Source organism: Akebia trifoliata, chromosome 15, assembly GCF_017979445.1.
Source record: "Akebia trifoliata isolate Shusen 1 chromosome 15, ASM1797944v1, whole genome shotgun sequence".
NCBI classification, from domain to species: Eukaryota; Viridiplantae; Streptophyta; class Magnoliopsida; order Ranunculales; family Lardizabalaceae; genus Akebia; species Akebia trifoliata.
Genome location: NC_141389.1, coordinates 13,223,111 through 13,295,199, shown reverse-complemented (window position 1 = coordinate 13,295,199; position 72,089 = coordinate 13,223,111). Strand labels below are relative to the sequence as shown.

The 72,089-nt window shown below is 37.3% G+C and overlaps 1 protein-coding gene across 5 annotated transcripts; it reads left to right on the top strand.

The window, feature by feature from the left end:
- The first annotated feature begins 16,659 nt into the window (after positions 1 to 16,659).
- Positions 16,660 to 64,536, top strand: LOC147384389 (alpha/beta-Hydrolases superfamily protein). 5 transcript variants are annotated; one of them, XR_015172407.1, is made up of 10 exons: positions 16,665 to 17,108; positions 18,552 to 18,644; positions 22,384 to 22,595; positions 28,780 to 28,924; positions 29,004 to 29,076; positions 58,837 to 58,983; positions 59,078 to 59,203; positions 61,582 to 61,685; positions 63,710 to 63,869; positions 63,975 to 64,536. XR_015172407.1 is itself a non-coding variant. In XM_086424765.1 (9 exons), the coding sequence occupies exons 1-8, from the start codon at positions 16,828 to 16,830 to the stop codon at positions 61,672 to 61,674; spliced, it is 1,170 nt and encodes a 389-aa protein (XP_086280891.1). In that variant the 5' UTR covers positions 16,665 to 16,827; the 3' UTR covers positions 61,675 to 61,704; positions 63,191 to 63,475. The 5 variants fall into 5 exon arrangements, 4 of the variants coding, with proteins under 4 accessions (XP_086280893.1, XP_086280892.1, XP_086280891.1 ...); XM_086424765.1 differs by lacking the exons at positions 63,710 to 63,869; positions 63,975 to 64,536 and adding an exon at positions 63,191 to 63,475 and having other exon boundaries at positions 61,582 to 61,704; XM_086424764.1 differs by lacking the exons at positions 63,710 to 63,869; positions 63,975 to 64,536 and adding an exon at positions 63,191 to 63,475 and having other exon boundaries at positions 16,667 to 17,108.
- Positions 64,537 to 72,089: the final 7,553 nt, after the last annotated feature.

Here is a 72,089-nt window from a genome sequence, read left to right as displayed (position 1 = left end):
GAGAAGCAAGAAAAAATGGTAAGTGCCGTGTTAGCCAACGCTAGCATAATGCAAGCCCAAACAATGCAGCAACATGCGTTCGGATCAAATCAGGATCTACCCGAACAACCTCCATAGGGACCACAGACCACCATGCCTCCTACAGTGCCTGAATACTAGGGGCCCCTGCTCTATATTCCACAGAACCGATCACCCCTTTGGTCATTCCTGATGACAAATGCGAGTATAGGGCCACAGAGGCCAAGAGTGCCACAGATGAAAAATTAACTCAGCAAATCGAGTCTCTACAGGAAGAAATAAGGAGGATAAAGGACATCAACACTATGAGTGGAACTCGGTTCAAGGACCTCTATTTCTACCCCAATGCTCAATTACTGGCCAAGTTCAAATGTCAAGAATTTGAAAAATACAATGGGGTAGGGTGTCCGCTGTTACATCTAAAGTTGTATTGTGGGTCTATGTACCAATATGGTGATGATGAAATGCCGAAATCACGTATCTACATGTCCCATTGAACCTGGATCTTGAGATCTCCAGTCAACTAGGTTGGGTTTCCATTGAGATGACCTTTTTATGTAGATTTTAATTCCATTCCCCTCAATGTGCAGTATATTTGCTCTTTCGTTAAACCTTTAGTAAGTGGATCTGTAAGATTGTTTTTAGATTTTATATAATCAATGGAAATAACTCCATTTGAGAGTAACTATTTAATAATATTATGTCTACTACGAATATGTCAAGACTTATCAGTATACATATTATTTTGTGCCCTTACTATCGTTGCTTGATTATCATAATGTACATAGATTGTGGGCATGGGTTTTGGCCATAATGGAATATTATCTAAAAAATGTTGAAGCTACTCAACTTCTTTTCCTACTTTATCTAAAGTTATAAATTCTGATTCCATGGTGGATTGGGCTATACATGTCTACTTAAAACATTTTCAAGAAACAGCTGCACCTCCAAGTGTGAATATATATCTACTAGTAGATTTTGATTTTTTAGAATTTGATATCCAATTAGCATCACAATATCCTTCAAGTAACATTGGATACCTAGTATAGTTGTAGACACCCCATTTTCGCACTCGCCTAATTAATCAACTTGTCAACCCGATTGTGACGGTTTCCAATGATAGATGAATATTCCAATATTTTTTATTTGTTACTAGATATATTTTAAAATTTTGAATGAGGTATCTCAAGCAAGCAAAACTTTAGAAATTACGTTATGTTAAGAAAATATGACCCAAAAGATAGAAATCATCATTTTCAAACAAAAAGAAGTTTTACGAGAAAAATCATTAAAAAATGATCAAATTACCAAAATACCCCTGATATCACAACATCCTTAGAAATATACATTATGCTTAGAAAAATTCTTTCAAACACAAAATATCAAACTAAAATCAAATAAACTATTTCGCTAATTTTCACAAAATTTGATAAAATTACGAAAACGTCCTCATAGGGCACACAATTATTTCATGCCAAAAATTCGTAAGTGACACAAACTACTACTCCCATTGAATTCCTTATGAAAAACCAATTCCAAAATATTTTAAAATGTCGAAATCAACCTCTCAACTTAAAACCCCTTTTTGAGGGAAAATAGTAATTTTTTGACCCTAAAATTCAAAATTTTGAAATTAATAATTAAAACATTAATTAACGTAAAGTGAAATATTAAACAAATAAAACAAATTAATTAAGCTCACGAGTCAAATTTAAGTGGTAGCTCACTTATTTAAGTGGAGCCCACATGATATTTATAAAAGACCTCTCCACCAAGGGTCCCAAAAAATTAAAAATATAAGTAGGGGTTCTCTAAAAATTAAAAAATATTTTCATTCTATGTAAGATTCAAAATCATAATTAAACAACTTAAAAAGATCTAGTCAAACTGAAAACTCTCCAAAAACTTTATAAAAAGGATCTTCCACAACCTAAATTCGTAGGTCAAGAAAAATCTTAGGAAAGAGATACCAAAACTCTTTCAAGCCTTCTCAAAACCTTAAATCTAAAGTCTCGAATCCCTACCTAACACATAAATCTCAACTTTTTACTCAAAAAATACCCGGAAACCCTCAAAATACTTAGAAAAATAAAAAAAAAAATATTTATATCTAGGAGGAAAATACCTCATCTTGGAGATCAGAAGCGAATCTAGTCACAGAGACAAAAGTAGGAAGACTTACCCAAGGAACGCTCTCTACTAGTTTCTAAGGGAATCAACCGTTACAATCACCAATATAACAAAGTTAATATTTTTGTTTGTTATTTTTGCAATGTAATTTTTTTGGAAAAGTAAAGATCGGTATTCGCTGGACAGGATTGGTACCTAACACTTCCAATCCCATAACATGATCCCCAGACTCATTATTTTCATAGATTAGTACTTTTTATCTGTTTAGAGTTATGTTTCGATTTCTAGACCATAAAACTAGGTGGAGATTTCTAAAATACCAAAAAACATATCCGTACCCGTGGATTAAGGGCGTTTTTAGTAGTGCAATCCATAGTCTAAAGTAAATTTTAAGTATTTTAAAATCTTGACTAATGCCTTCCAATAATATGATCCTAGATTATTTGTATGTTTACTCAATTTGGTAATTGAGTAAGTAATGTCTGGCCTTATGCAGTTTATGAGATATATTAAATTATCAATTATACAAGAATATTCTAATTGAGAAATACTCTCACCAATATTTTTCTTCAAATAAAAATTAACTTTTACTGATGTTTTAACAGGATTATAATCAAATTGATTAAATTTCTTAAGCATTTTCTCAATATAATGTGATTAAGATTATACAAGTTCTTCTGATGTTCTACTAATTTTTATTATTAGTATAACATCAACAACACCTTAGTATTTCATTTCAAACTTATTGGTCAATATTTTCTTTGTTGACTTGAAGATATTTTTATTAGTTCATAAAATTAACATATCATCAACATAAAGGCAAACAATGACATAAGCATCTTCAATGCTCTTAAAGTATATAAATTTGTCACATTTATTAATTTTGAAATTATTTGACAACATTACACTGTCAAAATTTTCATGTAATTGTTTAGGTACTTGTTTCAGTTCATAAAGTGATTTAACAAATATGCACACTTTTCTTCCTGTCCTTTGACAATAAAATCTTCTGATTATTTTATATAAATTTTTTCATTTAATTCACCATTAAAAAAAATCAGTTTAACATCCATTTGATATCTTTTTAGCTTATGCAATGCTGCAATAGCTATCGACATGCAAATGGAAGTTATTCTTATAACTGGTGAATATGTATAAAAATAATTCAAACCTTATTTTTGTTTGAATCCTATGGCAACAAATCTTGTCTTGTATTTGTCTATGGAATCATCAGGTTTCATTTTCTTTTTGAAGATCCATCTGCAACTTATAGGCTTGCTGTCTAATAGAAGATCCATCAATTTCAAATGTGACTTTGCAAAATTGAATCAATTTTATTATTCACAGCCTCTTTCCAATAAGGTGCTTCAGGTGTAGACATAGCATCCTTAAAGGTTTGAAGTTCCTTTTCTAATAAAAAAGTTAAAAAAACTATGACCAAATGACTTAGTCACTTTGACTCTGTTATTACGTCAAGATTCATCCTTATTTCTTTATGTTTTTTTATTTTACCTTGTAAACTAGTAATCGTAGTATCATAAGTTCTTTTATGAAAACTTATTTATTGTACATTTTTAGAAGGAAAAATATTCTCAAAAAATAAAGCATTCTTTGATTTAATAATGGTATTAACATGAATGTCAGGAATGTTAGATTTGTGTATAAGAAATCGATATGCACTACTATTATGTGCATAACCAATGAATATACAATCAATGATTTTTGATCATATCCTAATCTTTTTAGGGTTATGAATCATTACCTTAGTTAAACACCCCTATACTTTTAAATATCTTAAACAGACTATCGGTCAAATACCCCTTGCTTACATACATCTCATTCTTAGTAAGTACAAATTTATTAGATTCAAATACCGATGTGAAACCCTTTTTACTAAGTAAATATCCGGATACAAGATTTTTTCAGATATCAGGTACGTGCAGCACATCAGTCAAAGTAAGACTTTTCCTTGAAGTAAATTTGAACACCACCTTTCCTTGACCTTCAATTCTTAAAGTTGAAAAGATGCCCATAAAGAGTTGTTCATCTTTTTCCATTTTAATATATTTTAAAAATAAATTCTCGTCAGAATATATATGTCGAGTAGCCCCTGTGTCTACCCACTATTTTTTTAATATTTCGAACTAAATTTACTTCAAAGACAACTATAAAGAGATTGATGTTAGAAATAATTGCAACAAGACTCTCTACTTTAATCAACTGGGCTTGAATAGATTTGTTCTTCAATGAATCCTGATCCTTGCGTTTGCGGCAGTCCTTAACTCATTCTTTAGATTGTTCAGGTTTGTTGCAAACAAAATAGTTTTCCTTGAATCTTTTAAATTCCTTTCCTTTAGAACCCAGAGTGGAGAATTTTCTCTTTTTAAAATTTGATTTGGGCCTTTTATCTTCTACCATATTTTCTTTGGAATCGAAGTAGTTATTTTTGCCCATTTCTCACTCATTTTGTTGTCTTCCTCAATCCTCAACTGCACTACCAAGTTTTCGAGCTTCATCTCTTTGCGTTTGTGCTTCAAATAATTTTTAAAATTTTTCTAAGATGAAAATAATTTTTTAATTATTGATATCAGTTGAAAGGATTGACTAACAGACATGTATTTTGCATGAATTTCATGCAGGATAATCTGAAGTTCTTGGACTTGATTTATCATTATTTTGGAATCCAACATTTTAAAATCTAAGAACCTGCCAACAACAAAAAAATTTCATCCGACTTCTTTTATTTTATATTTTTTGTTTAAGAATTCTCATAATTCTTTTGTAATGGCGATTGGACTGTATATTCTATATAGTGTATTATGCAATCTGTTAAGGATATAATTCATGCATAAGAAATCAGAATGTTTCCATGCTTCAACAACAACAATAATTATACTATCTGATTCATTCTCTTTAAGAACATGAGCATCTTCTTGAAAGAATTTGACTAAATTAAATGTTGTCAAGTAAAATAACATTTTCTGTTATCAATGCTTGAAATCTGAGCCATTAAATTTATCTGATTTTTCTTGGTGATTCATTTTAATATGTGACAACAAAATAAAAAATAATTAAATTCCAAATTGTCTTAAGATTGTTATTAGGTAGATATTCGAGAATTTGTTTTCACAAAATAATCAGCAAAAATTGATTCAAAATAAGTAAAATTAGAATTGATAGAAGTCCAAACCGAACAATTGGAGATTGATCGACGCTTGTATTGAATACAATGTCCTTAAGACAATTTTGATCCTGCAATTTGGTGCCTATGGATCTATGAATAATTATTTCTTAGGATACAATGATGACACATGCAAAGGCAGTACTTTAATTTGTACGTTTAGCGAACCAAATGCTAAGTTTGTGTTCTTTAGAAATATAGATGAGAAATTCAGAATACAAGTAAAATAGAAAATAAGAGAAAATCGAATGAATGACAATCAAGGTTGAAATGACCTATTTATAGAAAAAGAAGAGACACGGTGTCTTTTGAAAAAGATATGATTTCTAAGAGACATGGTGTCTCTTGAAAAAGGTAAGGGGTGTCTTTTTTAAGATAACATTTCTAGACGAACATACACCATTGAAAACGAGATAGGAATTAATGGGTGCATCTCTTCAAAAGAAAACCCAAAAATAAGATTCAAATTAAGCCCAAGCCCAACATTGAAACCAGCAAAAAGGTCTGACGCCCCATGTGAAGTCAAATTGTTGAAATTTGCACCCCCCCTACGCGTGCATCATGTGCACACACACATAATAAGCCCGTGCGTTGGCTTACCCAAGTTTCTCTCTCATATTCACTTAAGTAATATGAGAAGTTTTATATAAAAACTAGACAAATTTTGTATTCCTATCCGATATGAGACTAAAGAGTTTCACTAAAAAACTCAATAGTTTTACAAACTACATACTAACAAACCATGGCTAATAGGGGTTGTTAGGAGCTGATTTCCTATTCACTCAAAAAAGATTTTTGACAATTTAATAAATTAAATTATTCTCTTCAAAGAAAAGAATAAGTTTTTAAGTGGTCTTGCCTCAAACAAAGTGTGGGTCCTACTTAAATCATAGCTCAAAATGATCCACTTGATCACAAACATCTGCAAATTTCTACAGATTTTTAGTCCCCAGGGCATAAGCACCAACTTTAGTTAGTTTTGGCACTTACTTAAGACATTTTTTATTATGTTGTGGTGTGTTAATGGCATAATTATTTTTAGTATTGGGCTTAAACACCATTTCAACATTATTCAAGTGCCAAAATGGGGGTATCGGTCAAAGTTGTTGGTGTGTTAGTTGAAACACCATGCTAGTGGGGAAGGATTATGAGGAATGAGCATGGTGAAGTTTTGCTGGCAAGTTCATTTTATTTGGGTACCACTACAAATAATAACATGGCCGAATGTTTAGCTTTGGATAAAGCTTTGAAGGAGTTTAACCTGGGCTCTTACAAAGTCATTATTGAGATGGATTCCTTGCTCTTAGTTAAGGGGATGATGGGTGCTAACATCCTTTGGAATATCAAATAGATTCTTCAACAAATCAGAGAATCTTTGAAGAGCGTAGTTGGAAAGTTCATCATGTGTGGCTTGAAGGCAACATTGTAGTTGACGCCTTGGCCTCTTTTGCTTTAAGAGTTCTATCTTCAAATTCTTTTGTAAACTTTGAGTCTCCCTCTTAATGTTAAAAATAAAGCTCTTATGGGTGATAGACTAAAACTTCCCCAGTTTAGAGTTGAAACTTAAGGCCATGACTAGTGTATAATCCCTTCATTCTTAATACATTCTTTGCTTATTAAAAAAATGAGAGTTAGAGTCAGCTTACATTGATCACTTGGAGAAGGACATCTTCCCAAATTACCTTTACATAATCTAAGAATGTACAATGACATCACTCCCTTCCTCAATGAATACTATTGACCAAATATTTAGTTGCTCATCGTCAAACAAGCAAAGGAGACGACATCTCTTTTTTATCTATGCAACGACATCGAGTTTTGAGGTTTTAAATGATGGCTCCAAACCCTCACTAACATAGTCACTTGGATCTAAACTCATCAAGTATGGGCAACACACCCACAGTACAAGGTGACGATGTCATAGCTACCCTGATCGATATAATAAAATCCCCATTTCTCGTCATCCTCACAATGAGCCACCATGCCTAGGGGTGCAGCCTAGTCTGAATCAAACTAAGAATCGAACCAAACTGATAGCTTTGGGATGGTTTGGTTCAGTTTGGAATAAGTTGCAGTTCGGTTCTAGGTTATGAAAATGGAAAATCGATCAATTTGGTTCGATTCTTAGATCAAGCTTGTATGGAACTAAACCAAACCAAGAATCAATCCCCTATGCAATAAATACGTATATATGTATATAATAATTTTTATGAATTATTTTAGGAGTTAGGACACATATTAGTCATCTTTTATGGACAAACTAATGACTTTTTATGGATAGATTAGTGATTTGTTGTATGAAATTTTATGTTTATTATATGTTTGTTTTTTACATTAAAAAATATTACTTACAATTTATAGAATATTGACAACACGTAGAATCAAACTGAACCAAACCGACTTTAGTTCGATTTGGGTTGGTTTGGTTCCAATGGAATTTGGTTCAGTTTTGGTTCTTATTTAAGGGAACCAGCCTATGTTGGTTAGGTTCCAATTTGACCTCAAACCGAACCAAGTTTTACCCCTAATCACGACACTCATGCCATCCACACGATATTTTCGCAATCTTCAAGTCTCTTATGTTGTATTCATGGCTTCTATGTCTTCACGACTCCCATATTTTCCTCGCGACGTCTATGCCATCCCCACGGCTACCATGTCGTCATTGTGTTTTTTTCATGTCATTCTCATGACACCTATGTCATCTTGTGGCTCTCAAGCCATTATAACAACTTTGATGTTGTGCTTTTGGCTCTCACACAACCTTTGCGACTTCAATGTTGTGTTTGTGGCTCTCACACCATTTTCGTGACTCTAAAGTCATATTCGTGGCTCTCACGCCATTCTTACGACTCTGACGTCGTGCTTGTGGTTCTCACACCATCTTCGTGACTCTGATGTGGCGCTTATATTCTAATATTGTCCTCGCAATGCTCACATTGCCATCATAGTACTCAAGCCATCCTAAAAATGAGTTGTCACGATCTCATGGTGACCTTATGGAGCTTTTGCCGTATTTACAATTTTCATTATGTCTTTGGATGATGATACCTTTGAATGTTCTCCTTGGTTCGTTATAATTTGCACCAAAGATTGCCCGTCACATAGCTCTTCACAACTTTTACGCAGTGCAGGAGGCTAAATGTAGATTATGCAAATTAAATGGGTGCACATGTGTGTCACGTGGACTGATCATGTGTGAGATAAAAAAGCACAATCAACGGAAAAATGGTAATTTAGTCATTTTACTTTCATTTCCCATAAATAAGATATGGGGCTGACTTCTTACGGGGTTTCCATTCTCTCACAAAGGGTCTCTCTTTCTATCATCTCTTTGTAACCTCATGTGTTTGTAAATCATGTAATAGTTTTAAAAATAGTGGAGTGGCTTCTCGGAGCTCGTGGACGTAATCTAAATTTGGATGAACCTCGTGAACAAATTGTGTATTGTCCTCTTTTTCTATTCTTTTTAATTATCTTTGCATGGCTCATACCGGCGTAATATCATCATTGAACGGTCATAAAACATGGTTTAGGCGGTGGTGGGACTATCATAAGTACCACTCAGCACGTGACTAATTTCAAGGTCTTATACTCCGTGTACATAACCAAAAAGTGGGCATCAACAATAATTAACAAGAAAACTAATCATTTTTTGGTAATTTTCCCATACTAAAATACACCATTCGAACATTACAAAAGTTTGATTCAAATTATTACAAAGCTCTATAATATATTCAAGCATTGTTTACAATTAAGATTAGACTCATTTAAAAGCTTAAATCTAGTAAATAGAAGTTTAAAGAGAGAGAAAGAGTAACTATCAATGCTCCAACTTTTAGTTATTTTCAATATTTTTTTGGGGGTGAGTCTTTAATTTGTGTGTTGAATATGACAAAATTTCAAGTGTCGTACATAATTCATTTAATTCCCACAACATTTTTTTCCAATGAATTCGTCATTTTTATAATCAGTGAATTCGTTAATATAATATCAACAATTTTGTCATATCAACGATCTCACTGATAATTTATCAAACTTTTGACATGAGTTGAGAAAGAATAATGATGAATGCATGCAATTGAGTGCGTAGTTGACGTGGCAAGGGTACATAACCACGCATCTTTTGATGGAAAAGATCTATGATTCTGAGCCATTGCCACATCAGCCGCGTACCCAACTACTTACCAAAACCGCATGCATTCAACACGAGTCTTTGGGAAATATCTAGTTTTTTTTTTTATTTTTTTTCTGTAACAAGTAAAAGTTGGGTGCGAATAGCAACTCTCTTATATTCAAGTAGTTCAATTAGGAAGTTGTAGCTAGGGGTGCACATTGTATTGGGTAAATCCGAGAACCGAACCAATCCGAAGCCTTTTGGATTGGATTGGTTCGGATTAAGCATGGTTTGGTTCGGGTACGGATTGTATATAAAAAACTCTGATTGATTTGGTTCGGTTCCAAATTAGGGGTATAATAGAACCGAACCAATCCGAGAACCGAACTAATCCGAAGTATCTATTATAATATATATGTTACAAAGAGGTAACTCATCAAAGTCTTCAACTTTATCTCCTCTATTTTTTCTAACAAAAACACATAAAAAAATGTACACAAAGTTCTCTCTCAACTCCCAAATGAATCAACTTATTTATGAAAAAACTTTTTCAAAGAGTTTGATTCCTTGTTTGTTTACAAGAACCTTTATGTCGTATTTGTTAGATGAAATGTACTATACGAATCTAGGTTTGGATTAGTTAATCTACCATTTATGGATTAGTTTTCTCACTAATCCATCCAAAATACCAATTTTAAAATTGTAATTTTTTTTAGTCTCATTGAGTTTTCTCTAATTTTCAATTTATATAGACTTTAGTCATAATTTAATCATAAAATCATTTTCATTTTAAAAATAGGCATTATTTATGATCTGATCCAAATGATTCCTTTTTTGAAAGAAAAAATACTTGTTTTTCTATTTTGAAAGTATGAAAACCGAGAACTGATCCGAACCAATCTGAACCAAGTTTGGTTTGGATTGGTTCGGTCCCAAATTTGTAGAACCAATCATATTTGGTTCGGTTCCAATTTTGTCAAAATCCGAACCAATCTGAACCATGTGCACCCCTAGTTGTAGCCGTTAAGACTTTGTGCAAGAAGCAGTACACGTGGCGCACTCACTCCCGTCACATCTTCCGTAAATAGATGCCAGCTCAGTGGATCCTAATCAGCCACTTAAAGGGACTATATATCTATTTGATTGTGGTCTTCTCTTAGATAATAATAGAAAATGACCGAACTACCCTCTCCTTCAACTTTCACCTAAAAAGCTTGATTTACTTTGCAACCCTTAAGTTCTTAATGAACATTTGAATTTTTTTTTCCTCCAAGATCAATTATATTTTACCCTTATTTATTTGGTAAAGTCATGAATCATAAAATATAAAAAATAAAATTATTTTTTCATTCATGTAGAAGATAAAAATAATAGCGAAATTGAGTAGTTAATCAAAGTTGTGGAGAACGAATGGCAATATTCTCACCGTGTACAAAGTTGGAAATGAGGGGTTGTGGGAAAAAATCAAAGGGCATTTTCATTATAAGTCTCTCATAGTGGATTATGGTCAAGGGTCTATGTCATCAATTTGAAAACAAAGAAGATATACATCGCAAATATCTATAGAAATTTGGAGGTATGATCTAAATTAAGCAATAAGTTTATGGGTATTTTAGTGGGATGGAGTAGCTAAAGGCGTATTTGGAGAGTAGTCAAAATGTTCCTTGGGGGAGTCTATGGGAAAAATCATACACATAAAGTAACTTGGTAGTGATATCTTGACGTTCAAGAGATCATTAGAAAGAAAAACAAATTAAATAAAAATCCTTACAACTCCTAGCAAGAAAAAGAGACTTTTTTTTAATAAAAAATAAAAAATATGAACAACTAGAATAGCAAGTGAAGTTAAAAATAAGACATGATCATCTATACAACAAGTTGAATTCTAGAGAGGGCAATACAGATATTTGCGAGTTGGTGTGAATTAGAGAAAGAAAAAAAAACCTAGAGTCTAAATAAGAGGCATTATTGGCACACCAACCTATACAAACTAAATGATTTGCCAAGATGTACATAGTCGCTTCTTTATAATTTATTGCGCCACCAAATTTCTTCTTCTTCACCTAAAAAATAATTAAACCAATTTTCCTTTCCAAATGCTCTCATGAGAGAAAGAGAGAAAGAAAGGCGAAATCCATTTCTTTTATACCAAATGCTCTAATTTAAAAAGAGAGAAATTATAAATTTTTTCTTTTTTGTTTTAAGGGGGGGAGGGGGAGGGGGAGGGGGAGGGGTGTTTATTCATTGAGGATTTTTGAAATTCATGGAGAGAGAGAAAGACTGATTGACCGGCTCTTCTCCTCGAAATGTTGTCTTCAAAGAGGGGGATATAAAAAAATGGATAAATGATTTATTATGTAGGGAGTCGGTTCAAGGGCCATATGTAAAAACATATGAAAAAACAATGGTTTTTCAAAATATGGGTTAGAGGTTTTGGATTGAGCTGATTTTTTTGCAAAAATGGTCACTATGATGAGAAGATCACCCTCACAAAAAAACAGCTCAATCAGAAACTTCTAAATCTATCAAAAGTGATTTACTAATTAGTGACAAAAATTGACAAAAAATCGATGGTCCACATTCTAAATCACTTTTAATGGGGTAAGAAGTTTCAGATTAGACTAATTTTTTTTTTTCGGATGATCTTCCCATCATAGAGATCATCCTTACAAAAAATCAGCTCAATCCGAAATTTCTAACCCATATTTAAAAAATGTATTAATGTTACATTGTTTTTACATATGTTTTCTCATATCTCCCTTGACCCATTATGTAGAGCTCTAGTGTTCCTTTCATGAGGCTTTTGAAATCTAAGATTTCTTATGGGACCCTCTATTTTGTGCAAAAAATGAAAAAGATTTTCTAAATGTAGGATTTATATAGTTTTTGAAAAAAAAAAATCATTATCCTACCTCTTATGCTTCCTCTTGTTCCCTTCCTTTCTCTTTTTAGGGTTTCTTACCATAGGATTTTTTAAGAAATCCTTGAAAATGACTTTACCATTTCTTTAAGAGTGCTGATTAAGATGTCCAGTTGTGTATCCCAAGGAAAAAGATCTATGGTCCAGTGTCCATGCCACATTAGCTGAGTATTTACTGAGTGAAAACCTTCTAATTAGAAATTATTATTTTTTCTTTAATTTTTTTTTTTTTTTTTCTGATTGGTAAGCTTATTTTTAATGAATTCAGTGACTCGGTGCTGGCAGGATCCCAGGACTCTAGTATAATCATCTAAAGACTTAATCAGCTAAGCTAGTTGGTAACTGCAACATCTCTTTAACTGTAGTTGGAATGCATAATTTTATTAATTGGTATATTACAAGTATGGACAGGGGTCATATGTTCGCCATGTGCCATTGCCTTAAATCGCTACTTGGTGTTGTCAGGTTCACCACGTGACAACACTATAATCGCCACATTGCTCCTACTGACATTTCTGACTTTGTTGGCATGTGGAAATTAAGACCCTGACTTCTCGAACAAGGTGCCCTGCGTAAAGTCGCATATAGGGGGCAGGCGCCACTACTTACTGGGGCTTTACGGGTGGCTAAGGAAGCCACAAAGGCTAAAAATACTGACATGGACATAAGACCGACAAGGTCAGGAATGCGGCCCTTCCTCAGACTCGACAGAGACGTGTCACTATCATCACAACAGGAGGGGCCGCTTCTCGTACTTGATGGTGACAACTAGTAACAACGATGGTAGGAGAGTTGACTTGAGAGAAACCTCCCTCTTGCCACTATATAAGGAGATCGAGGTAACCATTGAAAAGGTGAGACCCTTGCAAATAGTTATTGTAATACTCTCTCATCTACAGACAACAAAGCTCACTCGACCAATTTACAGGTTTAGTGGAGCTTTGGAGTCTTGTAACCTCTTTTGTTATATATATATATATATATATGTTAAAAGTCCTTATCCGCTTTAACATTTTGGCGACTTCGTTGGGGATAAATCAAGACTCACACTGTGAGATGAGAATTAGAAGACAATCTAAACGAGCACGTATTAATGATGAAAACAAGAGGAATAGTCGTGAGCAGCGACATGACCCTCCAACAACACCAGAGGAGAGCCATATCTCAGTCTTGTCAATCATGGAACCACTAGGAGAAATCCTTCATGGATTGCCAAAAAAAAAAAAAAAAAAATTCAAGAAATCATAGCAAGGTTGCAACATATGGGTTATTCACCTCAGTACTCGTCGATCATCGAGCCGCAAGGCGCTTCAAGCTCCTTCACTCGGCGACATCTTATGGCCGAGCAAGCAAACCCGGAACTTGCTCGAACAACCCTTAATGCTGACCTGAATGTATATACTCAAGAAAATACTAGACGAGCCGGGTACGTTATTGTCGACGAGCTAATGAGACTTATAGATAAGGAATGTGGTTACAAAAAAGGATATGTACGAGCACAGGCCCTTGTACCTTGAGATATTACAATGCAAGCCTTATCCAAAGGGGTATGGCACACCTACCTTCCCCTTATATGATGGGAAAGGTAATGCATGGGAATATATATCTTCTTTCTTTGAGGCACTTGGAGAACATGAAGGCAACGTAGACTTACGACTGTGTGAATTTTTGAAATCACTAACAGGACGTGCTTATACATGGTATAACAACCTTGTCCATTAGGTTAATAAAGCTAAATTCATCCAAAGGAATGTCTAATTTAGGTGATTCTTCTCTGGGATGCCTAGCAACCCCATGTTTCGGTCAACCAGTAAACTCAGACGAACAGCAATCCCAATGAGTCAGTGACGACGGAGCTCTTCCCTTTTTTCCATTAAGAATGATTTAAGGTCAAATAAAGCACAAATTCAATTAGAAACACTTTTGTAAAATGGGGGAACACGAACTTTACGTTGAAGAAGCACATTCAACAGGATGTCGTCATCGGTGTCTGAAGATTTGGTTGACGGGTTAGGAGAAAGATTCATGTTGGGAATTAAAATCCCTCTGACAGTATTGACAACATCTTTTGTGTAATCCATATCAAAGATTCTTGATACCATGACACGTTGGGTTGGAATGTCCCTTAAGTTTGGCACCAGAGCAAAAGATCGAATGGTTTTGAAATCATAACATGAAGTTGCTAAATCAGCCATACAGATTGCCGCATTCAAAACTTGTTCAAGAACTAAACGTTTGTTGTCACTCACACTTGTAGAAAAAGGAGACTTAGTTCTTCTCCTTGGAAGTTGGGGCTTAACCTTTCTGACCAATGTCTGATGCTGACCACTATCATTTTGATTGGAACTATGAAGAGGTGAGTGTACAATATGAGGCAAACTAGGAGATTTGCTACATCACTCGGGAACTTGCCTTCAATGACTAGGAGGGTGTGCACTCATAGCACTTAGGTAACGTCGTTTACTTGTGACGTTTGGGAGAATGTAACCATTCACGACGCCTTGCCTTTTTCTACATCACCTACTGCCTTTCCTTTTCTACCCCGAGGTCTTGGATCACCTGACCATGTATCCTCTCTTGAGTGGCATACGGGTTGTATAATTAGGATTAGGCATCTCGGGGTCTTTTTCTGGGGATGTGGCATCCATTTATGAACTTTGGACAAGTTATCGAAGTAAAGGGAATCTTAATGATGCGTGAAGGCGTCATCACAGTTGGGGGTGTTCTTGGTGGTATGATTGGAAGACGATGGATCCGAGATAAGGCTTGGCAGGCGCAAGCTCATGACGAGATCGCCCAACATTTTTCCCTTCCCCATGAAACTAAAAAAAATGGGGACTACCCACGAAGATACGTGTTATTGCGTCCTTGGAAGAGAGCTGAAACCTAACAAGGTCGAGGACTTGCTATTGCCAAATCTCCAATCTCCTACTCGAAAAAGAGAGGGAACACTGAACACTTGTAGAGCTATGGAGAGATTCAATGGGGTTGAATGTATTAGTGTGAAGGGCGATGCCAAGTGGAGATCAGTTTTAACGAAATAAGAATGGGGAGGAGGTAAATGATTTATGAACCCACCTAGAGCCTTTATGTCTCCCTTTATATCAAGGGTAAAAAGAAAAGGATGAAACGAAAATACGTTTATTGCATCAGCCCTACCTACTTGGAAATTTCTCTATGGGAGTGGTAGATGGCCTATATATGGATCTTGAGGAATGAATTATGACATGTATTCGACTTCGCTAAACAATTCCAAGTTATTAACAGTTTGTTGAAATCATGCCTACTTAAAAGAAAATGACCGAGAGATGTCGTCTCCCTACTCGCGGGTAAGGGACTAAATGTAGATGATACTACTACAAATTATATGACAATGATGTGGGGGATGCGATAAGTGTATCATGATGCACATGACCTTGATTACGTGGTTTGATTCTCTTAAAAGAAATGGGAAATATATGAGAAGGCCCACATGATTAGTAAGAAATGCTCGTCACATCAAAACGTCCAAGAGAGAGAAAATACAAGACATGTGTCAAAAGTTGGTTCACCTGTATCAAAGTAGGGCTGCCTGTAAATAGGAAGGGCAATCACAAAGGTTGACATTTAGACCCCCTTCCCAAAAACGATATTGTTGCCTTAGCAACTTGCAAGTCATTGAAGAGGGTGCCATTTGGCCATTATTAAAGTTTCTAGCATCGATCATTTGAGTAATTACCCTTCTACAATCATTGTCATGATTTAGGCAAAGGTTGGAGATTACTTACGTGTATTTTGATTTGACACTCTATAAAGGCCTTATCTAACTTGTAACTTCTTATTTTCCTTACGTATTCACACTTAATTTGTAAAAAGAGTCTTTTTCAGAAAAGATGAGAGGCTAAAACATTGGACAGTCCAACAATTTCAAAATACGTTGGAAAATACAACGTTTTAAATCTCTTTTAAGTAATTTATTTAAAAATATTACTTTTTCGATAATAAATAGTAAAATTGACATTGTTTTGATAATTTTTCCTTTTTAATATTTAATTAGGGTGTAGTAAATAATTAAAAAAATTAAGGTGTAATAAGTAAATGTTGGGGTGCCATTATATAATAATTTCTTTGTTGCAAGAATGGATGGATGCTTGTGAGATTTGGTATCTTGTTATTTGCCTAATTATAATTGTAAGGATGGGAGTAGAATCGTTTTAAATATATATGATATATAGTATATATTCTTAATAAGTGGTAGAATAATTAAAATAAGTTAGGTGCATGGGATCATAATTTGTATCGTGGGAGAAGTTTGAACTGTGGGTCATGGGATAGTTCCGCGAATGAGTCGCATAGTGGTTAGTTTGGAGACGTGTTTCTTTTATTATCTTTCTAATCTGATCAGAGTTCTCAATATCAAGAACGCTTAAATTTCATCCGAGTTCTCTCTCTCTCTCTCTCTCTCTCTCTCAGTATTGAGAGATGGCGAGCACCAGTTCTCCTTCATCCACCTTATTCAAGTTCGAGCTACCATTTTGGAGCTCTCAAGGAAGAAACAAGATTACTTCATCGATACAATTTGGCAAGACCCATCATTCGAAAATCATGAGTTCTCACCAACCCTCTACGTTTTCTCGTTCTGATTCAAATGCGTATCGTTTGTTTTCGAATTTGAATGCTTCCTTGATCGGCCCAACTGAAGATAAAAGCCTACCTATTACAGGATCGACAGAAAAGAGCTCCGAAGTTGAAGTTCAGAGCTGGTAATCTCTCAACATTTTTGTTTTACCTGCTTATACTGTTGAAATCTTCTATTCTTTTATTAGAATTTTGGGTTTTTTGTTTTGGGAAATTTAATTTTTTTTTCAATTTTTTGAGACTTTAATTCACTTGCTTTTCTCTTCAGTTTAATCTATGGAGCAATTTGTTTATTTTCTTGCATTTTTTTTTTTTTTTAGTAATTTCTTTATTAAAGTTCATTTCATACAAATTAGGTCTATTTTGATGATCTAAAATGGGTTGATAACTGCAATTTCGTGGTGAATTGTACTCTTAAGAGAGTCGAGAAAAGTGACATTTTGATGGTTAGAAGATTACTCAAGTTTATTAAATATTTGAAATTGTAAAAATGTGATAATTTGTTTCTTGATGTTTAAAATTTAGTTGGAAATGAAGAAGAATCCACAATAGGTTGATGAAACTACAGATAAAGTTGACTTAGTGGAATACACGATGAAGATTCAATTATGATATGGCATAGGTTGACTTAGTGAAATTGAATTAAACCATATGCTTCACCGCTTGTGCTGCCCCCGGTCAATTTGAGTTTCACTCTTGTGAACATCCTCCCAAGTAGGAGACCGGGACCAAAGAAAAGAGAATATGATTAGAATTTTGGCTAATTTCTTTCTAGATATATACAAATGATGCATTTTGAACTTAGAGTTCTGTTTTACCACTTTTGAGGGGGGCTTTTTCAGGAAGGGTTTGAATTTATTTGCAGATTCAACATTTTGTATACAATGCAATTATTTTTATGTAATTACAAGGATGGTAGATTATGTCATGGGATATCCTATAATGTATGCCGTATACCTATAAACAAGAGAAAACATATAGGTAGAAAGAAAATTTTAGTTGGGAAGGGTAGAACTCATAATCTATTATAAATGCAAGTTAGTTTTTTGAATTAAAGAAAGGAAAAAAATAGGAAGGAGACACTAAAATCCGTTGATTGCGGAATCTGATGTGCGTATAACATGGGTACTTTACTCTTTTAGAAGTGTCCATGTGAGATATGGTGAATGAGATCTATTAATTCAAACTAAAATCATGAAGAATGTGCAAGATTGCTATTGTAGAAAAACTAATAGCTTACAAACATAAAATATTGTTGCAATGTAAGGGTACCTACAAACATGTAAAAAAAATTAACCTAGACTAGTATTTTGATAATCAGTTAATGAACTTCTGGCAATTTCCTTGTTTGTTATTTGTTAAGGTCTTCTCTTAATTTTGACCAGTTCACCATGAAGAAAGAATCAAGTAACAAAGCTAATGCATTTTCAGTTCTTTTAAGACATAGAATATTTGTTCTTGTTTGATTTTGTTGGTATATTGTTTTGAGCATGAAGTCATACACTATTATCCACTTAAGTGGGAGTATTTCTCATGATAAAGACAATTTTGGTCTGTGATTTATGCAGCATTTGGAAGTGGCGGGAGTATTCTATTCGATATCAATATTCAGGGGACAGTGGCCCTGCATTAGTTTTAGTTCATGGTTTTGGGGCAAACAGGTCGACTTCATACACATTATATTCCTTTTTTTCTTTTAACCATAGTAACAAAATTCGAATTCGGCTATTATTCGTTCAGGGTTTAGTTCGGTTAATTCGGCCAAATTTTCAAAAAAAATTCGGTTAAATTTTGGATATATAAAATGATATTTATTTTATTGTACTTTAATATAGGTATATTTTTCACATGTACCACGAATTAAATCAAAATTAAAGAATGTATCGTAATAATAAAAATAATCTTTTAATTGATTGTAATAGTTAGTAGTTTATTAAGTGTGTGTGTGGTCATTTGCATGGTTAATCTCAACATTTTGAATCATCCATCTCAACCATTTGAATTTGCACGTTTTATTTATGGGTGAGCAGTATTAAAGAAGAAAGATTTTTTGAATTGAATTATATTAAGTAAGAAAATTGAAGGGGTATTAAGAAAGAAAGAACTTTAAGGGGTGAGAGGACATCAAGAAAGAAAGGTGAGGTGGCATTAAGATTTTTAATTATCTTATGGGGTGAGGGACATTAAGAAATAAAGATATTTGCTGGGTTGTTTAGTTCCCAAAAGTTAGGGTGGATTTAAAAAGAAGTCCCTAACCTAGGGTTATGGAATAAAATTTTCATTTTTACTCACGAAGGAGACATGTAGAGAGTAACTTTAAATGCCGAATTAACCGGCTTATAAGTAAAACGGGTGAAATGTAGGAAAATCCTGATCGGGATAGCGGACCCAAAGCTTGGGTGTGGGTCTTTTGTCGAAATGGAATGGTCTTCCTTTATTATTAATTAATAAATTATTATTATTTCTCGCGAATGATTCCATCATTAAATATAGTATGCCCGGTCCTAATCAGCATATTAAAAGAACTTGAAGACCTCTTCCAAACCTTAGAAGGGCTCTCAAGAACTCACAAGGACCATCACTCTAGGGTCACTCACACTCTCACGCTACACACTTAGAAATTGAAGCTCATGTTCAATTGCAACGATTTGATAGATGACTCATTGGGATAGATGTAGATGAACAATGCCCCCCCTAGAAACGTACATGAGGTTTTCTCCTCGTACGGCTCAAGAAAGAATGATTCTAATTTTTGTATAATTTATGTATATAGTGACAAATAGATCCATAAAATCGTCAAATTGATTCGTCTATAATTTGATTCATTTTTTCTTCTTACTTCCTGAAAAATAAAAAATCATCCGTACTCATAACTCAAGTTAGATAATTTCAAAAGAGTTCAAAGGAAAATACTTACGCCCAAGCATTTCATTTATTGAGCTGTCTTGAACCCCTTTTGTTTGTCTCATTTAGAATAAGAAAAGTTTAACTTATCAGCCAATTAAATAGGCTGAACACTTGTACTTCAAATTTTTAGGAATTTTTGTAAATATTTAGCAAATTTTGTGATTATCTTGTAATTAACCATTATTTTAGTTATTGAATAATCATGATTGGAATATATATCTCTTTGCTCCTTAAATCAACATATAGACTTTGTGATGTAGATAGGCTTGACAACACTTATTTTAATGCTTATGATCGAGTTAAGATGCGTTAAAGAAAGAAATAAACAACATTGACAGAGTCAAATCAGTCAAAACAGAGTCAACTCAGTTTGGCCAACCGAGTCAACTTGATCCAATCTTTGACCGGTTCACATGACTTGGTCCAACTTCTCTTATGACTCTTTCTTTTATTGAGTTTCTATTTTTTCAGTTGGTTAAGTACTTCTTAGTTTCTATTTCAATTTTAGAAAGTTTCTTTTTCTAGTTAGTTTCTAATTCAACTTTAGGAAGTTTTTAATTTTTTTTATCTTTCTATTCTTTTCTAAATTCGTTTTTATTCTTTAGGTTATAATTAGAAGTGTTTTTAGGTGTCCAAATTGAGTTCTAATAGGATTAGAAGATTAGTAATATGTTATAGATTGATTAAAAAGTTATTTTTTAGTATTTTATAAGGTTTTTAAGTTGTTATGAGGGAGTTATCTATATAAGGAGCTCTAATAAAAAGATTCAGCAGTTAGTTCTTTTGAAAATTGATTAATAAAAGAAAAAGAAGACACTTTTTCTCCCCTTTCTTTGTTTTTCTGAGCATAAGAACCCGATATTGGTTCTTAATTTTAGTGTTTGTTATCGATTTCCGTCAATCTCAAACCTAGATTGAAGTTTCTAGTCTGTTTTGCTCGACATAAAGATTTTTCATTACTTTTAATTCTTGGGATTTCACCATAGAACCTGATTTTTATCATAAACTCTAGGTTTGTGTGTTCTATCTTACATCACTTTGTTTGGTTTGCTAAAAAGATGGAGGTTGGGGGAAGGGGTGGGGGAGATTTTTTAACCCCCATGGTTTAAAATATTGTATCAATTTAATGTTTCGGTTAATGAAAAAACCTATACTGTATTGGCTGATACATTCGAAATAAATTGATACATTCTCGAAACATTCAATGTTTTGTATCGGTCTTGGCCGATACCGATACGTATTGACTGATACATTCTGATATTTTAAACCATGGAAAACCCTATTTGGTTTGTTTGTATTTTTTCCCCTTTGTTTTTTTTATGAAAGCTTTCTTTTTCTCTCCCTCTATCTAGTTAAAAAAATGGATGAGAAAAATATTTCAGTTAGGCAACTATTTTGGTTAAGTAGTTAAAAAAATAGAGTAATTGATTTCAATTTATATTTCAGTGAACTTGGAAATGTAAACATCTTGATCAATGTAAAAAATATATTAGAATTTTAGGTATTATGGAAATATTGCAGAATTCTTGTGAAACATGGGAGATATGATTTAAAATTTAAGAAATGATAAAACAAACTTAAAGCATACTCATAACTCATAATACTATAACCAACAACCATTTGAATTAAGAAATCTAGATCAGTAAAAAGTAATCATGTCATTTATATTACACGTTAACACAATTATCTGAGACGTGGATTCTCATAGCAGAATTTCTCATTTATATGTTCATAATCATGTCATTTAATTAGAAAAGTTCATGTGACGTTGACTTATGACCTAACGGGTGATATATGAATTAATATAATCTTGATGTATTAACCATACCTACCAGTGTTCCCATACTGGAGTTTCTTTGTTGAGCAAGTCAGACACCCAGATCATATCTATTTTGACACTTTTACCCAAATGGGGAAAAAATATTAAAAGCTATAATCTATGGTCACGAAACTGGAAAAAAAAGAAAAAGAAAAAAACCCTATTGTAATGAAAGTCTTGAATTCCTCTTGGGGAACCTGTGGTAATTAAGCATGACATGGTGTATCATTATGGAATCTATATCAGATATGACTTAGTTATTTTTTCTTGAATGTGTAGCTAGATATAAATTAACAAGTTAGTATAATATTAAAGTATTAAAATATTAACTCTGCAAGCAACTAGAAACTTAGATTTATTTCTAAATTGACACCATCACCCAGTTACTGATGTATACATGTTGAAGTGTATTCAAACTGTAAAATCAGTACCACTGAGGCTATAATATGCTTTTTCTGAAAAGTATAACAAGACATTGTGGCTATAATATGTCGGTCTTTGTATTACTAGCATATTTTGTTGATTAAATCATTTTGTATTCATGTTGACAATGGATGATATACTAGTTTCAAGTATGTGAGTTTCACCTGTATTTCACTTTCACGTTCCGATCTCCTTGATTTCCTCTTTTACTCATCTCTACCACTAGTTGTGACAGTTATATTTCTTAACAGCGACCATTGGAGGAAAAACATTCCAGTTCTTGCAAAATTACATAGAGTATATTCAATTGATCTTATTGGTTACGGTTATTCTGACAAACCAAATCCACGTGAGTTTGGGCGCAACTCCTTTTATACATTTGACACATGGGCTACTCAAGTCAATGACTTTTGTAATGATGTGGTCAAAGGTGAAGCATTCTTCATTTGCAATTCGATTGGAGGTGATCACCTATGCTAAGTTTTGAGTTTCATGTGAGAATTGTTCCGTTATTGTTGGATTTTAATGCTTTCTCCATTTAACAATTTTGCTTTGTGACTGCCCGGTAGCAAATGAAGCATGTAGGCCACTTGCCTTTTTGAATACCCATACTTATCCACATTTATTTGCAAACATTATCAGTTTTTTTATACCTTATTCGTAGGTATTAATTTCAATTGTTTATAAGAAATTCATGCCAGGATATTCTAGAAAGATTCTTCCATTATTTAAGGATTATGTATCTATTGTCCATGTGCTTTTTTCTTGATTCCAATGTACTCATCAGAAACTAAAATATTCTAAAAAAAAAAAAAAATTGATTGGTAAGGAAGCTATAGACTTGTCAAGTGTTAATACTCTACACTTACACATAACTTAGGTAGCACTATTTACCCCATAGGGATGGGAAGGAGATAAGTGTCCGACCAGAGTGCTTCTCATTGAACCTGGACCGTGGGATCTCTAGTCACATATTGGGTTTCCATTATGGTATCTAGTTCACTAGTAGGCTTTAAGCTCATCCTTCTCAATATCATATGCACTATCTATCTTTATTTTTATTTTTTATTTCTTTTGTTTATCGTGGGTATCCCCACCCTTCGGGTGTGACTAATCCCATGGTCACACACACCGCCACCTCAGAAAGTCCTACATGAAACTGGTTGAGTCAAGGGTCAAAGGGACCCTGGAGGGTGGCCCAAAGAATTCATTGCTTCGTGGGGTTTTGAGCACTTACCTATCCTTCCTAAGAAGCTTATCAAGGCTCGGCTTGCCACTAGGCCAACGAAATCAATAGTTAATGATTGACTATAGAGTAGTTGTTTTCAAGAGTTGTGCTTCCAACAAATGTGTCTGGAGTTGCCATAATAAGAGTTTTTTCTTGCCTTTGCTATTGTTGGCAGTCACAACAGATACATATAACAGGCACAACAGATACATATAACAGGCATCGACTTAGCTAGAACGGAATGCTACTTGGCTAGTCTTCTGTATATTCATCTCATCTCTAGCTTTATCTATTCGCAGATTGGGCTACCACATTTGCTTGACAGACTTCCAGGATACTTAACTGCATTTAGAGAGAATACATAACAACTCATAGATTTGGACTCCCAGAAATTTGAAATCCAATGCTATACCCTTGTAGTACAGGCTATCATCTTTTGAAGTTCTAACCGTTTAACTTTTCTGTTTTCTTTGATGTGTTCATAGTGATCGAAACGAAAAAACTAAGTACTTAATTTGTCTTAGATGGTTGGCCGTAGTGTGCTAGGTGATTTTGTTACAGTGAAGACCTAAAAGGAAACTAACTACAGAGCTAATAGAGAAATGATAATGAAATTGATGAAGGAAATCACTTTTGAAATTTGTGGAAAAATTGCAATTTAAACAGAAGTAGAAATCAGATTTTTCAAAAGCCTTAGTCCAATCTTCACATGTTGATTACTTAAGGTACAATAGTTTCTCTAAATTATTTTCCAAACCACATGGTTAGAAAAAATGTTGGACTCAGTCATTTGCGTTGCTTGAAGTTTCCGGTGAAGAACGGAATTCTAGAACACCTAGAATCTACTATTTTTGGTTGTTCTTCTCACAATCAAAGATTAAAAATTATACTTCCTCTTTCCCTCAGCTGCCCCTCACACTATTGGTGTCTGCAAAAAATTGAAGCCAGAAAACCATACACAAGAACCCTTTCCTTTTACCTTTTGTTGTAGTATTTAGAGAGAAAAAACTTGGTTTTATTAGGTTTCCAAGAAACCTAAATATTCTCAATTTCTTAATAGAGTTCCTGATAAAATTAGGAAACTCTATCAGCATTGGACGTATCTCTCAATTCCTAACTATGAAGGTTTTGAGAGGATAAAGGAAGCGTGCCCCACCATTCTTGGACATCTCACATAGGATGAACTACCTTCGCTCACCTATTAAATAGGGATTTAGTCCTAGATGGGTCCCAAACATACTTGGTCTTCCTTCACATGGGGAGAGAAACCTTTGCTCACCTACTAAGTAGGGATTTAGTCCTAGTGGGTCCCACACATACTTGGTCTTCCTTGACATCGGGAGAGAAACCTTTGCTCCACAGCAGTTAAGTGATTGGCTATGTGGGTCCCACATGTGTTTGGGAAAAGAGATAAAATTGGCCAATAAAAGGCTAAACTCAGATTGCTCTAGGATATTCTATTCTAGGATACTCAAAATCAATTAACTAACGTGGAGTCAAGCGATTTAGGAATTTTAAGTGATGTGAGATATTTGTATTACAACTGTACCTTAAACCCCAAATAAGTTCCCGAATTTGATTCTCTATTTTTTTCTTCTTTCTTGTGAAAGGTCTTACACGTTTTGGAAGCAAAATAACAATGAGTTTAAATAAATAAAATAGTTTTGGTTTTGTTTATGGAAAGGTTTTATATCTTAGTTTTGATGTAACTGATGAATTATATCGGCTGATATGGGCTATTCACTAGTACAATACTTATTCACTGTGAAACATGAGTCACCTAGGAATCATGATGCGGTTTCTTCTGATATCAAGATGTGTTTCGGTCAATTATTGAAACCATACCAACAAGCGAAACCATACCAACAAGTGTCTATTGACACATGCTCCTCTTCCTTTTAATTATGAAGAATATCCTTCTTTGTCAATTAACGTTGTATAGATTTTTGGTTTTATGTTTTTTCTTATACCTTCTTATTTTTCTATGTCAGGCTGGAGATTTTTTTTTTCTTCATTTTTTTGCCTCTATTTAGCTATTTTTTCTTGATACGTTTAGCTTATTTGTCTTTCCCTCCTAGCTCATTTGATTTTTAAGACATTTCTTTTTTATCTACAATCTTCATGCTTTAGTATAAGTTTGAGTGCAAATGTGTACTAATACTAGTCTCAGCCTTTTTTTCGATCAATTTTTTTATTATAAATAATTGTAAATCGAATTATCAATGTTCTAAGATAGAATCTTACTAAGGAAGGTTGAGATAATTGAATTGATTATTTTAATTTTCGAATTTGGAGCTCCTTATATTTATAACTCCATCATAACAACTTAGAATCATTCCTAACCTATCTATAACATAATACTAATTTTCTAATCCTATTAGAACTCAAATTGGCCACTTCTAAGCACTTTTAATTATAGTCTAAATAATAAAAATGAATTTAAAACAAATTAGAAACTAACAAGAAATTGTACTCTCAACATAACTATAAATAGAAATCCTAGTAAAACTCTAACTAGGATTGTAGATGTCCTACATCAGCTCTTGAGTTTGTCAATCTTCCCATGAGACATAAGAGACGCGCCAACAGAACCAGATGACACATGAGTAGAAGCAGTTACTAGATGGGCACCTCATTTAACAGACTTCGTATGAGGTTTTCCATGTTGATCCCTACAACGCTCTTTGGAATGACTGGTGTTCCCACAATGATCACATTTCTAAATCTTCTTCTCATCATAAGTAAAAGAAGTCTTGCGAGGTCCACTCAAATTTCCCTTTGGAGGAAGGGAAAACTACGATACAAGAGTGGACTGATCTCCTTTAGGTGAAGGAAACATAGCAGCACGGTGACTTTCCTCACTCTGAATAATAGAATACACTGCAGCCAGAGAGGGAAGTTCGCCCTTGCTCAAGAGCTGCACTCACACCATCTCGTATTCTGTGTTGAGACCTGCCAAGAATTTAAATACATGGTCCTCCTCCAGTAATCGCTTATAAACCTGGCCATCTTTGGGAGATTCCCACTGAACAACTTGATAATGGCCTAATTCTTCCCACTTTAGCACGTAGGGAAGAAAAAAAGGCAACTAATGTCTTCTCCCTTGATGAAGATTACCGATCTCTTGGCGAAGTTGATACATGTCAGCAATGTTTGGAGTTGTGAGTAAGTATCCCACACATCCTTAACCGTATCCAAGAACAAAAGGCCTTGACTAAGAGATAGATGCATATAATTTAAGAGCCAAGAAATCACCAAGGAGTTTTTGCAATCTCATTTCTCAAACAACACATCCTTTGAATTTGGCTGAGAAGCTTCCCATTTATGCACCCCACCTTTCCACGACCATGAATGTACCTCTTGGCTTATTGAGACCACTCTAAATAGTTGGTGCCATCCAACTTAACTGTGGTAATTTGAAGAGAAGGGTTATCACCATAACTCTGAACTTGAGAATTCCCATGTGAAGTGAATTCAGAGGAGTCTGAGGAAGCCATTTACACTCAAAAGGTAATCTAGACAACGCAAGATACACACAAGCCGCAAAAGAAAATCACCCAAAGTAGAAAAGAGAATCGGGGCTGATCTACTCGATTTTTTTTTTTTGATGGAAAAACACCAAAAAATAGGGGGGGGGGGGTGTGTAATAGTAGGGGTGTTTTTGATCTCTTCCCGTCAATTCTCCACGGAATCAAGAAGGAAGAGTTTCAGAGGCTTCTCCAAATTGAGACTCATTAAAAAACAACCAACGAAAACACCAACAACACTTTCTTTGATTCATGCACTCCACGAAGTCGAAAGGGATTTTTCAGCTATTTTTCTGAAAAATCTCCTAACCCACCCAAAGTTTTTGCCAAAAACTAACCAAACCATTTCATTAAAACTAGTGAAACATCCTCTACCAACTTACTAGGAGAGACACGAACTTGTAGGGTTCATAGGCTGTACGATTCCCTACATATGCCATACACCCATTATTCAAGGAGAACTCCTCTTCGCTCTTTGGAAGCTTTTACAGGGAGGCTTTGATACCAAGTTGAGTTTGTTTTAGGGTTTCTAAGGAGAGGGAAGAGGAAGAGAAGAGAGAGGAGAGGAGAATAGAAAAGATGAAAATAGGAAAATGAGATATATTGTCTCATGTCCTCATCCCTTTCATAATAGAACTTTTGGAAATTCCAAACTACTCCTTCTAACAAAGGAAATAACAAATAAACTAAAAAGCATAATAAATTAGCTATCTAGTCCCTATTATTACAACACAAACTATATCCATACCTTAAATAAACTGCAACCAAATAATATCGGAAAATTTGCATGTACATGACAATTTTTTAGCTACCCGTAGGCCGTAGCTCCGTAAAACCTAGGATCTAGAGTCTATTGTGATCTAAGGAAAAATTAAGTTATTCTGCAATGGAAAATATGCACATGTCAGTTAGCTTCATGTTTCTGGTTTCTTTTATTTAGTGATTCATATTTCTCTTTTCCTATGCTACCTGATTCGTAGGTTCGCTCGGTTCGAATTTGGGTTCGCGGTTCGCCAGTCAAGAATGAATGTAGTTCATAGGGGTATACAGAGATGAGGGTATTTGCTCGTTGTAGTGATGAGTAGGGTAAAAAGATGTTGAAGTTGGTCGATTTTGGGAAGAAAAAAAATCCAGGTTTTTGATTTATAGGTCGAAGATGAGGATACTTGGTCATTTTCTATTAGTCTATTAATAAAGACTAAGGTCAAAGGGTATGCTATCAATTTGGAAATGTAGGGAGATATCTCAAATATGATCAATATCTCAGGGGATGTAAAATATTAACGTAAAAGAGTCGTTCTAAACTCTTCCTTCCAGTCAACACTGCTGCTGATGTGGCAGTGGAAGTAATTTAGCATTTTCTAACGTAAAATGAGGTTCATTAGGTTCGCTGCATTTTACGAACCAAGAGCGAACCATACCACAAATTGGTTCGATTCAACCCGGTTCGCGGTTTGGTACTTGGCTACTTGCATAACAAATTAGGTAACCCGGCTCTTTTTCATATTCAATCACCTATATCAAATTGTTGTAGTTAGATAGGGGGCTCACTAATATTAAAATTTGATTTGTTATTGAATATGCACAGATTTTGATGTTTAACTAACAAAAATTGACAAAATCCTGGAAATCTATGAGAATTTATCTACTACTTTTCTGATAAGAATAAATTTCAACGAGAAAATGAGAAACAAAGAAGTGTACTAAGAGGTCATGGAGACCTAATTAAAAGAAGCTAAAAGCATGCACTATGCTTCAAAGGAAATTAAACTAATGGTCCTATTCTAACCATCCCCATAAATGAAAGAATTTGGACACTGTTTGACCTTTGAAATTGGGAAGTTGAGATTAAGTAAAATACATTGTTCCTTGATTTGGTGGTCTATGAGCAGGACTGGTTGGTCTTCAGGCAGCAGTCATGGAACCTCGGATCTGTAAAGGCATTGTCCTTCTAAATATATCCCTACGTTTGCTTCATATAAAAAAGCAGCCTTGGTATGGAAGACCTTTTATCAAATCATTTCAGAGTCTGTTAAGGTAAAAGGATATGATGGTTTCTCCTTCAAGTTTTTGAAATTGCGTTTGTGGAATTAAAATAAAAATGCTGCTATGACAGGAATACAGCCGTAGGGAAATTCTTCTACAAAAGTGTTGCCACACCACAATCTGTGAGAAGTATTCTTTGCCAGGTATTCCTCTTTTCAAAAACTTTGGATGCATTATGCTCGTTTAATAATATCTAAAGCCTCAGAAAGCAGAAACAAGGACAATGTTCACTTGTAAATTCCAAAACTGGAACAAACTCTAAACCTGTTGTGGTGTACACTTACTTCATAGGTATAATCATAGGAGAAAAAAACGTGTTTAGTGTAATTGATATTTGCAAGGAAGTAGGTTTGCAATAAGGATCTGGGCTGATTTTAAATGTTCATGTTGTTGAATGTGTCTAACCTGATTTCTAATTCTGTAATTTTGATGGAGACAGCTGATTTGTACATGCTTGGCCAAGGCAGGAGCTAGTGTTATCATTTTATTGGCTAACACTTGTTGCATAGGTAGAATGGTATTTTACCCATGTTGTACTTATTTGGCCTGCTTTTGCTATCTAGGGGTATCTGTGTCACCCTAAAATGTTTTAACATGAATAAGATATCCTGACGAGTTATTTGAGACAGTTAACATCCTTTTCTCCTGATTCTCTATTTTTCTTTCTCCTATCTCTCTTTTGTTCTTAAAAACGATGGAGAGAAAAAGTTAATTAATTATTAGCCCTAATTGAGCTTTAAAGGAGAATTACAAAGTCTAATAATATGGAAAAGACTAAAAAGGACAAAAGACTAAAAACTCTCATAAAACAGAATTATTCAACACTCCCCCTCAAGTTGGTGTATGGATGTCAACAATGCCCAACTTGGACAAGACACCTTGCCTATTCGCTTCATAACTTCAAATGGGCTGTTATACCTCGGAATCAAACCCCTGTGAACTGTCTTACTCTATATTTTCTTCCAAATCTGTAGAGTGAGTTTCAGCATAACTCAATCTCCCACTTGGAACTCCATTGTCCGTCTACCGCAGTCTGCCCACTTTTTAATTCATTTGACTGCCTTAGTCAAACTATCTCGTGCTTCCTCCAACAACTCTTGCTTTGCATGAGCATAGTGATAGGCGACTGGACAACTACCTTGAAATCGCTGTCTAGCTATCTCATGCAGCGGTGTCGGTTGTTGGCTTGTCGCCAACTCAAATGGACTCATCCCAGTGGATGAACTTCAATGTAGATTGTAACAAAATTGTGCTCTGTCCAACAATGTTACCCAGTTCTATTGGCTCACTGTCACATAGTATCTTAGGTATTCTTTTAGCAATGCATTCACCCTCTCCGTTTGACCATTTGTTTGTGGATGATTACTAGTAGAAAACTTTTACTCGTACCCCAACAAACTAAAAAGAGTTGTTCAAAATCTGCCAGTGAAACAGGTATCTTGATCACTAATGATATTGTCTGGTACGCCCCAATACTTCACTATGTTCTTGAAAAACAACTATTCTGTCACATCTGTATTGCATGCATGTGGAACAGGAATGAATGTAGCATACTTCAAGAAATGATTAACCACCGCTAAGATTGACCTATACTAAACAAGTCTTCACGTACAAATATACATCTTCCATTTTCGGCTTGTAATAGCTCCTAGCTAATAACGCATGTGTTCTTTCCTGACTCGGGTGACTTGCCCATAAGGAATCATGCGTCTTGCTTAGTAGTTCCCTTCGCAACCCTCATGTGCTGGGAATGTACAGTTGACCTCTTTTAGCATAAAGAAAGTCACCTTCTACCCAAAACCTTCGGGTGATACTGTCAGATACTTGCTGTAACAATCGTATGCAGATGGGATCCTTCTTCATTTCCTCCTGAACCTTAGGTACAGTCCTTATGGAAATAATTACTACGACCATCTCTTCTACCACTTTCTTGCTCAATGCATTTGGTACCATGTTAAGCCATCCTGGCTTATGTACTAAAGTCATGTCAAACTCTGCCAGAGATTCCTGCCATTGAGCCTATTTAGGTGAGAGTTTTTTCTGCGTAGCAAAGTAAGAATTTGCTATATTATCTGTCTGCACAACAAACTTTATCCCCAATAGATAGTGTCTCCACTCCCTCAAGAAATGAATGACAGCAGTCATTTCTTTCTCCTGTATACAACAACGCTGTTCCGTTGTATTAAACTTGCGGCTTTTATACATGATAGGATGTCCCTCATGCATTAGCATACTACCTAATGTGTGATCTGAGGCATCTGTATGAACTTCGAAAGGCAAACTAAAGTCTGGAAGTCGAAGAACTGATTTAGAAGCTACCGCGTGCTTCAACTCATCAAAGGCTTCTTGACATCTCGCTGTCCACAGCCATGTTTGAACTTTCTTGAGAAGGTCTGTCAGTACAACAGCTTTTTTGAAATAACCAAGAATAAATTTCTGATAATAGTTTGCGAGTCCAAGGAATGAACGCAACTCAGCAACTTTGGTCAGGGCTGGCCAATATATGATTGCCTTTATCTTACATTCATCTAATTTCACAAATCCTTGACTTAAAACAAGGCCAAGAAATGTGGTTTCCTTTTAGCAAAATTCACATTTCTCAACTTTTATATACAACTCAAACTCCCTGAGTTTATTAAAAATCATTCAGAGGGGAGCCACATGCTCCTCCATGGTTTTACTATACACAACTATATCATCTAGGTAAACAACTATAAAATGTTGATATAGTCATGAAACACGTTATTCATTAAATTACGAAAAGTAGCAGGAGCATTAGTTAAACCAAAAGGCATTACAAGATACTCAAAAGAACCATATTGCGTGACCATCGCTGTCTTGGTTTCATCGCCCGGTGCGATGCGTACTTGGTAATAGCCAGAACGCAAATCCAGCTTTGTAAAGTACATAGCTCTCGATAGACGATCGAATAGATCATCAACCAATGGTACTGGATATTTATTCTTTACTGTCACCTTGTTCATTTCCCTATAATCCACGAACGTCCTTATGGATCTATCTTGCTTTTTCTAGAACAACACAGGTGTTCCGTAGGACGTCGAGGGTTGGATTTAATTGGCATCCAGCAATTCAGTCAACTGTCGCCTCAACTCCTCAAGTTCTGATGGAGCCATTCTTAAGGTGCAAGAGACGAAGGTTTTGAACCTGGAATCAACTCGATTTCATGGTCAATGTCATGTCTTGGTAGTAGGCACTTCGACAATTCTGATGGCATGATGTCTGAGAATTCCTTCAACACTTCTGCCATCGATTCCTCAATAGGTAACCCTCGGGTATTTTTAATTTCTACTGCTGGAACGAGGAAAGTCTCATGTCCCTTACGTAGTCCATCCTTAACCTGAATGGTTGACAACAACCCTATCTCTTTCTTTGCTTCCACAGTTTTACCCTTTCCCCTTTCCGCAGCAGGAACAAAGTAAGGGGTGAACCTTTTGTAATGAAAATCCTTCCCAGATGTGGCAGCAAGACCACATTTGTCTGTACAAAGAAGTCAATCCTGAAAATGACTTCGAAATCATGTAATGGCACAGACATTAGATTGAATCTCCCTGTCCACTCACTCATTTGAGTGGTAATGTTCATGGCCATACCCTGAATTGGCTTGGCCTCCAAATTCACAACCTTTATTCGCCTAGTGTTCTTGGCGATCTCCAATTTCAACCGCCTAACTTCTTTGTCAACAACAAACATGTGTGTTGCTCCTGTATCCACCATTGCTTCTACAGGAACTCCATTCACAATAGCCTTTACATAAATTAGACTGTTACATTGAGTGCATCCGTGCTGTAACACGTTCAACAACTATAAGGGGTTCACCCTCGTGGGCTCTTCTTCTGTTTCCTCGTCTTCTGCTACAAGGGCATAAAGTATTTTCCTCTTGGGACAATCCCTAACACGATGGGGTTAGCCACAAAAAAACAACCCTTTGTCTGGTTTGATTTAGGGGTATGTTCCTCTTTTAGACTTAATTTTGACTTCAGTCTTTTTCCCACCTTTATAATTATCTCTTAAAGCTTTCTTACCTTTGCCCTTATTAGAACCATCAGTGCTGGATGATGCAAAACCTTGTAATTAATTAGACTGTTTGCCGCGGCCATTGCAAGGGGTAAGCCTTTCACTCCCTGCCTCCTGAGTTCATCCTGTGCCCAAGTCTGCAGTCCAGCTAGGAAGTTGAAAAGCTTGTCGTCTTCAGACATGTTTTTTATGTCAAGCATCAGAGAAGAGAACTACTTGACATAGTCACGAATAGTGCCCATATGCTTGAGTTTGCGGAAAGCATCCCGAGTCATCCATGCGACATTGCATGGCAGGAATTGTTCCTTGAATTCCTTCTTCAAGACGTCCCACGTCTCGATTTTGGGTCTCCCAAGTGAAGTGTTATCATCTGAATGGGTCCTCCACTAGAGTTTAGCGTCCCTACTCTAGTACATACTCATGAGGGTCACTTTCTCACCATCCAGTGTATGAACAACCTTGAAGTACTGTTCCATATCCCAAAGAAAGCTCTCCAACTCTTTCGTATTCCGGGCTTCACTGGAACTTTTAGGTTCATTGACCTTAACCTTCTATGAAGACTTACCACTAACAGGTGTAAGTCGTACAGCCCTCTTCAAGACCACCTGTTCATCAGTGAAGGATTGAAGATCTTCTTGGAAGACAGAAGGGAGGCTACGTTGGCACTCAAATCATCATACTTAGTTTTCCAATTTTGTGTAGTCTCATCAAAGTTCTTCTCTAAGGCTTTAATATGTTCTTCCACTCGAGAAGAAGAAAACTCCCCTTTTTCACCGCTGGGAAATTTGTTAGAGAGTTCTGCTAACAATGCTTCGAGTTGGCTAACTTTGTTACGTACTGCATCTAATGCGCTACCACCTGCTATCACAACCGTGCTCTAATACCAATTGTTATAGGGACAAATCTACTGGTTAAATTTTTCGCTCATTAATCTCTATACTCACCCGTGTTGGCATTAGATTCGACCTAGTCTTATCCTTCACACACACAGTTAAAAGGCCACAGTCTTATTTTATTTCTGCACAGATTTCTGAGAGTTTAGAAACTCTCACCCATTGTCTTCCCATGACAATGGAGGCTGTTGTACGTCGGTTACAACAACCCTCTAACAAAATTGTTATGATGTCATCAAATGACACATGTACAACAACTACAAAATTGGCTTACATTAGCCTACAAGTGTCGTCATCAAGAGAGATGCTACATGGATAACCAACAATATCTTCAGCCCTACAACTTGACATCTGTCCATTCTTTGGAGAACTTCTCCTAACTCTTACTAGGTGTTCTCCTGCCATGAGATCACTGGTACCACGTGTCTCATAGCTATCTACCCACATGTGATCTGTGCATGGGACATAACTCTCAATAGCTAGGCCAACTCACATAACTAAGCAATTGTCATAGTTTCTCAGCTACTTAACTACTCTCCAGCATATTGCTGTGCAGCTCGGTACATTGACTTCAACCGTGTTTCTCGGGTCACCTCGTGGATATCACCATCTTACTTGGGCACCTAGGCTGATCGCCTATGCACACCCCTCGTTCTTCGTCACGTACTTGGGTACACATGCACCATGTACCCCCACACGAGCTATGCCTTAGCCGAGTGCCCGTGTGCCTACTTCACATGGAGTCTCCTCCCTTAAAGAGTACACTAAGTCTTTCCCCCATCTCCAGAAGGAAACATCATTTCATGGGACCGATCATACTAGGTTATGGGACGGGTTTGGAGCTTCGAACCAAGATCCATTTCTTCCCATCTCACATAGGCTATCCCAAGCACTGCCTAGGATGCCTTGCTAGTTCTCGGGAACTCCCACGTGGGGCCTATTAGCTTAGGCCCTCATCACGTGTAGCCCTCACAGTATGCTGCATCACCCACACGGCTCGTTGCCCTGCTCACACAGCTCACTACCTTTTTCACACAGTATGCTGTTCTGCCCATACAGCTTGCTGCCTTGCCCACAAGCTTACTGATACGTGTAGTAAAGCCCCTGACTCGCAACTTTCTCGTGTTCAGCATTTAGGTGGCTAACAAACCACCCCCACCAGAAGAACTCGACGTCCTCGTCACTAATTCTTCAAGGTACTTGTTCAATTATTTTTCAAATTGCCACCACGTTACATCCCTTTCCCATGAAGCTTCATTTTCTGAAAATCCTTGCCACTTCACCAAATAACGAGTCCTTCGATTTTTCTTACTTTGACCTTCGGTCCTATGGTGTAAAATTTTCTCCACGGTCCTGTCACACTACTTTCGAATAGTTGGAGGAGCTTTTTGGTGCCAGTCTTGTCTGATCTACAAGATCTGGACGGTAAGGCTTCAAGAAGCTTACAAGAAATGTTGGATGAATTTTCAACTTATCTGGTAGAATCAAGTGATAAGCAACCTTGCCTACTCGTTTCATAACTTCAAACGGGCCGTCATACCTCAGAATCAAGCCCCTGTGAACTATCTTACTTTGTATTTTCTTCCAAATCTGCGGAGTAAGTTTCAACATAACTCGATCTCCCACTTGGAACTCCATTGTCTGTATTTAAATAGTTTAAAAAACAGGTGGACAAGCACCATGAAGAATTGCTAACAAGGACGTCGGGTTCTTCTGGTGGGGGCAGTTTGTTAGCCCCCTAAATGCTGAAAACGGAAGAGCTGCGAGTCAGGGGCTTTACTACGTGCATTAGTAAGCTTGTGGGTAGAACAACATGCCTTGTGAATAGGGTAACGAGCCATTTAAGCCATCCTAGCTTATATACCAAGGTCATGTCGAATTCTGCCAGAAATTTATACCATCGAGCCTATTAAGGTGAGAGTTTTTTCTACATAACAAAGTAATAATTCGCTACATTATCTGTCTGGACAACAAACTTTGTCCCCAACAGATAGTGTCTCCACTCCTTCAAGAAATGAATGACAAGAGTCATTTCTTTCTCATGTACAGAAGAATATTGTTCCGCCGCATTGAACTTGCAGCTTTCATACGCAATAGGATGTCCCTCTTGCATCAACACATCACCTAAAACATGATCTGAGGTACCCGTATGAACTTCGAAAGGCATACTAAAGTCTGGAAACCGAAGAATTGGTTCAGAAGCTATTGCGTGCTTTAACTCATCAAAGGTTTCTTGACATCTCGTCGTCCATAGCCATGTCTGATTTTTCTTGAGAATGACTATCAGTACAACAACTTTCTTGGAATAACCAAAACGCAAATCCAATTTTGTAAAGTTCATAGCTCCCGGCAAACGATTGAATAGATTAGCAACCAATGGTACTAGATATTTATTCTTTATAGTCACCTTGTTGAATACCCTGTAATCCACGCACATCTTCTTGGATCCATCATGCTTTTTCTGAAACAACACAGGTGTTCCGTAGCGCACCTTGGAAGGATGGATGTAACTAGCATCCAGCAATTAAGTCAACTGTCGTCTCAACTCCTTAAGTTCTTCTGGAGCCATTATGTAATCTGCAAGAGACGGAGGTTTCGAACCCGAAATCAACTCGATTTCGTGGTCAATGTCACGTATTGGCGGTAGGCGCTTCGGCAATTCTGATGGCATGATGTTTGAGAATTGCTTCAACATTTTTGCCACCGATTCTTCGATAGGTAGCAGTTGGCTGCTTTTGATCTCTACTACTGTAACGAGGTAAGTCTCATTTCCCTTACACGGTCCATCCTTAACTTGAATGTCTGACAACAGCCCTATCTCTTTCTTTGCTTCCACAATGTTACCTTTTCCCCTTTGCACCACATGTGATTTGTGCATGGGACATAACTCCCAACAGCCAACTAATCGACATAGCCACTCAACCGTCACAGCTACTCAGCTATTCCAGCACATTGCTGCATAGCTTGTTCCGTGGCTTCAACTATATCTCTCGGGTCGTCTCGTGGATATCACCTATCTCTACCTTGAGCGCCTAGGCTGATCGCCTATGCATGCCCCTTGCTGTCCGTCATGTCTCTAGGGCACATATACACTATGCACCCTCACACAAGCTATGCCTTAGCCGAGTGCCCGTGTGCCCGTGTGCCTACTTCACAAGGAGTGTCCCCCCCCCCTCCTTAAAGAGTACACTAAGTTCTTTGCCTGTTTCCAGAAGGAAACATCATTTCATGGGACCGATCATACTGGGTTATGGGTCGGGTTTGGAGCTCCGACCCAAAGATCTGTTTCTGCCAATGTTGCATAAGACATCCCTAGTACTCCCTAGGATGCCTTGCTATCTCCTGGGACCTCTCACGTGTGGCCCGTTAACTGAAGCCGTCATCACGTGTAGCCCTCACAGCACGCTGCATACCCACACGGCTCGCTGCCCTGCTTATACGGCTCGCTGCCCTGTTCGCCCGGTATGCTGTTCAACCCACACGGCTTGCTGCCTTGCCCACATATCTTACTGATGCGTGCAGTACAGCCTCTGACACACAACCCATCCGTGTTCAACAGTTAGGGGGCTAACAAACCACCCCCACCAGAAGAACCCGACGCCCTCGTCAGCAACTCTTCAAGATATTTGTTCACCTATTTCTCAAATTGCCACAATGTCACATCCTTTTCCCATGAAGCTTCACTCTCTGGAAACCCTTGCCACTTCACCAAATAATGGGTCCTTCGATTTTTCTTGCTATGTCCTTCATTTTTGTGATCTAAAGTTTTCTCCACAATCCTGTCAAACTGCTTTCGAATAGTCGGAGGAACCCTCTTTGGTGCATGTCTTGCCTCATCTACAAGATCTGGATGGTACGGTTTCAAGAAACTTACATGAAATGTAGGGTGTATCTTCAACATGTCTGGCAGAATCAAGCGATAAGCAACCTTACCTACTCGCTTCATCACCTCAAACAGTCCATTATACCTCGGAATCAGACCTCGATGAACTGTCTTACTCTGGATTTTCTTCCAAATCTGCAGAGTGAGTTTCAGCATAACTCGATCTCCCACTTGGAACTCCACTACTCGTCTATCGCGATCTGCTCACTTCTTCATTCGTTTGACTGCCTTATTCAGACTGTCTCGTGCTTCATCCAGTAACTCCTATTTGGCACGTGCATAGCGATAGGTGGCCGGACAACTACCTTGAAATCGCTGTTTAGCTATCTCATGCGGCGTTGTCGGTTGTTGGCTTGTTGCCAACTCAAATGGACTCATCCCCGTAGATGAGCTTCAATGTAGATTGTAACAGAACTGTGCTGTGTCCAACAAAGTCACTTAATTTTGTTGGCTCGCGGTCACATAATGTCTCAAGTACTCCTCTAGCAATGCATTCACCCTCTTCGTCTGACCATCTATCTGCGGATGATTGCTAGTAGAGAACTTTAACTCTGACCCTAGCATATTGAACAGAGCTGTCCAAAATTTGCCAGTGAAACGGGTATCTCGATCACTGATTATATCCTCCGGTACGCCCCAGTATTTTACTATGTTCTTGAAGAACAATTTTGCTGTGACATCTGCATTGCATGCATGCGGAGCAGGAATAAAGGTAGCGTACTTCGAGAACCGATCAACCACCACCAAGATGGATCTATACCCCTGGATCTTCGGCAAACCAGTGATGAAGTCCATGGAAACACTCTTCCATAGTCTATTTGGTATGGGTAAAGGTTCTAGCAACCCAGCAGACTTCTTCTTCTCTGTTTTGTCTTGTTGACACACCAAGCACGTCTTGACATACAGATCTACATCGTCTTCCATTTTCGGCCAATAGTAACTTCGAGCTAACAACGCATATGTTCTCTCCCGTCCCGGGTGGCCTGCCCACAAGGAGTCATGTGTCTCCCTCAATAGTTCCTTGCGTAGGCTTCCTGTGCTAGGAACATACAGTCGGCTCCCTTTGGCATAAAGAAAGCCGTCTTGTGATACCGTCAAAAACTTACTGTAGCAACGTTTTGCAAACTGGATCATTTTTCATCTTTTCCTGAATCTTTGGCATGAAATCTGTTTCTATAGAAGTAATCGCTGCAACCATCTCTTCCACCGCTTTTCTGCTTAATGCATCAGGTACCATATTAAGTCACCCTGGCTTATGCACCAATGTTATATCGAATTCTGCTAGAAATTCTTGTCATCGTGCCTGCTTTGGTTAGAGTTGCTTCTGTGTAGCAAAATACGAGTTTGCTACGTTATCTGTATGGACAACGAACCTTGTCCCCAACAGATAATGCCTCCACTCCCTCAAGCAGTGAATGACAGCGGTCATTTTTTTCTCGTGTACAGAATATCGCTGTTCTGCTACGGTAAATTTGCGGCTTTCATATGCGATCGGATGTCCCTCTTGCATCAGCACACCTTCTAATGTGCGATCAGAGGCATCGGTATGAATTTCGAAAGGTAGACTGAAATCAGGAAGCCGAAGAACTGGTTCTGAAGCCACTGCATTCTTCAGTTCATCGAAAGCTTCTTGACATTTTGCTGTCTACAGCAAAGTCTGATATTTCTTGAGAAGGTCTGTCAACACAGCCACTTTCTTGGAGTACCCAAGAATAAACTTTCTATAGTAATTAGCAAGTCCAAGGAAAGAACGTAATTCAGCAACCTTTGTCGGGACTGGCCAATTTGTGATTGCCTTAATTTTACGTTCATCCATCTTCACGTATCCTTGACTCACTACGTGGCCAAGAAATGTGATCTCTTCTTGACAGAATTCACATTTCTCAGGCTTTACATATAATTCAAACTCCTTGAGTTTGATGAAAACCTTTCGGAATTGAGCCACATGCTTCTCCAAGGTTTTACTATAAACAACAATGTCATCTAAATACACAACTACGAAACGATCGATGTGATCATGAAAGACATTATTCATTAAATTACAGAATGTTGCAGGTGCATTTGCTAAGCCAAATGGCATTACAAGGTATTCAAAAGAACCATAACGAGTAACCATTGCTGTCTTAGCTTCATCGTCCCGTGCGATGCGTAGTTGATAATAACCAGATTGCAGATCCAGTTTTGTGAAGTACCTTGCTCCTGACAAACGGTTGAACAAATCCGCAACTAACGGTACTGGCCATTGTAGCGGGTAAGTCTCTTACTCCCTGCCTCCTGAGTTCTGCCTATGCCCAAGTCTGCAGTCCAGCCAGGAAGTTGAAAAGTTTGTCGTCGTTAGACATGTTCTTTATGTCAAACATCAAAGAAGATAACTGCTTGACATAGTCACAAACAATGCCCGTTACTTGAGTTTGCGTAGAGCACCCCGAGTCATCCATGCGACATTGCATGGCAGGAATTGTTCCTTCAATTCCTTCTTCAAGACGTCCCAAGTCTCGATTTTGGGTCTCCTAAGTGCAGTTTTAACATCTGAACGGGTCCTCCACCAGAGTTTAGCTTCCCTAGTCAAGTAAATGCTCGCAAGGGTCACTTTCTCACCATTCAGAGTATGAACAACCTTGAAGTACAGTTCCATATCCCAGAGAAAGTTCTCCAACTCTTTCGCATTCCGAGTTCCACTGAAACTTTTAGGCTAACGGACCTTAGCGCCTTCTGTGAAAACTTACCTCCAACAAGTGTAAGTCGCACAACCCTCTTCAAAACCACCAGTTCATTAGTGAGGATTAAAGATATTCTCGGAAGACAAAAATAAGGGAGGCTACGTCGGCACTCAAGTCATCATACTTGGTTTTCCAATTCTGTGTAGTATCTTCAAAGTTCTTCTCTAAGGCTTCAATACGTTTTTCCACATGAGAGGAAGAAGACTCCTAAGTGCTGGAGAAGAATTTTGAGGAGTCTACATATGGTTGGAAAGCCAAATACGATGATTTGGCCGCTGATGTAGCATCTTTCTCGTCTGTCTTCAAGGAGGAACTTCAATCCCTCACGGATGAGTTGGTAAATCTGAAGAGGGCTGTAAAGCTCACACCCGCTGGTGGTGAGTCATCACAGAAAACCAAGGTCCCTGAACCGAAGTCTTTTGGGGGAGCCAGAAATGCTAAGGAGTTAGAAAATTTCCTATGGGATATGGAACAGTATTTTAAGGTTGTTCATACTCCAAACATGGAGAAGGTAACTCTTACAAATATGTATCAAACGGGTGACGCGACACTCTGGTGGAGAAGCCGTTCTAACGAGAACACTATACTTGGGATGTTTTGAAAAAGGAGTTGAAAGAGCAATTCCTACCATGCAACGTGGCATGGATGACCCGCGATGGTTTGCGAAAATTGAAGCATACGGGTACAGTTCGAGATTATGTGAAGCAGTACTCTTTGCTGATGCTCGACATCAAAAATATGTCCGACTACGACAAATTGTTCAATTTCCTAGTAGGACTGCAGGCATGGGCCCAGGCAAAACTCAGGAGACAGGGTGTAAAGGATTTACCCGTTGCGATAGCTATGGCAGATAGCCTGGTTGACTACAAAGTTTCTGCATCAACCAACACCGATAGTTCTGACAAGGCCAAAAATAAGGTTAAGGGTAAGAAAGTTTACCGAGACAATTCTAAGGGTGGGAAGAGGACAAAAATTAAAATTAAATCCAAAACAGATGAAAATGTCCCTAGACCAAACCAGGTCAAGGGTTGTTTTCTATGTAATGGACCCCACCGAATGAGAGATTGTCCTAAAAGGAAGAAACTTTCTGCCCTTGTAGCAGAAGATGGGGAAACCGAGGGGGAGCCCACGAGGGTGAACCCCCTGCAACTGTTGAATGTGTTGGAGCATGGGCGCTCTCCATGCAATGATCTAATGTATATGAAGGCCATTGTAAATGGAGTCCCTGTGGAAGCTATGACGGACACAGGGGCAACACATACATTTGTCGCTGATAGGGAAGTGGGGCGGTTAAAACTGGAAATCGCCAAGAACCTGAGTCGGATTAAAGCTGTGAATTCAGAGGCCAAGCCGATATAGGGAATGGCCATGGATGTGACCACTCAAGTGGGGGAGTGGACAGGGAAGATGAGTTTAATGTCAGTGCCATTAGACGACTTTGAAATCATTTTTGGCAATGATTTCTTCGTACAGGCCACGGTGGCATTGCTGCCACATATTGGGGAGATATTTATTGCAGATGGTCCAAGGCCTTGCTTCGTTCCCGCTGTGGATAAGGGAAGGGGTAAGCCAGTGGAAGAAAAGAAAGAAATTGGTTTGCTGTCAACCTTACAAGTTAAAGATGGACTACGGAAGGGACATGACACGTATCTTGTGACAGTGGTAGAAATCAAGAGTAGCCGAGGGCTACCCATTGTAGCCTGTGGCAGAAGTATTGGATGACTTTTCAGACATCATGCCTCCAGAATTGCCAAAGAAACTACCGCCAAGACGTGATATCGACCATGAGATTGAATTGATACCTATTTCGAAGCCTCCGTCCCTTGAGCCATACAAAATGGCACCATCGGAACTTGAAGAATTGAGGAAACAGCTTCTGATTTGCTGGATTTGGGATATATTCAGCCCTCCAAGGCGCCATACGGAGCCCCTGTATTATTTCAGAAAAAGCAGGATGGGTCCATGAGGATGTGCGTGGACTATAGAGCATCGAACAAGGTGACTGTGAAGAACAAATACCCAGTACTGTTGGTTGCGGATTTGTTCGACCGTTTGTCAGGAGCAAGGTACTTCACAAAACTAGATCTACAATCTGGTTATTATCAAGTACGCATCGCACGGGGCGATGAAGCTAAGACAGCAATGGTTACTCGTTATGGTTCTTTCGAATACCTTGTAATGCCATTTGGCTTAGCAAATGCACCTGCAACATTGTGTAATTTAATGAATAATGTCTTTCATGATTACATCGATCGTTTCCTAGTTGTGTATTTAGATGACATTGTTGTTTATAGTAAAACCTTGGAGGAGCATGTGTCTCATCTCTGAAAGGTTTTCAACAAACTCAGGGAGTTTGAATTATATGTAAAGCCTGAGAAATGTGAATTCTGTCAAGAAGAGATCACATTTCTTGGCCACGTAGTGAGTCAAGGATACGTGAAGATGGATGAACGTAAAATTAAGGCAATCTTATTCTTCATCTCTTCCCGAATCTTGGGCATGAAGATGATTGCCTTAATTTTACGTTCATCCATTTTCACGTATTCTTGACTCACTACGTGGCCAAGAAATGTGATCTCTTCTTGACAGAATTCACATTTCTCAGGCTTTACATATAATTCAAACTCCCTGAGTTTGCTGAAAACCTTTCGGAGATGAGCCACCTGCTCCTCCAAGGTTTTACTATAAACAACAATGTCATCTAAATACACAACTACGAAACGATCGATGTGATCATGAAAGACATTATTCATTAAATTACAGAATGTTGCAGGTGCATTTGTTAAGCCAAATGGCATTACAAGGTATTCGAAAGAACCATAACGGGTACCCATTGCTGTCTTAGCTTCATCGCCCCGTGCGATGCGTACTTGATAATAACCAGATTGTAGATCTAGTTTTGTGAAGTACCTTGCTCCTGACAAACGGTGGAACAAATCCTCAACCAACAGTAATGGGTATTTGTTCTTCTTGGTCACCTTGTTCGATGCTCTATAGTCCACGCACATCCTCATGGACCCATCCTGCTTTTTCTGAAATAATACAGGGGCTTCGTATGGCGCCTTGGAGGGCTGGATATATCCTGAATCTAGCAAATCAGTAAGCTGTTTCCTCAATTCTTCAAGTTCCGATGGTGCCATTCTGTATGGCTCAAGGGACGGAGGCTTCGAAATAGGTATCAATTCAATCTCATGGTCGATATCACGTCTTGGCGGTAGTTTCTTTGGCAACTCTGGAGGCATGATGTCTGAAAAGTCATCCAATACTTCTGCCACAGGCTACAATGGGTAGCCCTCGGCTACTCTTGATTTCTACCGCTGTCACAAGATACGTGTCATGTCCCTTCCATAGTCCATCTTTAACTTGTAAGGTTGACAGCAAACCAATTTCTTTCTTTTCTTCCACTGGCTTACCCCTTCCCTTATCCACAGCGGGAACGAAGCAAGGCCTTGGACCATCTGCAATAAATATCTCCCCAATATGTGGCAGCAATGCCACCGTGGCCTGTACGAAGAAATCATTGCCAAAAATGATTTCAAAGTCGTCTAATGGCACTGACATTAGACTCATCTTCCCTGTCCACTCCCCCACTTGAGTGGTCACATCCATGGCCATTCCCTGTATCGGCTTGGCCTCTGAATTCACAGCTTTAATCCGACTCGGGTTCTTGGCGATTTTCAGTTTTAACCGCCCCACTTCCCTATCAGCGACAAATGTATGTGTTGCCCCTGTCCGCCATAGCTTCCACAGGGACTCCATTTACAATGGCCTTCATATACATTAGACCATTGCATGGAGAGCGCCCATGCTCCAACACATTCAACAGTTGCAGGGGGTTCACCCTCGTGGGCTCCCCCTCGGTTTCCCCATCTTCTGCTACAAGGGCAGAAAGTTTCTTCCTTTTAGGACAATCTCTCATTCGGTGGGGTCCATTACATAGAAAACAACCCTTGACCTGGTTTGGTCTAGGGACATTTTCATCTGTTTTGGATTTAATTTTAATTTCTGTCCTCTTCCACCCCTTAGAATTGTCTCGGTAAACTTTCTTACCCTTATCCTTATTTTTGGCCTTGTCAGAACTATCGGTGTTGGTTGATGCAGAAACTTTGTAGTCAACCAGGCTATCTGCCGCAGCCATCGCAACGGGTAAATCCTTTACACCCTGTCTCCTGAGTTCTGCCTGCGCCCATGCCTGCAGTCCTGCTAGGAAATTGAACAATTTGTCGTCGTCGGACATATTTTTGATGTCGAGCATCAGCAAAGAGTACAGCTTCACATAATCTCGAACTGTACCCGTATGCTTCAATTTTCGCAAAGCATCGTGGGCCATCCATGCCACGTTGCATGGTAGGAATTGCTCTTTCAACTCCTTTTTCAAAACATCCCAAGTGCAGTCTTCTCGTTAGAACGGGTTCTCCACCAGAGTGTCGCGTCACCCGTTAGATACATACTTGTAAGAGTTACCTTCTCCCCGTCTGGAGTATGAATAGCCTTAAAATACTGTTCCATATCCCATAGGAAATTTTCTAACTCCTTAGCATTTCTGGCTCCCCCAAAAGACTTCAGTTCAGGGACCTTGGCTTTCTGTGATGACTCACTACCAGCGGGTGTGAGCTTTACAGGCCTTTTCAGAATTACCAACTCATCGGTGAGGGATTGAAGTTCTTCCTTGAAGACAGACGTGAGAGAGGCTACATCAGCGGCCAAATCATCGTATTTGGCTTTCCAACCCTATGTAGACTCCTCAAAATTCTTCTCCAGCACTTGGGAGTCGTCTTCCTCTCAAGTGGAAAAACGTATTGAAGCCTTGGAGAAGAACTTTGAAGATACTACACAGAATTGGAAAACCAAGTATGATGACTTGAGTGCCGACATAGCCTCCCTTATTACTGTCTTCCGAGAATATCTTTAATCCTCACTAATGAACTGGTGGTTTTGAAGAGGGCTGTGCGACTTACACTTGTTGGAGGTAAGTTTTCACAGAAGGCTAAGGTTCGTTAGCTTAAAAGTTTCAGTGTAACCCGGAATGCGAAAGAGTTGGAGAACTTTCTCTGGGATATGGAACTGTACTTCAAGGTTGTTCATACTCCGAATGGTGAGAAAGTGACCCTTGTGAGCATTTACTTGATTGGGGAAGCTAAACTCTGGTGGAGGACCCGTTCTGATGTTAAAACTGCACTTAGGAGACCCAAAATTGAGACTTGGGATGTCTTGAAGAAGGAATTGAAGGAACAATTCCTGCCATGCAATGTTGCACGGATGACTCGGGATGCTCTACGCAAACTTAAGTATACGGGCATTGTTTGTGACTATGTCAAGCAGTTATCTTCTTTGATGCTTGACATAAAGAACATGTCTGACGACGGCAAACTTTTCAACTTCCTGGCTGGACTGCAAACTTGGGCACAGGTAGAACTCAAGAGGCAGGGAGTAAGAGACTTACCCGCTACAATGGCCAGTACCGTTGGTTGCGGATTTGTTCGACCGTTTGTCAGGAGCAAGGTACTTCACAAAACTGGATCTGCAATCTGGTTATTATCAAGTACGCATCGCACAAGGTGATGAAGCTATGACAGCAATGGTTACTTGTTATGGTTCTTTCGAATACTTTGTAATGTCATTTGGCTTAACAAATACACCTGCAACATTCTGTAATTTAATTAATAATGTCTTTCATGATCACATCGATCGTTTCGTAGTTGTGTATTTAGATGACATTGTTGTTTATAGTAAAACCTTGGAGAAGCATGTGGCTCATCTCCGAAAGGTTTTCATCAAACTCAAGTAGTTTGAATTATATGTAAAGCCTGAGAAATGTGAATTCTGTCAAAAAGAGATCACATTTCTTGGCCATGTAGTGAGTCAAGGATACGTGAAGATGGATGAACGTAAAATTAAGGCAATCACAGATTGGCCAGTCCCGACCAAGGTTGCTGAATTACGTTCTTTCCTAGGACTTGCCAATTACTATAGAAAGTTTCTTCTTAGGTACTCCAAGAAAGTGGCTGTGTTGACAGACCTTCTCAAGAAATATCATACTTTGCTGTAGACAGCAAGATGTCAAGAAGCTTTCGATGAACTGAAGAATGCAGTGGCTTCAGAACCAGTTTTTCGGCTTCTTGATTTCAGTCTACTTTTCGAAGTTCATACCAATGCCTCTGATCGCGCATTAGGAGGTGTGCTGATGCAAGAGGGACATCCAATCGCGTATGAAAGCCGCAAATTTACTGTAGCAGAACAGCGATATTCTGTACACGAGAAAAAAATGACCGCCGTCATTCACTGCTTGAGGGAGTGGAGGCATTATCTGCTGGGGACAAGGTTCGTTGTCCATACAGATAACGTAGCAAACTCGTATTATGCTACACAGAAGCAACTCTCACCAAAGAAGGCACGATGGCAAGAATTTCTAGCAGAATTTGATATGACATTGGTACATAAGCCAGGGCGGCTTAATATGGTACGTGATGCATTAAGTAGAAAAGCGGTGGAAGAGATGGTTGCAGCGATTACTTCTATAAAAACAAATTTCATGCCAAAGATTCAGGAAGAGATGAAGAATGATCCTGTTTGCAAAAGGTTGCTACAGCAAGTTTTTGACAGTATCACCTGAAGATTTTGGGTAGAAGACGGCTTTCTTTATTCCAAAGGGAGTCGACTTTATGTTCCTAGCACAGGAAGGCTATGCAGGGAACTATTGAGAGAGACGCATGACTCCTTGTGGGCAGGCCACTCGGGACGGGATAGAACATATGCGTTGTTAGCTCGAAGTTACTATTGACCGAAAATGGAAGATGATGTAGATTTGTATGTCAAGACGTGCTTGGTGTGTCAACAAGACAAAACAGAGAAGATGAAGTTTGCTGGGTTGCTGCAACCTTTACCCATACCAAATAGACTATGGAAGAGTGTTTCCATGGACTTCATCACTGGTTTGCCGAAGGTCCAGGGGTATAGATCCATCTTGGTGGTGGTTGATCGGTTTTCGAAGTACGCTACCTTTATTCCTGCTCCGCATGCATGCAATGCAGATGTCACAGCAGAATTGTTCTTCAAGAACATAGTAAAATACTGGGGCGTACTGGAGGATATATTCAGTGATCGAGATACCCGTTTCACTGGCAGATTTTGGACAGCTCTGTTCAATATGCTAGGGTCAGAGTTAAAGTTCTCTATTAGCAATCATCCGCAGATAGATGGTCAGACGGAGAGGGTGAATGCATTGCTAGAGGAGTACTTGAGACATTATGTGACCGTGAGCCAGCAAAATTGGGTGACTTTGCTGGACATAGCACAGTTCTGTTACAATCTACATCGAAGCTCATCCACGGGGATGAGTCCATTTGAGTTGGCAACGGGCTAACAACCGACAACGCCGCATGAGATAGCTAAACAATGATTTTAAGCTAGTTGTCCGGCCGCCTATCGCTATGCATATGCCAAACAAGAGTTACTGGATGAAGCACGAGACAGTCTGAATAAGGCAGTCAAACGAATGAAGAAGTGGGCAGATCGCGATAGATGAGTAGTGGAGTTCCAAGTGGGAGATCGTGTTATGCTGAAACTCACTCTGCAGATTTGGAAGAAAATCCAGAGTGAGACAGTTCATTGGGGTCTGATTCCGAGGTATAACGGACCGTTTGAGGTGATGAAGCGAGTAGGTAAGGTTGCTTATCGCTTGATTCTGCCAGACAGGTTGCTTATCGAGTAGATAAGGAATTTCTAACAGAGTTCGACATGACCTTGGTACATAAGCCAAGACGGCTTAACATGGTGCCAGATTCGTTGAGTAGGAAAGTGGTAGAAGAGATGGTCACAACAATAACTTCAATAGACTGACTTAATGCCTAAGGTTCGGGAGGAAATGAAGAAGGATCCCATCTACATACGATTGTTACAGCAAGTATCTTACGGTATCACCCGAAAGTTTTGGGTAGAATGTGACTTTCTTTATGCTAAAGGAAGTCGACTATACGTTCTCAGCACAGGAGGGTTGCGAAGGGAACTACTGAGAGAGACACATGATTCCTTATGGGCAGGCCACCCTGGTCAGGAAAGAACACATGCTTTATTTGCTAGGAGCTATTACTAGCCGAAAATGGAGGAAGATGTAGATTTGTACTTGTAGACTTGTTTGGTGAGCCAATAAGACTAGAGAAAAAAAAAATTTGTAAGATTGCTGGAGCCTTTACCTATTCCAGATAAATCGTGGAAGAACGCTTCCATGGATTTCATCATTGGGTTGCCAAAGGTCCAGGGGTATAGGTTGATCATTTCTCTAAATATGCTACATTCGTCATTGTTCCACATGCATGCAACGCAGATGTGGCAGCAGAGTTCTTCTTCAAGAACATAGTGAAGTATTGAGGTTTACCGGACAATATCATTAGTGATCGAGATACTCGTTTCACTGGCAAATTTTGGATAGTTCATTTCAGTTTGTTGGGGTCCGAATTGAAGTTTTCTACTAGCAATCATCTACAAACAGATGCTCAGATGGAGAGGGTGAATGCATTGATAGAAGAATACTTAAGACACTATGTGACAGTGAGCCAACAGAATTGGGTAACGTTGTTGGACACCGCATAATTCTGTTACAATCTACATCAAAGTTCATCCACTGGGATGAGTCCATTTGAGTTGGCGATAGGCCAACAACCGATGATGCCACATGAGATAGCTAGACAACGATTTCAAGGTAGTTGTCCTGCCATCTATCTCTATGCCCATGCAACAGATAGTTTGACCTAGGCAATCAAACGAATGAAGAAGTGGGAAGACAATGGGTGTGAGTTTATAAACTTCCAAAAATTTGTGCAGAAATAAACTAAGGATATGGCCTTTGAACTGTGTGTGTGTGATGGCTGAGACTAGGTCGATTCTAGTGCCGACACGGATGAGTACAAAGATTAAAGAGCGAAAAATTTAACCTATAAATTTATCCCCGTGACAATTGGTATCAGAGCTATGTACATTGTTATCGAACTCGACAGTATTTAAATGATACACTAGACAATAAAGAAAGTCACCTTCTACCTAAAATCTTTGGGTGATATCGTCAGTTACTTGCTGTAACAATCGCATGCAGATGGGATCCTTCTTCATTTCCTCCCAAACCTTAGGCATGAAGTCAGTCTCTATGGAAGTTATTGCTGCGACCATCTCTTGTACCACTTTCCTTCTCAATGCATCTGGTACCATTTAAGCCGTCCTAGCTTATGTTCCAAGGTCATGTTGAACTCTGCCAAAATTTTTAGCAATGAGCCTACTTTGGTGAGAGCTTTTTCTGCGTAACAAAGTAATAATTCGCTACATTATTTTTCTGGACAACAAACTTTGTCCCCAACAGATAGTGTCTCCACTCCCTCAAGAAATGAACGACAACAATCATTTCCTTCTCATGTACAGACTAACGTTGTTTCGCACGTTAAACTTCCAACTTTCCTACGCGATAGGATGTCCCTGTTGCATTAGCACATCACCTAAAACACGATCTGAGGCATCCGTATGAACTTCGAAAAGCAGACTAAAGTCCAGAAATCGAAGAAATGGTTCAGAAGCTATCGCGTACTTTAACTTATCAAAGGTTTCTTGACATCTCGTCGTCCATAGCCATGTCTGATTTTTCTTGAGAATGACTGTCAGTACAGCAACTTTCTTGGAATAACCAAGAATAAATTTTCGATAATAGTTTGCGAGTCTAAGGAATGAACGCAACTCAACAACTTTAGTCGGGGCTGGCCAATCTATGATTGCCTTTATCTTAGGTTCGTCCATTTTCACAAATCCTTGACTCACAGCATGGCCAAGAAATGTGATTTCCTTTTGGAAAAATTTACATTTCTTAGCTTTTACATACAACTCAAACTCCTTAAGTTTATTAAAATCCATTCGGAGGTAAGACACATGCTCTTCCAAGGTTTTACTGTACACAACTATATCATCTAAGTAAACAACTACAAAATGATCGATATAGTCATGAAACACGTTATTCATTAAATTACAGAAAGTAGCAGGGGTATTAGTTAAGCAAAAAGGCATTACAAAATACTCAAGAGAACCATATCGCGTGACTATCTCTGTCTTGGCTTCATCGCCTGGTGCGATGCATACTTGGTAATAGCTAGAATGCAAATCTAGCTTTGTAAAGTACATAGCTCCCGACAGACGATTGAATAGATCAACAACCAATAATACTAGATATTTATTCTTTACAGTCACCTTGTGGAAGGCCTTGTAATCCACACACATCTTGGAGGGCTGGATGTAATTGGCATCCAACAATTAAGTCAACTGTCGCCTCAACTCCTCAGTTCTATTGGAGCCATTTTGTAAGCTGCAATAAACGGAGGTTTCGAACTCGAAATCAACTCAATTTCGTGGTCAATGTCATGTGTTGGCAGTAGGCGCTTTGGCAATTCAGATAGCATGATGTTTGAGAATTCCTTCAACACTTTTGCCACCGATTCCTCAATAAGTAGCTGTTGGTTACTTTTGATCTCTACCGCTATAACGAGGTAAGTCTCATGTCCCTTACGAAGTCCATCCTTAACCTGAATGGCTGACAACAGCCTATCTCTTTTTTTGCTTTCACAGTTTTACCTTTTCCCCTTTCTACAGTAGGAACAAAGCAAAAGGTGGACCTTCTGCAATGAAAATCCCTCCAAGATGTGGCAACAAGATCACATTTGCCTGTATAAAGAAGTCATTCCCGAAAATGACTTCGTAATCATTTAATGACACCGACATTAGATTCAATCTCCCTGTCCACTCACCCGCTTGAGTGGTAATGTTCATAGCCATACCCGGAATTGGCTTGGCCTCCGAGTTTACAGCTTTTATTTGGCTAGTATTTTTGGTGATCTCCAATTTCAACTGCCCAACTTCTCTTTCAGCAACAAACGTGTGTGTTGCCCCAGTATTCACCATGGCTTCCATAGGAACTCCATTCACAACAGCTTTTACATACATCAGACCGTTACATGAAGTGCGTCCATGCTTTAACATGTTCAACAACTATAAGGGGTTCACCTTCGTGAGCTGCCCTTCTATTTCCCCGTCTTCAACTATAAGGGCAGAAAGTTTTTTCCTTTTAGGACAATCCCTAACACGTTGGGGTCTACCACAAAGGAAACAACCCTTTGTCTGGTTGATCTGAGGGGCATGTTCTTTTTTTTTAGACTTAATGTTGACTTCAGTCTTTTTCCCCACCTTTATAATTATCTCTTAAAGCTTTTTTATTTTTGCCCTTAGTCTTGACTTTGTCAAAACCATCAGTGTTGGATGATGCAGAAACCTTGAAATCAACCAGACTGTTTGTCATGGCCATTGCAGCGGGCAAGTCTTTCATTACCTGCCTCCTGAGTTCATCCTGTGCCCAAGCCTATAGTCCAGCCAGGAAGTTTAAAAGTTTGTGATCGTCAGACATGTTTTTTATGTCAAGCATTAGAGAAGAAAACTGCTTGACATAGTCACGAACAGTGCCCGTATTCTTGAGTTTGCAGAGAGCATCCCGAGTCATCCATGCGACATTGCATGGCAGGAATTGTTCCTTCAATTCCTTTTTCAAGACGTCCCTTGTCTTTATTTTGGGTCTCCCAAGTGCAGTGTTATCATCTGAATGGGTCCTCCACTAGATTTTAGCATTCCCAGTCAAGTACATGCTCGTAAGGGTTACTTTCTCACCATTCGGAGTTTGAATAGCCTTGAAGTATTGTTCCATATTCGCATTCTGGGTTCCATCGAAACTTTTAAGTTCATAGACCTTAGTCTTCTATGAAGACTTACCACCAACAGGTGTAAGTCACACAACCCTCTTCAAGACCACCAGTTCATCAGTGAGGGTTGAAGATCTTCTCAGAAGACAGAAGTAAGAGAAGCTACTTCGATACTCAAGTCATCATACTTAGTTTTCCAATTCTGTGTAGTCTCTTCAAAGTTCTTCTCCAAGGCTTCAATACGTTCTTTCACTCGAGAGAAAGAAGACTCCCCTTCATCACTGTTGGGAAATCTGTTAAAGAGTTCTGCTAACAATGCTTTGAGTTGGCTAACTTTGTCATGTACTACATCTAATGCGCTACCACACGCCATCACAATCGTGGTCTGATACCAATTGTCACAGGGACAAATCTATAAGTTAAAATTTTCGCTATTTAATCTCTGTACTCACCCATGTCGGCACTAGAATCGACCTAATCTCAACTTTCACACATAGTTTAAAGGCCACACTCTTAGTTTATTTTTGCACAGATTTCTGAGAGTTTACAAACTCACACTTATTGTCTTCCTATGACAATGGAGACTATTTTGTGTAGATTACAACAACTCTCTACAAAAACTATCATGATGTCATGACATGACATATGTACAGTAACTAAAAAATTGGCTTACATCAGCTTACAAGTATTCTCATCAAGAGATAGACCACATGGATAATCAACAATGTCTTCAGCCCTACAACTTGACATCTGTCCATTCTTTGGAGAACTTCCTCAACCTCTTGCTAGGTGTCCTCCTACCATGAGATCACTGTTGCCACGTGTCTCATAGCCATCTACCAACATGTCTGCACCACATGTGATCTGTGCATGGGACATAACTTCCAAAAGCTAGGCTAACTCACATACTAGCCATTTGTCATAGTTACTCAGCTACTTTCAAGCATATTGCTGTGCAACTCGATACCTTAGGTTTAGTTATGTCTTTCGGGTCACCTCGTGGATATCACCATCTTACTCAAGCGCTTAGGTTGGTCGCCTATGCACACCCCTCGCTGTCCATCACGTCCTTGGGTACATATGCACTATGTACCCCCACACAAGCTATGCCTCAGCCGAGTGCCTACTTCACACGGAGTGTCCATCCTTAAAGAGTATAGTAAGTCTTTCCCCCATCTCTAGAAGTAAACATCATTTCATGAAACCGATCATACTAGGTTTTGGGTCAGGTTTAGAGCTACCACCCAAGATCCATTTCTTCCCATTTCACATAGGACGAGTGAGATGATGATATCAACGGGGTGATTCGAGAAACATGGCTGAAGCTAAGGTATCGAGCTACATAGTAATATGCTTGAGAGTAGCTTAGTAACTATAACAATTGGTTAGTAATGTGGGTTGGCCTAGCTGTTGGGAGTTATGTCCCATACATATGTCACATGTAGTGCAGACATGTGGGTAGATGGTTATTAGACACATGACTGCAGTGATCTAATGGAAGGAATACCCTGGCAAGAGGTGGGGAAGTTTTCCAAAGAATGGACATATGTCAAGTTGTAGGGTTGAAAATATTGTTGGTTATCCATGCGACTTCTCTCTTGATGACGACACTTGTAGGCTGATGTAAGTCAATTTTGTAGTTGCTGTACATATGTCATGTGATGACATAATGACAATTTTGGTAGAGGGTTGCTGTAACCTACATACAACAGCTTCCATTGTCATGGGAAGACAATTGGTGTGAGTTTGTAAACTCCTAGAAATCTGTGCAGAATTAAACTAAGGTTGTGCCCTATGAACTGTGGTGTGTGAAGGCTAAGACTAGGTCGATTCTAGTGGCGACACGGGTGGGTACAGAGATTAAATAGCGAAAAATTTAACCTGTCGATTTGTTCCTGTGACAATTGGTATCAGAGCACGGTTGTGATGGCGGGTGGTAGCGCATTATATGCAGTACATGACAGAGTTAGCCAACTCGAAGCATTGTTAGCAAAACTCTCTAACAGATTTCCTAGCATTGGTGAAGGGGAGTCTTCTTCCTCTCGAGTGGAAAAACATATTAAAGCCTTGGAGAAGGACTTTGAAAAGACTACACAGAATTGGAAAACCAAGTATGATGATTTGAGTACCGACATAGCCTTCCTTATTTCTGTCTTCTGAGAAGATCTTTAATCCCTCACTGATGAACTGGTGGTTTTGAAGAGGGTTGTGCAAGTTACACTTGTTGGAGGTAAGTCTTCACAGAAGGCTAAGGTCCATTAACCTAAAAGTTTCGGTGGAACCCGGAATGCGAAAGAGTTCGAGAATTTTCTCTGGGATATGGAACAGTACTTCAAGGCTGTTCATACTCCAGATGGTGAGAAAGTGACCCTTACGAGCATGTACTTGAATGGGGACACTAAACTCTGGTGGAAGACCCGTTTAAATGATAAAACTGCACTTGGGAGACCCAAAATCGAGACGTGGGACGTCTTGAAGAAGGAATTGAAGGAACAATTCCTGCCATGCAATGTCGCATGGATGACTCGGGTTGCTCTACGCAAACTCAAGCATACGGGCATTATTCGTGACTATGTCAAGCAGTTCTCTTCTCTGATGCTTGACATGAAGAACATGTTTGACGACGACAAACTTTTCAACTTCTTGGCTGTACTGCAAACTTGGGCACAGGCAGAACTCAAGAGGCAGGGAGTGAAAGACTTATCCGTTGCAATGGCTGTGGCAGACAGTCTGCTGCGGCCATTGTAAGAGTGGTTGATTACGAGGTTTCTGCATCATCCAGCATTGATGGTTCTGACAAGGCCAAGAATAAGAGCAAAGGTAAGAAAGCTTTAAGAGATAATTATAAGAGTGGGTAAAAGACTGAAGTCAAAATTAAGTACAAAACAGAGGAACATGCCCCTATATCAAACAAGACAAAGGGTTGTTTCCTTTGTGGTGGACCCCATCATTTTAGGGATTGTCTCAAGAGGGAAAAACTTTCTGCCATTATAGTAGAAGAAACAGAAGGGAAGCCCACAAGGGTGAACCCTTATAGTTGTTGAACATGTTACAGCACGAACGCACTCCATGTAACGGTTTGATGTATGTGGAGGCTGGTGTGAATGGAGCTTCTGTAGAAGCCATGGTACATACAGGGGCAACACACACGTTTGTTGCTGACAAAGAAGTTGGGCAATTGAAATTAGAGATCACCAAGAACACTAGTCGGATAAAAGCTGTGAACTCAGAGGCCAAGTCAATTCAGGGTATGGCCATGAACATTACCACTCAAATGGGTGAGTGGACATGGAGATTGAATCTAATGTCGGTGCCATTAGATGATTTCGAAGTCATTTTCGGGAATGACTTCTTTATAGAGGCATATGTGGTCTTGCTGCTACATCTTGGAGGGATTTTCATTGCAGAATGTCCACAACCTTGCTTTGTTCCTGCTGTATAAAGGGGAAAAGGTAAAACTTTGGAAACAAAGAAAGAGATAAGGTTGTTGTCAGTCATTCAGGTTAAGGATGGACCGCGTAAAGGACATGAGACTTACCTCGTTATAGTGGTAGAGATCAAAAGTAGTCGAGGACTACCTATTGAGGAATTGATGGCAGAAGTGTTGAAGGAATTCTTAGATATTATGCCCTTAGAATTGCCGAATTGCGTACCGTCAAGACGTGACATCGACCACGAAATCGAGTTGAAATTCCGGGTTTGAAACCTACGTCTCTTGCACCTTACAAAATGGCTCCATCAAAACTTGAGGAGTTGAGGCAACAATTGACTGAATTGCTAGATGCTGGTTACATCTAGCCCTCCAAGGCAACCTACGGAGCACCTATGTTTTTTCAGAAAATGCAGGATGAATCCATGAGGATGTGCATGGATTATAGGGCATTGAACAAGGTGACAATAAAGAAGAAATATCCACTACCATTGATTGCTGATCTATTCGATCGTTTGTCGGGAGCTATGTACTTTACAAAGCTAGATTTGCATTCTAGATATTACCAAGTACGCATCGCACCGGGCAACGATGGTTACGCGATATGGTTTTTTTGAGTATCTTGTAATGCCTTTTGGCTTAATTAATGCACTTGCTACTTTTTGTAATTTAATGAATAACGTGTTTCATGACTATATCGATCATTTTGTAGTTGTTCACTTAGATGATATAGTTGTGTACAGTAAAACCTTCGAGGAGTATGTAGCTCACCTCCGAATGGTTTTTAATAAACTCAGGGAGTTTAAGTTTTATGTAAAAACTTAAAAATGTAAATTTTACCAAAAAAAAAAAACACATTTCTTGGCCATGTTGTCTGTCAAAGATTTGTGAAAGTGGATGAACTTAAGATAAAGGCAATCATATATTGGCTTGCCCTGACCAAAGTTGCTGAGTTGCGTTCATTTCTTGGACTCGCAAACTATTATAGGAAGTTTATTCTTGGTTATTCCAAGAAAGTTGTTGCTTGGAAAAATTCTTACTTTGCTACACAGAAAAAACTCTCACCAAAGTAGGCTTGATGCTAGGAATTTTTAGTAGAGTTTGACGTGACCTTGGTACATAAGCTAGGACGGCTTAGCATGGTACCAGAAGCACTGAGCAAGAAAGTGGTAGAAGAGATGGTTGCAGCAATAACTTCCATAGAGACTGACTTCATGCCTAAGGTTTGGGAGGAAATGAAGAAGGATCCCGTTTGCGTACGATTGTTACAGCAAGTATCTAACGGTATCACCCGAAGGTTTTGGGTAGAAGGTGACTTTCTTTATGTTAAAGGAGGTCGACTATACGTTCCTAGCATAGGAGGGTTGCGAAGGGAACTACTAAGAGAGACGCATGAATCCTTATGGGCAGGCCACTCGGCTCAGGAAAAAACACATGCATTATTAGGTAAGAGCTATTACTAGCTAAAAATAGAGGAAGATGTAGATTTGTACTTGAAGACTTGTTTGGTGCCAACAAGACAAAGAAAAAGAAAATGAAATTAGTAGGATTGCTGAAGCTTTTACGTATTCCAGATAAACCATGGAAGAGCGTTTCCATGGATTTCATCATTGGGTTGCCAAAGGTCCAGGGGCATAGGTCGATCTTAGTGGTGGTTGATCGTTTCTCGAAGTACGTTACATTCATCCCTGCTCCACTTGCATGCAATGCGGATGTGGTAGTAGAGTTGTTCTTCCAGAACATAGTGAAGTATTAGGGTGCACCGGACAATATCATTAGTGATCGAGATACCCGTTTCACTGGCAGATTTTGGACAGTTCTTTTTAGTTTGTCAAGGTCCAAGTTGAAGTTTTCTACTAGCAATCATCCACAAACAGATGGTCAGATGAAGAGGGTGAATGTATTGCTAGAAAAATACCTAAGACACTATGTGATAGCGAGCCAACAGAACTGGGTAACGTTGGGCACAACACAATTCTGTTACAATCTACATTGAAGTTCATCCATTGGGATGAGTCCATTTGCATTGGCGACAGGCCAACAACCGCCGACGCCGCATGAGATAGCTAGACAGTAATTTCACGGTAGTTGTCTAGCCGCCTTTCACTATGCTCATGCAAAACAGGAGGTGCTGGAGGAAGTACGAGATAGTTTGACTAAGACAGTCAATCGAATGAAGAAGTTGGAAGACAATGAGTGTGAGTTTGTAAACTTCCAGAAATCTGTGTAGAAATAAACTAAGGATGTGGCCTTTGAACTGTGTGTGTGTGAAGGCTAAGACTAGGTCGATTCTAGTGCCGACACGGGTGAGTATAGAGATTAAAGAGCGAAAAATTTAACCTGTAGATTTGTCCCCGTGGCAATTGGTATCAGAGCTATGTACATTGTTTTATATAAGAAAAAAATCGTCGAGCTTGACTATATTTAAATGGTGAACTAGACAATAAAAAGTGGTGAACGCGATGCTGTAAATGTAAGTCAGATTTTTTCACTTTTCCAACATCAATATTGGGTAAATCTACTCGAAACACCCAAAATGCATAAATCATGGTTGCAAAACAAAGTTATAATGTAATCATCAAAATATTTTGAATCTCAACTTTGTTCTTCATTTTTTTTTATAAACCATCGAAAGAAAAAATGCTTCTAGATTTTCAAAATTTAGAGAATATCATTCTCCATTCGTCATTCAAGATCAAAGATCGTCGGAAATGATCAACGATCACCGGAAATGATCGCAATCACCGTTGGAAAACCTAATATGTGAAGAAGATGAGATCCAGAGATTGTCAAGAAAAGTTTACTAAATGGACTATTAAGAGACTGCCCAAAACTTAGGGATTATTTAGAAAAAATTCCCTCCTCCAGTGCCTTTTAAGTAATCTTCCCTTTATTTTATCATCATCTTTTCAGATTTTGTGCCGATTAAAGAGTGAATCAATGACAATATGATCTTATTCTTAAGTCCCTTACCCCATTTCACTGGTTCCTTTATCAAGTCAAATTTTTTTATTTGCCCATGCAAGAGAAATGAAAATATTGAGGTCCCCTTAACCCCTACTTGTTATTCTATGACATAAAAAGAACCCTTCTTGCTCTTCCTCATATTTTTTATTTTTATAATATTTATCTTAGACTTCATAGCATGTATTGTGTAGGACTAAACGGAGTAAATTTAGGTATCTCATTGCTTTCACCGACTAAAATTGATGATTTGTTTTTCAGTGCTACCAGGACACCTCCCAAGTAACGGAAGAACTAGTTGAGAAGATCCTGCTTCCAGGACTTGAACCTGGTGCAGCTGATGTGTTTCTTGAGTTCATTTGCTACTCAGAAGGTCCTCTACCTGATGAACTACTATCCCACGTGAAGGTAAAACCCCCAACCCCGTTGTATCAAGTAACGTTTATCTAGTCTTGCAGTTCTCTCTGGTAAGACAATATTTTCTGCTTTACTTCTTCTACAGTGCCCAGTCTTGGTAGCTTGGGGTGACAAGGATCCCTGGGAGCCCATTGAACTTGGGAGAGCCTATAGAGATTTCAATGCAGTAGAAGACTTTGTTGTTCTTCCAAATGTTGGTCACTGTCCACAGGTTCTCTTTCTCTCTCTCTCTCTCTCTCTGTCTCTCTATATATATATATATATATATATATATATATATATATATATATTTGGGTTGCGGTCAAGAGAAATTTTTTCCTATATGGAGATCATCCTCATTAAAATCACCCATTCCGAAACTTCTTATCCCGTCAAAATTAGTTTACAAGTTAACGGTAAAAAATGATGGTCCATGATTCCTCCACTAGTAAACCACTTTTGACAGGGTTAGAAGTTTTAGAATGGGCTGATTTTTTGTGAGGATGATCTCCTCACCATAAAGATCATCCTTAAAATAAAAAAGATCAGCCTTTTCGATAACTTTAAACTCGTATAAGACAAAGGTTGTCAAAGGAGATTGTCAAAATAAGGTTGTCTCTTGATCCCAACCCTATATATATAATTGTAGACACCCCATTTTTGCACTCGCCTAATTAATCAACTCGTCAATTCGATTGCAACGATTCCCAATGATGGATGAATATTCCAATGCTCTATTTTATTACTAGACATGTTTCAGAAATTCAGATGAGGTATCTCAAGCTAACAAATTTTAGAAACCACGCTACGCTAGAAAAATATGACTCACAACGTAGAAATCATCATTTTTCAGACAAAAAGAAGTTTTACGATAAAAATCACTAAAAAATGACCAAATTACCAAAATACCCCTAACATCAAAACATCCTTCGAGCCCATAGTACGCTTAGAAAAATCTTTCAAACACATAAAACAACAAATTGAAACCAAATAAACCATTTCGCCAACTTTCACCAAATTTGACAAAATTACGAAAATGCCCCTCATAGGTTCACAATCATTTCATGCCAAAAAATTCATGAGTGACACAAACCGATATTCCCATCGAATTCCATATGAAAAATTAATTCCAAAACATTCCAAAACATCAAAAAATGACTTTTCAATGCAAAAGTCCTCTTCAGGGGCAAAACGGTAATTTTTCAATTTTAATAATTTAAATTCCGAAATTATTAATTAAAACATTAATTAATGTAAAGTGAAATCCTAATTAAAATTAAAATTTTTAAACTAATCAATCAAGCTCTCAGGCAAAATTGTCGATGGTTGCCCACTTATTTAAGTGGAGCCCCCTGATATTTATTAAAAGACCCTTCCATCTGGGGGCCTAAAGAATTAAAATATAATTAAGGGGGGTTCTCCAAAAACCAAAAATATATTCTTTCATTGTACGTAAGAATTAAAACCCTAATTTAAAGAAACCTAGTAAATCAAATAAGACTTAAGTCAAAACCCTAATACCTAATATAAAGAAACCTAGTCAATCAAATAAGGCTTAAGTCAAAACCCTAATTCACCTTATCTAAAAGAAATCTAATTAAACACGAACTCTTCCAAAAAATCTATAAATATGAGCCTCCACAATCTAATCTCGCAGGTCAAAATAAACCCTAGAAAAAGTAGGTCAAAAAATTTTGAAGTCCTAACTCCCTACCTATCATCCAAACCCCAGCTTTTACTCAAAAAACACCTAGAAACCTTTCAAAAACATCCAGAAACCCTTTAAAAAAAATACAGAAAACACTCAGATCTAGATACTTCAACTTGGAGATCAGAAGCAGATCCAGTAACGGAAACAAAGTAAGGAATCTCATACGAGGAGTCTCTCCGCTAGCTCTGAAGGAACAAATCGTTGCAATCATCTACGTATACTTCTTATTTTTTTTATTTATTGGTTTTAAGGCTTTTAGCAATGTAATCTTTTTTGGGAAATAGTAGAAACCAGCGTTTGTCGGGCGGGGTTGGTGCCTAACACCTTCCAACCTCGTAAGATGATCCCCGGACCATAGTTTCTTTTTATTCGTAAATTAGTTATTTTTATCTATTTAGGGTCAATTCTCGATTTTTAGATCGTAATAACTAGGTAGCGACTCCTAAACCTCAAAAATTAAAAATAGATCCGCACAACCTACGGATCGAGGGCGCTTTCAATAATTATGGTATGCAGCAATGACGTGTGTCAGTGTCCGACATGGAACCTTTGAGATACTCTAAACACATGTTCATACAAATGTAATATAATATATTATTTTCGTTATATTTAGCTTAGAAACTAGAAAAAAGGAAGAAAAAAAAAATATTCACACAAATCATCGAGATATTCAATAACTCAATACCTATTAGTAGACCTGTAATGGGCTACTCAGCCCTGTGTTACATGGGGTGTGTTGGGATGTATTACCATGAGTGTGTATTAAATTCCTACCCACATTGCTCAAATCCGTAAAACTGTTGTCGTTACATAACTTGAATATCTTTCGGGATATGATTTAATGCGTTTGGTGCTCACTGACTTCCAATTAAATATTACTTGTGTTGCTAATGTTGAAGGATGAGGCACCACATCTTGTGAACCCACTTGTTGAAAAGTTCGTTGCGCACCATGCTTTTCCCAAAGCTAGTGCTTCCATGACTACCATATGATCCATCATTAGGTCAGTTACTGATCCAGAGTTAATTATTGAATTTTGTATTTCATTGTTAATTTAAACAGCATATTTGATTCTAGTGTGGAATTTAAAAGTAGAAATGCAAAGCCTCCGAGTCTGAAGTACCAAAGGAAAATAAAGGTGGATTGCCTATCAAAAAAAAAAAAAAAAATTCTTTGCTATTTCTCTGTCAGTCCATTGTCCATTTGATAACAAAGATCAAATGCCATATTCGTTCTTCAGATTTTGATAGACTTTTAACATCCTAATTGAGTATTGGGTCTTAAATGTCTTAGGCTTATGTGGGTATTTCGAAGCATTCAATTATTGATTATTCTTGTTAATCCATTTTTTTTATTGTGCTATAATTAGGGTGCTAATGGGTTGAACTGATCAAGTGGGCTTTAAAGCTCACTCATGCTATTAAATTTTGATTTCGGTGTCTATTTTGATCAGCCTGAAATGAAAATAGTTTGGTCAGTGTTGAAATTAATATAGTTTAGATGAAAAAGTTGAGGAAAAGCTTAGGAATCATTCAAATAAACTTTAGGAAATGATAAAACAAACATTAAGACACATTTACAAGTTAAAAATACAATAAACAACTTTATTGTCATCATCTTCATTGTTGTCATCAAAGCCTTATCTTGAAGTTTTGTGTTCGGTTGAATGAATCCTATACCTTTATTTCTATCCATAGCCACAAAGTATGTTCATATCTGTTTCCACTACCTCAAACCAACTTCTTAGGGTCTTCCTCTCTCTCGAGTTGAATCTTCAACTTGCATACTGACACTAGACAACAATAAGTAAAAATGTAGATCAACTGCATTTTACCATGCACACAAGCAATTATTTGAGAATTCGAGAGTGAAAAGCATCTTACATGGAAATGAGAAAAATAACAGTACATTTAATACATACACCATAATATATGAAACTCTTGGTTAACAAGCAAACTCTGAAGTGTACTATATTCATGTACTGTTATTATTTTGTTTACTTTTTTAATTATGTATGAATAAATTATTAATGTCTCCAACTAATTAGAACATGAATGATTGTATGTGTATGCTTATATAAGCATATATTAAAATATGATTATATGGATACTTGACAAGGATAAGGCTTAGTACCGTATCCTCATCCTCAAACAGTTGCCAAATTCACATTTCCATCCATTCTCGTCCTCCAGATCACATGGTTGTGTGCTGGATGCTTATCCAACAGTCAACAATCTAATTGTTGGGCCCTATCTTTTATTTTTATGTTCTCTTCATATAAATACCCTGTTTCCACACCTGTCATTCCTACCATTCTCTAAGCATCTAAAGACCCACATTTTCTCTGTAACACTCTTTAAGTCAAACACTCACATACACTCAAAAGACTCACTGCTGCTAATTTTTCTACTACTCTATTTCTACAAATTCTTCTTCTTTAAATCCACAACTTGTTTTTTCAATTCTTATACTTCAACATCTTCTAATTCTACTTATATTCTATTCTAGCTCAAGACAAGAAGCAAGCCAAGATGCAACAAGGAAGATTCAAAAATCAGGATGGTATTTTACAAGAAGCAAGTCAGACAAATGTAACAAATTACAATCAAATACAAGTCAAGAATTTGTAACTTTCTCAGTTTCTTATAATTGATAAAGATGTATTATTAGTATTATTTTTTTTTTCGATTTCTCGAGTTTATGCATCCTTACCTTTTTGCATACTTGTTATGTATGTAAGTGTAATAAATTACAATCACATTGGTAATAAAAATTTATAACAATATTTTTCTATGATTGTCATAACAATTGCATATTTTTCCTCTTTTTTTTCTTCTTCTATTTTGTCTTAATGTTTCTTTCTTAAAAAAAGTAATCTTATTTGTTTTGGGTTATACATCACATATGCCGAGTGAATTGCCTATGCACATAGCATATGCCTGGTAGCACACCATAACATATTCTATTTAACAACATTGATGATAATAATAGTATTTCTGTCTCACTTTTGAGTGAATATATTTCCAGAATTTTGCATTTGAGACAGTGGTCTACTCAAACAATCGTCTCGCCATATCTGTGCTTCACAAACACACACCTCTAAAGAAGCTCTTCAATCTCAAGCTTGACAATAGCTTTCAAAATAATTTGGATGTTTCATATCTATCTACTTGTTGCAGTTTCTTGGGTAACAATTCAAGGCATAAAGGCTACCGTTGTTTTTATCTTGAAAACAACAAAATTATTGTAACCCACACACTGATACTTGATGAAAATTGTTTTCCTTTTACAGGGAGTGCCACACAAGCTACTTAGGCCTCTATTCCATTGGGCTCATTACTTGGTTCGCCACGACGGCCTCACCTATCCACATCCCTCACCCATGCCTCCCAACATTACCACCAAAGCCACCAATCTAACATTACAATTGCAAGTAGATATTTTGCATCAAAAGGGCATGTTGATGGCTCAATTGATCGTGAGAAAGCTTGCACTAAGTGAAAAAGGGGTAAATTTGACAAGGTCCGTCGAATTTTGCTAAATCCAAGAAAGTTCGATGTACCTTGATGTCAAATTTACCTCTTTTTCTTCATGTAGTGTGGTCTCGTTGCAAAAGGATATATCAACAACCAAGCATTGACAACAATGGTACATTTAGTTATGTCGTCAAGCTGACGACCATCTGCACCATCCGATCCCTAGTTTTGAGTTGCAGTTGGGTTCTTTGAACGCCCAAGTACCTTCCTTCTCGGTCATGGTTTTGTGGCCTCTCGCACTGATACTTCATTTTTCACAAAATAGGAATCACTATCACCTTATATGTTTTTGTCAATGTGGATGACCTCATTATACCTAGGGATGTACATTCAGGTATACCTGAATTGAGCAAAATTTTAGTGTTCGGTTTGGGTTTTGGTAAAATTGAAACTAGACCAAAATTTTTGTGTTCAAGTTTTGTTCCAACGGGAAGAGCCGAAATCGAACCTTATCGGATTTTTCGGGTCCAAACTCAATTCTGGGTTCAATTCGAGTAAACCAAAAAATTTTGAGTTTTGATAAAAAAAAAAATTTTAAATAAATAATTTATAGCTTAGAAATTTACAAATAACTAGAGTTCGTTTGTGCCTATGACATGAACATCCTCTCTCTGGTTAAGTGGGTAAAAGGGTAAAAAAATAAAGTTGGTGGTGGCACTATTGAAAATTTTTAAGATTAAAAGGATAAAAGATGAAAAACAATAATATAGATTAAATGGGTAAAAAAGAAAATATAAGAAAGTTATAGTAGGTGAAGTGTAAAGAAAATAAAGTAAGTCCTACAAAACTATAACTTGATGGGAGGGTTAAAGATGAAAAATAATAAAATAGGTTAAAAGAGATAAAAGAGAAAATATAATTAAGTTATGAGTAAAGAGTAAAAAAATAAAGTGAGTCTCACACAATTAAAGCTTGATGGGATGTGGGTCCTATAGTTGTTATTAAATTTTTTTTGAGATTAATAGGTAAAAAATAAAAAATTATAAAATGAGTTAAAAAGGTGATATAAAAAATTAGAGGGAGTGAAGAAGAAAAAGAAAAGTGTGTAGGTCATAGGACATTTGTCCAACCACAAAATTGTAGCAACTCAATTTTATTTTATTATATAAATTTGTAAATAATTTATATAAACTTGTATATAACTATTATAAACTTATAAAAAACTTTAAAAATAATTTATATAATTTATAAAATAACTTGTATAAAGTAAACTATACAATTTATAAAATACCTTATCTACATTATATTAATATAATTTATAAAATATCTTTTATATATATATATATATATATATATATATATATATATATATATATATATATATCTTATTTAACTATATAACTTATAGAATAAATAGCTTGTATAATAAAACACTTATAACATAAGATATAAATTTAAACAACTAATTAAAAAGACATCATAAATGAATAATTAAAATTCAACCATACTTGTACTAATAGAGTTGTAAAAACTACATTAAGATTAAGTGCATTATATTATTTAAAAATTAAATAATAAATCATAGAATTTAATTGATTACATTTGTAAATATGGGGAGGTGTCATATCATAATAATATGAGTACATCTCAACTGGGTTGGAACCCACTCATCTATCCATCATATGCATAACTCAACCAAAAAAAAAAAAAATTTAATTTCTAATTCATTAAATATTTCATCTAATTGTGCTTGTTTATCCTTGTTCTCGGCTGTCCACCAATCTTTTAAGCCAATTAGTGCCTCCATCATCTACATAATTAGACGACTTCTATATAGACTTGGAACTCTTCATTTCGCAGTAAAGTCGATTCAGTAGAAACTGTAGAGACATAAATTTTTAGTAGATCATGTGTCATCACAAATAACACACGATATTATCTATTATAACCCTTACACCAATTTAATACATTATATATATGCTCATCCCAAATTTCCACGGGATCAAAGTCCAAGTAGCATTGTAATTGTGATATTAGAGTATTTTTTGGGAAGAGCTATAGATGTGTTTGCTAATAATCGTTGAAAAGTAAGTTTAAAATAACTAGATGATGGTAATGGTGATGGTGGTACATTAATTACACTTAATTTTATTTAATATAGTTTATAAAGATTAAATAATTCTTGTTTAATATCATTTAATTCTTTTTCAGGATTTAAACTCCAAATAATTTGTAAAACTCTAATTTCATACGCAGGGTCCATAATTGAAGCAAATACCAAGTTTAAAGGAATTTTACTCTAATATTTATTAAAATTTTCAATTATTTTATAGACTTTTGGGTTTTGAGAATTACAAGCTAAAAGATCTTTAATTAAAGTTATTTGTAAACAAAATTTTGTAGATGTAACATATTTTACTCTTAAAAAAGGAATTATACCGCTAGGAAATCAATGAGAGAATTTCCAGATATTTGATGTATTTTTGCAATCTTCATCATTTAATTTTATTTCACTATGTAATTTTAATAATAAACTACAAATTATTTTTTTTTTATAAAAATTACTTTTTTTTAGACATAATATAGGTTGCATTTAATTTATGCTGCACATCTAATGTAATAAAATTTCACGGATGTAACATATTTTACTCTTAAAAAAGGAATTATACCTCCGGAAAATCAATAAGAAAATTTACAAATATTTCCTGCATTTTCCAATCTTCATCATTTACTTCTATTTCATCACATAATTTTAATAATAAACTATAAGTTAATTTTTATTTATAAGGAATTACTTTTTTTAATATAATATAGGTCGCATTCTACTTATGTGGCACATCTAATGATAATCTAATAGGCCTTAAGTGATTTAATTAACAAAATTTATTAAATCTTTATTGTTTAACATGTGATCATCTTGTAAGACTAATAGCTTTCCTAATAGAGTCACCTATTTTACCAATATACAAAATATCGAATTTTACAATTAAATTTAAAATATATGCAGCACAACGATCATAAAATATATTTTTCATGTTTCTTCATTAAATAAATAATCTTTAAAAAAAATTATAACAACAGCATTGTATTTTGCATTATCTAAAGTAATTATAAAATTTTTATTAGAAATTTCATATTCTGTTAAAACATTATTAATAGCCTCACTAATTATGGAGCCACTATGTTTTAAAGATAATAACGAAAAATTTATTATTCTTCAATTAGTATTCAAATTATGATCAATAAAATATGTCGTAACACACATATATAGTATATTTTGATCGAAAGACCATAAATCAAAAGTTATACAAATTTTATTGGGTACATTTTGTAAAATACTTTTAATTTTTATTTAAATATTGTCATACATCTCTTTTAAAGTATTTCTAGAAATACTTGCATGATTATTCAAAAATTGAATTATTGACTGTATTTTTTAAAATTTTCTTTTTCAACAATTAAAAATGGAATTTCTTCCATAATAATTTTTTTTTTCCAGTTTCAAATCACACTACTTTGTCCAAATAAGACCATGTGCTTACAATACCCACACTTGATTGACTAAGCAAAGTTTAACTAAGATCGGATTGGTGTCTTTTTAAACACGTTTTTTCGAAGTATTTTTTCATGGAACTAGCTATAGTCTCGCTACTAGAATAAACTAAAACTTACCATAATAATTGCATTTAGGTTTTTCAATTTTGGATTCATTTAGATTTAAACTGTCAACTAAAGTAAAATGTTGCTAAACCATAAACCATTGTCTTTAGGATTCATTGGGTTCATTACTCCTCTTCTCCAATATTTGTAAAATAATCAAATTCATTTGGAGTTGGAGTTGGAATATGATCATTATATTGATCATAATTACCTAAATTATCCATTATCTAAAAAATTAATTGGTTAAAAAAATGAGAGGGTAAAGAAGAGAAGATGACAAGTATTTAAATAAAATTAGAAAGGCTACACTTGAAAATCTGAAATTTAGATTTGCCTGCCAATTTGATCAATAGTTTCAACGACTTGAAATTTGATCGGTTGCCACGTGTCATTTGAGTAAAAACTGCAAATTTGATTGGTTGCCACATGCCTGATCTTAATGATGAATTCAATTTGACAAAATTGAGACTAACTTGAGGGAAGTAAACTAATTTAAGAAAAAATTGGGTTAATTTGAGGACTAATTAGAAATTGAGAGAAAATTTAAGAGATTGTGTGAAATATTAGAATGTGGGTGAAAATGTGGTGAGATACATATATAGGAAAATGTTCGACACCCTACTATTTGCCTTCCAATTTGTCTTACGCGTTTTGTCATACATGAGTTAGAAGTTTTGGAATGGGTTGATTTTTGGTGAGGATGAACTCTATGGTGAGAAGATCATCCTCAAAATTCAGTCATTTCCGAAACTTCTAGCCCCATGTTTACAAGTTGAAGAATTGTGGACTGTCCATTTTTTGTAAATCATTTTTGATGGGGTTAGAAGTTTCGGAATGGGCTGATTCTTTGTGAGGATGATCTCCTCACCATAGAGATCATTTTCACCAAAAATCAGCCCATTCCAAACTTCTAACCCATGTAGGACAAAACATGTAGGGTAAATAGTTGGATGCTGAACATGTCCCATATATATATTAGGGGTGCAACTTGGTTTGGTTCAAACCGAGAATCGAACTAAACTGATAGTTTTGGGATGGTTTGGTTTGGTTTGGAGCAAGTTGCAATTCGATTCTAGGTTACAATAATGGTAAACTGATCAATTTGGTTCGATTCTCGGATCAAGCTTGTATAGAACTGAATTAAACTGAGAACTGATCCCTTATGCAATAAATAAATATATATGTATATAATAATTTTTATGAATTATTTTAGGAGTTAGGACACATATTAGTCATCTTTTATGGATAAACTAATGGCTTTTTATGGATAGATTAGTGATTTATTGTATGAAATATTATGTTTATTATATGTTTGTTTTTATATTAAAAAATATTACTTACAATTTATAAAATATTAACATCCTGTAGAACCCAACCGACTTTAGTTCGATTTGTTTCCAATGGAATTTGGTTCGGTTCTGGTTCTTATTTAAGGGAACCGACCTATGTTGGTTCGGTTCCAATTTGACCTCAAACCGAACCAAGTTGCACCCCTAATATATATATAGATATGGGGCATGTTCCGCACGCTACTATTTACCCTACGTTTTGCCCTACATGTTTTATCTTACATGGGTTAGAAGTTTTGGAATGAGCTGATTTTTTGTGAGGATGAGGATGATCTCTATGGTGAGAAAATCATCGTCACAAAAAACCAGTCCATTCCCAAACTTCTTACCCCATAAAAAATGATTTACAAAAAATGGACGATCCACGATTCTTCAACTTGTAAACATGGGGCTATAAGTTTTAGAATGAACTGATTTTTGGTGAGGATGATCTTCTAGCCATAGAGATCATTCTCACCGAAAATCAGCCCATGCCAAAACTTCTAACCCATGTAGGACAAAACACGTAGGGCAAATAGTAGGGTGTTGAACATTTTCATATATATATTAAAATAAAATAATTATTCTCCCCACCCCCCCCCCCCCTCCCCCCCAAACGGTCTTATAACTATTGTGGGGGGGGGGGGGGGGTTTAAGTTTTTTGAATTCGGGTTCTATTCCAGGTTCAATTCATAAATTGGTTTGGTTCAGTCCAATTTTAAGAGTGAAAACCTAACCCGAACCGAAATATTTGTGTCTCAATTCAGTTCAATCGAATTTTGATCTTGGTTCGGTTTCACATTTTCGGCTTGGATTCAATTCGGGTAATGGGTAATACATGCATCCCTACAATTACCCAAGGACAAGCTTAGTCAACAATTTTCTATTAAGGACTTCAATTCTCTAAACTTCTCTTGAAGTAATGCAAACAAGTGAAGGTAAAGCCTATGATACATCTTGGACATCCTCAAAAGGGCTTCCGTGGATGGTGTGAAGCCTCTATCCTATCCACTTTTTCCCAAAATCAAACTTTCCATCAGTATGGGAGAATGTTACAGGTTAATTTTTTTTCTTATTTAATCACTATTCTTGCCCATGATGGCACTAGAACCACTTTATTCTCAGCCTTTTAACAATCACACACACAACAGGTTAAGGCAACAACCCAATTTTCCTACTGCACTAATTATGGGATTATTACAAAACTCAGCCCATTGTTTTCTCATGACAATGAAGGTTATTTTTACAGCAACTCTAACAAAACTGCTTGGTGACATCACATGACAACTGTTCAAAACCTATGGAGTTGGTTTACAACAGCCTACATGTGTCTTCTCAAGAGAAAGACCACATGGCTAACAAACCAACTTTACAACTCACAAGCTTGACACCTGTTTTTCTCTAGGAGAACTTCTCTAACTCCCTGCTAGGTGTCCTCATTGCATGAGAATGCATTTGCCAAGTGTCCTTTTTGCATGAGATCACCTCTGCCAGGTGTCTCATTGATATCTGCCCACAAGTTTGCACCACATGTGATCTGTGCATGAGACTCCAACAGCCAACCACCCACATAACTACTCAACTGCCACAACTACTCAACTACTGCTACACCTTGCTACATAGCTTGCTCCATGGCTACAGGTATGTCTCTCGGGTTATCTCATGGACATCACCTATCTCCACCTCGAATGCCTAGGCTGTACACTTATGCACACCCCTCACTTTTCGTCACGTCTCTAGGGCACACATGCATTATGCACCCTCACACAAGCTACACCTTAGTCGATAGCCCGTGTGCCCGTGTGCCTACTTCACAAGGAGTACCCCCCCTCAAAGAGTACACTAAATCTTTTGCCTGTTTTTAGAAGGAAACATCATTTCATGGCACCGATCATACTGGGTTATGGGTCGAGTTTGGAGCTCCGACCCAAAGATCCGTTTCTCCCCATGTTACATAGGACATCTCTAGCACTCCCTAGGATGCCTTGCTATCTCTCGGGACCTCCCACCTATGGCCCGTTAACTTAAGCTGTCATCATGTGTAGCCCTCACAGCACACTGCACACCCACATGGCTCGTTGCTCTACTCACACGACTTGCTACCTTGTTCGCCCGGCATGCTGTTCAACTCACACAGCTTGCTGCCTTGCACACATAGCTTACTGATGCGTGTAGTATAGCCTCTGACACGCAGCTCATCTGTGCTCAACAGTTAGGGGGCTAACAAACCACCCCCACCAGAAGAACCCGACGCCCTCGTCAGCAAGTCTTCCAAGTACTTGTTTACCTGTTTCTCAAATTGCCACAATGTCACATCCTTTTCCCATGAAGTCTCACTCTCTAGAAACCCTTTACATTTCACCAAATAATGGGTCTTCGATTTTTCTTGCTGTGTCCATCAGTTTTGTGGTCCAAAATTTTCTTCACAATCCTATTAATCTGTTTTCGAATCATTAGAGGAGCCCTCTTTGGTATATGTCTTGTCTCATCTACAAGATCTGGATGGTATGGTTTCAAGAAGCTCACATGAAATGTAGGGTGTATTTTCAACTTGTCTGCCAGAATCAAGCCATAAGCAACCTTGCTTACTCGTTTCATTACCTCAAACGGTCCAACATACCTCGAAATCAGACCCCGGTGAATTGTTTTACTCTGGATTTTCTTCCAAATTTGCGGAGTGAGTTTCAACATGACTCTATCTCCAACTTGGAATTCTACTGCCCATCTATTGTGATTTGCCTACTTCTTCATTCTTTTGATTGCCTTATTCAGATTGTCTCGTGCCTCATCTAGCAACTCCTGTTTAGCACGTTCATAGTGATAAGCGGCGGGACAACTCCCCTGAAAACGTTGTCTAGCTATTTCATGCGATGTTGTCAGTTGTTGGCCCGTTGCCAACTCAAATGGACTCATCCTCGTGGACGACCTTCGATGTAGATTGTA

What these genes read in the sequence shown, in the direction of transcription:
- LOC147384389 (XM_086424765.1), top strand. Translation starts at nt 16,828, where the DNA reads ATGGCGAGCACCAGTTCTCCTTCATCCACCTTATTCAAGTTCGAGCTA. An exon ending in GAAGTTGAAGTTCAGAGCTG is followed by an intron (nt 17,109 to 18,551) that starts GTAATCTCTCAA and finishes TGATTTATGCAG; the next exon opens with CATTTGGAAGTGGCGGGAGT. An exon ending in CATTTGCAATTCGATTGGAG is followed by an intron (nt 22,596 to 28,779) that starts GTGATCACCTAT and finishes GTCTATGAGCAG; the next exon opens with GACTGGTTGGTCTTCAGGCA.